The sequence below is a fragment of the Adiantum capillus-veneris genome, chromosome 9, assembly GCF_014529385.1.
Source record: "Adiantum capillus-veneris isolate H3 chromosome 9, ASM1452938v2, whole genome shotgun sequence".
Lineage (NCBI taxonomy): Eukaryota > Viridiplantae > Streptophyta > Polypodiopsida > Polypodiales > Pteridaceae > Adiantum > Adiantum capillus-veneris.
Window position 1 is genome coordinate 150,585,956 of NC_140939.1, and position 62,636 is coordinate 150,648,591.

Genomic DNA, 62,636 nt, shown 5'->3' on the forward strand with positions numbered 1-62,636 from the left:
CTATGGTTTGAGCAAACGCTGTCAAGTCACCTATGTGAGGAGGCAGTGCCGTTGGAGGTACTCTTGGAATCATATGTGGGAGAGGGACGGGTACCGGTCTTGGCATATGTGTGAATGATGCAGGATATGGAACATAACCGGGCATAGGTCCACTCGGATAAGGGCTAGGGAGCGGCACTCGAGGAGCATAAACAAGTGGTACAATTGGAGGTGTGGGGGCCATGTGTGCATAAGGGGCTAGAGGCACATACGGTCGAGGCCCCATATTAGGTACTACGACACTAGGTAGTGGCATTGCGCTAACCGTAGATGTCATCGGTACATTCTCTGTCAGGCTTATCCCTGGAGTGAGCACTGTGTTTTCCTTAATAGAGGGTTGAGCCAAGTTAGGGAAGCTAAAGTTGTCGCTCGGAGGCTCAGATTGCATAGAGACCCCAGGTGAAATGACGTAAGATGGGTCCATGGGACTCATTAGAGGAGTCTCCATTTGTGATAGAGTAGGCTGTTGAGCCTTGCTCGTATCCAGAAATCTCATGGGGCCAGTTGAGAGTATATTTACCCCTCGGTTTTGCCTTTCTGATTGAATAATGCCATGGATAACATTACAGATCATTTTCTGTTGATCTTCGATGCTCGTGGCACTAGAGGTGGATTGTACAATCTCTATCCATCCTACATGGTAGGCGTGGCCAGAGTGTAGATCCGTCAACACCTCAGTGTGGAGGTCGTATGTCCAATGATCATTAATGAACAATCCTTCTAGAGTCGACGTGTTAACGGTTTCTTGTGAGGTAGAAGCAATGTTGCTCCCCGTGGTTTTACTTGTCACCAACGGTACTCTAGAGGAAACTTCTGAAGGAGGCAGCTCAACAGGGCCTTCTTGGTAAGAAGTTGGAAGGATATCCACATGGACACTCTTTGGTGGTGTGGGGTCCACGTGCGATGTGAAAGGAGAGTCCACTTCCCCACCCCCTTCGTGTGCTTCATTTGCATCAGGTTCCGAGCGAGTAGCTCTACCTAATGTTTCCATGAAACGGCTAAACATACTAGTACTAGGCTGTGGAGCTTCGGGAGGTGCATGGCCTTCTCTCTCAATGTTTTGGGTAGGGTATGCTTCCATGATCTCTGAGTCGGAGGCGGAATCACTAGCGGCTATTTTAGGGTCTTGGGTGGTGCTACCTTGTGTCCCCGCTGAGGGTCTAGAGCCTATCGTGGATGGGTAATGTGTGTCCGTATGAACAGAGGCACCCTCAATATGCTCGTGTTCTAGCACCCGCCCAGATCGTAAGTGCATGTGCTTTTGATACCCTCAGGTGTCAAAAAGCTGCTCTAGGAGGCCTTGTGACTAGTTTTTTGCGTGTTTTTTGTTTGTTTTTTTGCTAGATTTTTTAGAGCGTGTCGTGGAATGGACCGTGTGATAGCTCCAAACGAGCGTATCGCTAGGAGGGACGCGCTGTGCTTTACAACCCACCGTTTGGTTCTATTTTGCTCCAGAAAAGCCCGAAACAGTCTTTTCCTAGCTGGGGAACTAGGCTCCAAATAGCAAGTCTAAGGGTGCAAGTGGGAAGAGAAGGGAGGAGAGTGGAGGACTTGTCCCACATGCTCTCATTCCCTCTTGAGGAGGTAGGGTATATATATAAGAGTGAGTATAGTATACATCAGAGGACTGAGGCCTGAGGCCTGGGCTTGGGCCTGGGCTTGGGCTTGGGCTTGGGCTTGGGGAAATGATCCCGATCTAACTTTTATACAAACCAACCCGTCCGTTTTTATAACTCACGTTTTTTATTTTCGAAAATCTAACCTCCCCCTCACTCACGTTTTTATTTTTCGAATTTTTTTTGAAAAAAAAATTATTTTTTAATTTTATTTTTTTTGGGATATTATTTGGTACGCGTTTTGGTGCACGTTGACCTCACCTAACTATTTACTGTCCCACCTACCTACTGACCTGCTAATCAGTGGTTCACCTAATTACTAACCTGCTTAATTAACTAACTGTGCGCCTAACTGTGCACAAACCAGAAAACACAGAAAATGCAGAAATTGAAACTTGACAGAACTGTGCGGTGTAAACCAGAAAATGCAGAAAACGCAGAAACGCAAGAAATGCTAACTGTGTAAGTTGAAATCTGAGCTTAATAGAACTAGCAAAACAGAGCTTAACAGAACACAGAAAACTTGAATGCAGTCAACAACATTCTGTTTTTCTCTACTGTTTTTGCATAACAACAATAATCAAACTTAAGCCGCGCCTTTCCTACATAAAAAATAGCTTCAATACAATTTACAGGTCGCCATTGGAGCTTCACGCGCAGCAGCTCCCCGGCAGCGGCACCAAAACTGTCAAGGCTAGGGACTTGCTACGCACCGTGTGCGAGCCACAAAGGCTCCTAGCACACAGTCATACAACAGACAAGCTCACATGGAAGAACGGTGTGTCACTCACCTTCCTGCGTAGTTGCGAATGAAGGATTCCCGCGCCGCGAAGAAGAGGGAGACGCCGCTACGCCGCGCTCAACCGCCTCGCCGCCGTCGTGCCGCCGCAACGCTCGATCGCACACACACTCTCACACTCACTCTCTCTCTCACACGCACACACACAAGGAGATGGTGAAGGAGAAGGTGGAGATGGAGCAAGAGCAACTTCTATTGCACAATGAGAGAATGACTCAATTTTAGGTTTAATTGGCTTTTATGTGAGCTCACCCCATTCACACTTGGGCGCCCATGCTTAGCCAACTAACCCTAGCATGTTCGTGTTAGAGTGCGCCTCTCATCGGCGATCACTCTACCTTTCCCTATTGGACCGACAAGGCCAGTGCCTGACTCTACTTAAATAAATAATACGGTTACGGTGTCCGTCGTAGGCGATAGGGTGTCCGTGAGCCACGAGGGTTAACAATGACAAATGAAACACTTCCATGACCACCATGTGAAAAACAAGGAATTTCAAAAGGGGAACTACATATTAGTTTACACCCTTAAGCAACATTCCAAGAAACTCAAAAAGTAGGGTAATGGTCCATTTGTGATCAATGAGATATCACCAAGTGGAGCCGTCCAACTTGCAACATTAGAGGGAGAGGTGATGTCTAACTAGATGAATGGTTACAGATTGAAAAAGTATCATACTTCTTTTTTCACTCAACCTTTGTCCATTTAGGTTCACTAGCAGCATCCACTGTCTTTGATACAAATTTGGAGGTTTTGTCGATTGTCCTTTTTTTGGTTTCAATCTATTTGGCTAAGAAGGGGTTGTCAGCTTTCTAGTTACTTTGTCTTTTATGCAATCCAAGAAAGACTATTTCTCTTTGAAATCTAGCATTGGATTGTTTCCCATCCCCTTTTTTGCACATTTGTTCCTGTAACGTTGTTGTCTTCTAGGGTTTTGATTTGAAAATCAAAGAGCTTCTAAACTTTTTTTCCAAATCACTCTCATGACCTTCTAATTTTTTATCATCTGCATCAAGGATGTCGTAGAAACATTCATCACTTGATTCCCTATTTTGCTCCAAGATATGGCTTGAATCAATTTCCATGGTAAGATCTCTAATAGAAATCTCATCCCGGATACGTATAGACTGCACTTCAGTCTCCAATTCTTGTTTCACTTCACCAGTCTCGGTTGTTTCTCAGTGATGTCTATCTAGATTCACTTTGATCATGCAAAAGGGAACCAAGTCCAAGTCATTTTAATCACAAAACTTGGTAGGTGTGATCTCATTGACACACGCATCTAAGGTGGTCAAAATATGAGTCCATTCCAAGGGTTCCATTCTTCCTTCAGGGAAAGGCTTAGGTATATAGTCCGGATCTTCAAAATGTCCAGCCCACTTGCTTTCGTCCGTGACAGAATTATCACAATCTAAAGCTCCACACATCCACAAGTGAGCTTTAGAGTTCAATCACTCAGGTACTTCAAATTCGGTAGTAATTGCCGAGTTGAAATCTACATTTTTGCAGAAGAAACTTTTTGCAAATTCCTCACCGTTTTGCTGATATTCAGCTCAGACTGACTATATACAGAAATTCCAGATTTGCTGTTGTCGCATTGTGTGCAAGTTTGATGCACTTTTGGAAGCACGGGAGATGCTTGAATTTGAGTGCATAAATTTTGAGCTGAAGATTCAATTGCAGCTTGTGTTAAGCTTGTGGTTTGAGGGTTTTTTGGTAGATTTGGGCAACGAAGTACGGAGGCGTTTACACACCACCAAAGCGGTCTCTTGAGAGACACGGTTTTTGGAGCACACAGGTGGAGCTTCTTTCACTGGTTTTCACAGGATACTTTGGCAGTGATTTTGTGCTTGGATTCATGGTCTTTGTGGATGGTTTGCATATGGTTATGGCGCATGGTTGATGCCCCTTATACATGCATTTTGGCGAGCACTTTCAAGTGCCGGTGAGCTCTCTTGAGAGCATTGTTTTCGCATTGATCAAGTTTCCGGATTGCAAATCTTTTGGCGCTTGCTTATGCGCGGTCACTCCGTTGATGTACGTTGAGTGCGGATTGCCATTGTATGTGAAATGTGGAGCCATTTTGGCATTTCTACTCATTGGCATTGTGTAGTGTTATGGTTTATGGTAGAGATTGTACTTGAGTTTTTTGCTCATTTTTCAGGGGAAATTTTGTCGGATTTTTCCCAGATTCTCGCCATTGTTTGTGATCAAGTGTTTACTCTCACTTTGACAGGTTTTGTCAGTTTGGACACAGTTTTGTGTTTTTGTATCCACTCTCGCAAGAGTGAGGAGTTGTGTATCTTTCTTTGCTTGAGACAATGGTTTTCATCTCGGGTGGGAGAGTTTTGTGATCTCGAGCATTGTTTGCCATAGTTTTGCAGAGCTTATGCATGTATGTTCAGTGTAGTTTGATGCGCATTGATTGCTCGTTGTATTGAGCTTGCAGGACAATGGTTATTTTGTGTTGATAGCCATTGTGCGTCAAAACTCTGGCGAAATTTTCCCAGGAGCTTTATGCGTATCATTTATGCAATCTAGGTAGAGATTGCGGGTTGCACTCAGTATTTAAATGCAGTGTTCTCTGCAGGTGGGAGATTTGTGCATGTGTATGCATCGATACCGCATAGTGTGGGCTTGGTGATTAGCTCACAGATTGCAGTGTGATACTAGAGCAGGCGAGGCTTGTATTGACATTGCTGGAGCTCTATTTTGGAGTGTGTCTCACAAGTTTTACATTGTGTTTCTGGTCATATTTGTAGACAGTTTCCAGGGGTTGTTGGTGAGGTGGTTTTTCTTTCTAGTTTGCTACGTTGTGCTCATGGTAGAGACAGGTGATCGCTCAAATTATGATCTCTCCGAAATGTGCATGTTTGATGGGTCAGACTTTGCAGCATGGAGAGAGTGTATGCTTGATGCATTGACACAGCGAGTACTTCGAGAGCACTTTGGCGCAGATTACATGATATGTATGATAGATCTGAGTCATCAAGGACTCGTGTGAGACATGTACATTCACGAGTACGCCGACAGGTGACATGTTGGTATTGTGGTCATTCTAAACATGTTAGACGGCGCTGTTTTCGTCGTATGTGACATCATAGGAGACATGGCAGTCTCAGAGATGTATGTAGTGATGCCATGGACTCAGATGCTTTGACAGTTGAGGCAGATGTAGTGTCGGAGTATACTAGTGACGGGGATGTCACTTTTACCTCGAGCTATGCACGAGATGCTATACATGTGGATAGTGCACTCCCTTCGCAGTGGTTGCTAGATGCAGATGCTATGTTTCATGTCACGCCGCATCGTGAATGGTTTTGTAGCTATTCTAGCGGGATGCTTGGCAGTGTACGTTTGACCGATGGATCAGTGCATGCGATAGCAGGTGCAGGAGATGTGAGACTGTCGTTACCAAGTGGTGCATCTTACTTGTTACGACATGTGCACTATGTACCAGATTTGACAATGAGTTTGATCTCGATTGGTCAGCTTAGAGATTGTGGATGTCAGATTTCGCTACGAGAGCAAGATTTTGTGATGCATTTGGGTTCGCTAGTGATTGCAAGAGGTGCCAAGAGTGGTACAGGTTACCCATTGCATGTGGATCACGGGAGAGACGGTGTTGTCTCTGTGATCATGCAGCCAGGTAGAGAGCGAGAGAGCAGGTGAGTCTCTTTTGCTTGTGGGTTGCAGGATGCTTTGCATGGAGTGCAAAGTAGTGACCTTGTTGTGCAGGTTGCGTCTACGGATGCACAGGTAGAGCGGGACAACTCTAGTGAGTCACAGCAGGATGAGTCATCAGAGGTGATGACAAAGATGACTCACATGGATGCTAAGATGTCGGCTATTGTGGAGTCATTTCTTGATATGATTATGCCAGAGCTTGATGCAGATTCAGGACAGATGGATACTCTTGGTACACATGTGATATGTGGTGGCATGAGAAGTCACTCCAGAGCTCGGGGTCAGAGTGCCATGGTCTCTATGATAGGGGATAGGATTGCCATGAGTTGAGTTCTGAGTTGGAGGTGGCAGAGGTTGCCAGGGTTGCATCAACATTCGGTGTCCTCATGTACGAGATGTTGATCTCAAGGCCCTACATAGCACTGCAGTGGGAGCATTTGCAGCAGGGTTGATTAGTTGTTCGATGACTGATCTCGGCATAGAGCATAGGGGAGGTTTGTAGGTATTGGACCGATACTTGCAGGAGTGCATGAGCTCTTGTAGACTCTTTGCAGAGCTTGGAGCTAGCTCTGTGTGGCTTCTGCACAGCGGGATGTTTGTGTATCAGTAGAGCCGGATGCACTAGCTCATCGAGAGTCAGTGGGCATAGGTTGAGAGAATATCTCACCTTCTATTAGTTGTACACTAGTAGATCTTGCTTAAAGGCACATTGGCCTTTAAGTGGGAGGTTGTTGGGGTTAAGGCCTATGTGCCTTAACCGGTCGCCCAGGTCATGGGTGCCCGCCCACTCTTACCCTATACTTATAGTGAGTATACTGTATAGGGGGAGCTGCCACTTCACAGTCTCCCCACCCACATCGTGTGTGTGTCTCCATCTCTCTCTCTCACTCTCCGTCTGTGGTGCTCCCCGATCCCCTTCATCTTTGTGTCAAAACTTGTTGAAACTTGGTACACAGCTTGCCCTTGGTCTACTGATCTCACCTTTATGATTTTTGTGTAATTTGAATCAGTTTAGGTCACCCAAAAGTCAAACCCTAGGTCTGCTTGGTAGTTTTTGGTCTTGAATTGCTTTTGACCACTTTTGACCCACTTTTTGAACGTTTTTGGCTACCTTGCTTTTGGATGTTTTGTTTGTAATGTTTTGTGCTACAAGTTGGTATAGTGTGTGTCCAAAAATTCAAAAAAGGTACATGGATCGTGATCCATATCTGGACCCCAACTTTGGTCTGCTAGTTACTTGCAATGTCAATACTCCACTCTCAAACCTTTTTTGGATTTGGACAACTTTTGACCAATCCAAAGAAAATTATTGTGTCTACCATGTGGTTTTTGGCTAAGTACTAATGTTTTGGTGATTTGACCAACGTTTTTGCACTTTTTTCTATGGTTCCTTTGAGAAAAGTTGTTATAAATGATGTCAGGTATCTATTGCTCAAATTTTAGTCTCAGATGCTCAAAAGGTATATGGATCACGATCCATGTTTGACAGTATTTTGGCATGAAACTTGGTCTACAGATTACCTATACACTGTGGAGACCAATTCTCACCCCTTTTTGAATTTGGATCTCTGAAAGTTGGAAAACCCCAAATTTTGTCCTATTTTCCAAGATTTAGCAGCTTTTGTCCAATTTCTTGATTTTGAGTGTGGTTTCAATGTCAATTTCACTTCAAAGTTGTGTATTCAGTTGCCAGGAGTCGCCTTTGACCCATTGGTATCAGTCTCTTCTCAAACTGTCATAGAGGTACATGGATTGTGATTCATGTTCCTCTACCAATCACGGTGAAACTTTCTAGTCTGCTTCTTATTAGCTTGGTAATCCCTTTTTGCACCAAATTTTTGAGTTTTGATCAGCTTTCAAGTTCTAACCATCAAATTTCCCAATTTTCAAAGCTATGGTCTCACTTACCAAAAAATGGTATTCTGTAGTTTTTGCCTTGAACTTTTCAGCCCAACTTTATGGTAATGGTCGCTACTTAACCTACTCCTAAGTGCTGAAATGAATCTAGGAATAAAAACAAACAAACAATGCAAATTTGAAGGTCAAATGGATAATAGAACAGTACTTTCAAATCATCAAGAAAAAAGAAGAATGAAATGCTTTTCGCATCTCACTCACAACTCTCTATGCAAGTCAAGAGTAGATCTAGCAAGTCCACTACTTCTAGCCTCTACCAAGCACCAAACCCCGCATCTAGCTGCTTGACTGCTAAGGTGTAAATGGAATGGGTATCAGAATCTAAAGCAAGAAGGCCATTGTGACACTCAAACTGACTCGAAATGCAACGAAACTTTAGAGGGAGGTATAATAGGCCTAGAAGCACTATCCCATATACTTTGATTGATATCCCGCATGGTACCAAAATCACAATCCATCATTATCAAGGTCTTGAAATCTGTAATAGAACTATCGAGAAAGGTCGCCCTATGGTCCACAAACACTCTACTATGGTCGAGACATAAAAAACAATCATTTTTGTACTCAAAATAGCAGATTTAGCTCATAGATAGGCAATCCAAACCACAACAAAATTAAGAATGATTACACTTAACTTAAAGAGCAAGAGATAAGGAACAAAATGTAGTTGTCGAAATCAAAATTTGTTTACCAGAGCTTGAGAAAAATGGATTACAATGTGCTTCACAGTAGCCGCTCTCAATCGTATGCTCAAAGATCTTATAAACTTTAGATAAGATACAAGAGGTTATGTTCAAACTTGAAAATTTGAACTTCATACCTAGGGCTTATTTGGCCAGTGGCCGGCTTACAAGGCTTTTTAGCTCAGGATAAAAAGGATTACAACTTAGAACTTACAATGATGTGGTTCAATAATCATCTGACTCAATAATCGTAACTCCTCTTTTTACAAGGCTTTCTTGGAAAAATAATATCATTACAAAAAATAATGGCCATGTGATTGTATGGTCGACTAGGAGGGTGCCCGCTAGGTAAATTTGCTAACAATTGTCAAGTCTTTGCTTTTCATAGCCAATTGAAATGAATCATAACTTGAATAAGAGTCTCCCATGGAATAGATATCTCTACCTGCAAAAGCCTTTGCAAATTCATCAACCACTAGACATGTCCCTACAATTTTTATGGTCACCTTGCTCACTAGTTGCATATCCTATATAAACCTCAACGTGCCAATTTTTCTTGGGAACTATAAACCACGTGCTAGAGTAAGGGGTACAAGAGGGTTCTAAGATACCCATCTTAATCTTCTAATTGATCAAATCAAGCAACTTAGGAAGCTTTCAAAATAAGGATGGGCCGCAAATTCCAAGACAAATATGGAACAATGAATATTACCATTAGAGTTATTACAGTGGGATCTATACACCTAATCTCACTAGAAAGTAAGAGCTTTCACATGTTTCTACAACATTTTTTGAAAGCATTTCCTTTCTTATAGATTTAAGAAATCTGCATCACCTACATTCATTTCCTATAGAGTTTCTTTAGTAAATGAATGCCCAATTTTACCTAGGTTTTAGAGAGTAGGCTGTCAAGAAGCCTTCTCCATAACTACATCACTCTCTTTTGGCAATGCAATAGCCACAAGCCTGACCTTCTTTGCCACTTAATGTTAACCTGCACTTCTTCTGCATCAAATCCCTCTTCAAACTCCAACAAAAGTTCATACATATTAAGAGAATATCTTAACAATGTCAAATCCATTGTGATCATTGGATTTCATAGTTGCATCCAATTCTCCCATTGTATCCACATATGAAAACTCTTCAAAAATACATGAAAATTACTTCAGCTGGATCCACTACTTCACAATTTTGAAACGCACCTTGGGCATTGCAAACATGTTGCTTCCCCCATTTTTGCTAGTTGTTCAAACTCCTCTAGGAGATCGGACCCTGTAAAGTCAACCCCAAGAATATTGAAGAAAAAGACTATATCTACATCCAATGGCAACAAGAATTTCTCCTTCAAAGCATCATCATAGTCTTGCTTTACAATGGCACTCAAAAACAATCATGGAATCCCTTGTACTCTTTGAACTCTTTTGTCCACTTTGGCAATGGATGATCTCTGAGAGTGTTCCTTTTCCTGGTATGGTCAACTCAAACATCAAAAGCTTAATAGCTTTCTTGCTATCGTAGATCTAGATTCTAACCTATGTAGATCTGTCATTCAAAAGCTTTTTCTCCATTTGAAAACCAATAATGAAGGGTTGACCCAGTATAACTGGATAGGTAGATTGTTCTTGCATAAAGAAATTATATTCATCGCTCACATCCCCTATGGTAACTTTGCTAGTAGGGCACACACTATTACTAGCTATATATGTATACATTGAGAGGAAATCAATAGGTCTTTCTGATGCAGTTTCCCACTTGGCATAGTTGTTGATGTGAAAATTTTCCCTTCTGTATTGTTGTCATAGCATATGGCCAAAAAAATCCATTTCCAAAAGGACCTTTAGCAGTCTTACCTTGGAATTTACTTTGAATTTGCATGCCATAGGTCAATGCTTCAACCACACTTGCATGGTGTTCTTGCAACATCTCTCCCTTCTTCTCTTCATGCCACATTTCCCAAATTCGGTCTTAAAGGGCAAGCCAGTTTCTTACAAATGAATCTTTCCATCCTTCCAAAAAAACAAATATTTACTCTTGGATTCTACAAATTTGATCATTCTTGATGTGAGTGAGGCTATCACGCCACATACAATTGAAAGTCCCACTTTCCTTTTGAGGACCCCTTTGCTTGGATACTAGTATTGAACCTTTATCCTCAAGCTTAATAGCATTTATGTTAAGGTTCAACTCTTGTATAGCCTGCACAAGCGTATTGGTCATGTAAATTGTAGAGGCTAAAGATGATGCAAACTAAAGAGATGGTTACAAGCTTGTCAACCTTTGAATTTGTTGAAATGCAAAAAAAATTGTGAGGCTTTGTAGCTTGCAAAGTAGGAAAAATCATCATTTCCCCATTACAAACATGTAATCAAGAATGCATTGGATCTAGTAGATACAAATTATGGGTTCCAACAAAGACTGCATCTATGGGTGGATGTAGGTGTTGGGGTATAAAGCCCAATGTGGTCGCCCAGGTAAGTGGGCGGGCCGCCATGTATGTACACATATTCTTTTGTAAAAACCTAATAAGAACTCACTATGCTCTACACATTACAGTAGAGCGAGTTCACCATGAGAGGCAGAAGTGAAAAATAGACCCGGTGGCCTCTACACCAAGACTATGCACAATGGCCTCATCATGGGGGGATACACAATAGGGGCACCACCTAGCAAGATATGCGGCTAGGACGCATACATATACACAATGAAACATGCCATGGAAAACAATTTCAAGATCCACACCCAAATGTGGAATGGGGTGGTCAGAGAATAAGGTGAGAGGAGGGGTGAGTGAGTGAGAATGGGCTCGCTACTCGTGCATGTAGTAAGGAAGATAACGAGGTCAGGGATACATGCAAGTATGCTCACTTCTCATACAAAAGGTGGCGAATCCGCAGACCTCAAGATGGAAGTAGCAAGATGATAGGAATATGAGAGGGGGAGAGAGAGAGAGAGAGAGAGAGAGAGAGAGAGAGAGAGAGAGAGAGAGAGAGAGAGAGAGAGAGAGTGTGTGTGTGTGTGTGTGTGTGTGTATGGTGGAGAATCCGCACACCTTAACATAAGCAGAAAAAAATGGCAAGGAACAAGCATATACCATACTCACAATGAGATGTATCCAAAGCGACACATAGTATGGCACCAAGATGGAGTGTGTTGATTGCTTGCAAAAGATGAATACAATAGGTAGCGTATGGCAGAAAAATGAGAAGGGAACAAGATCGTAGGAGGCATAATGGAGAGATGGGAGTTGATGGCGAGGAATATCATGAGTGTGTCCACCCTTCTTCTTCTTGAAATTGTGCCTTCAACCCTTAATTACAAGTGGTGTGGAGGTGTGGAGGAATATCATGAGTGTGTCCACCCTTCTTCTTCTTGAAATTGTGCCTTCAACCCTTAATTACAAGTGGTGTGGAGGTGTGGTGCTCATCTTTTATGCATGGTGATGGTGATGATGATGGTGTTGTGATTATGTGATTAGGGTTCATGCTACAAGCATGTAGCACAAGAGTGTGTATGGATAGGTGTGTGTGTGTGTTCCCCCCCCCCCCCAAAGTGAGCTCTCATGGCCTCCTTATATAGGGAAGGAGGGAAGGAGGGAAGGATTTAGCAATATTTCTATTTGAGGTGAGTGTCCCACTTTGGTGACTAGGAAAATGGGGTGCATGTGACTGTGGCTCCCATCTTGTCTCCTCATTATTTAAAATACCAGAGTCAATAGAGAGAGAAGATGAGAGAATGTGGGTAGGATGTAGAGGATAGGAGATATTTACAATAGTTTAGCTTTGGCTAGACATAAGCTTACTAGGGAGAGAGAGAGAGAGGTAAGAAATTTACAAGAGAGATTGTCAAAGGTGGATAGTTGTTGATGAGGATGGATCCTCCAAAAATGGTGATAGAATCACTCTAGACTTGCCAAGACCTCATTAAAAGAGCCTTGTCTCTTGTAATCATGCTTGAAGACTTGTAGAACCATAGCCATTCTAGAGGGAAGAAAATTGCGGATGGCCTGTGTCACCATTACACGAGAAAACTGGGGTCCACTACAAAAATCATATCTCCGTGTTCATAACTCCAAAAATACTGAAAAAAATTGAGCTAAAAGTTGAGATTACGAGCTACATCTTTCATGTTGAACGCTCCTTCAGATTTGGGGTTCTTCTTTACTTAAAAAATTCAGCCAAATAATGTATTATTTGTGGCTGCAAAAGTCTTTTGGTGGTCCCCTTTGAGTGAACTTCTCTCTGGCCTTCAAGTGTAAGCTCCTTCATGTGTATGAAAACATGACCTAGAGTTTTGAAAAGATTGGCAATCATCTAGATGGAGGTATTATTGAAATTTGAAAGTGGGGTTGAGGTTTGAAAATGAAAACTAGTGAATAAAATATTTGGTAGGGTGGAATAATATATATACATGAAAAATATTTTTAAAAATACTAAATATATATATAATGTAATTTAGAATATATATATTTAATGATTAAGGTCAAAAGAGAGATCAACAAAGAAAGCTAACTTATTTATGCTACATCGTGATTGATTAGCATAAGTCTTATTTATGTTATAAAGGCTAAAACGTTTGTGAAAAAGGGAAGAAAAAATCAAAAGTAACTTATATAATAGGAAATATTTTTTTGGTAAAAGGGAAAAAAATATATGGGGGTTTCCATGCATAGAAAAGCTTGCCTCAACCATATCGTCGTGCTCTTCTTCTCACACTCTCTCTCGCGTCGCACTTCCACTCGTACTCCTTCAACTGGTATCAGAGCTCAGATCGAGGCTCGGGGCAGCGTTTGTAGGTAGCCAGAGTCATCCGCTCAGATTGGAGTGAGATTCGACAGGCGAAGACACGGCCCCAATTCCTATGGATAAGCCCAAAGGGCTTGGTGTTCTCAGAATTTCATTCTGAGGTCATCTCGGCCACCGTTCGGCTTCGACAAAGATCTGCGCAGGCCATTTTCAACTACATGGTCTTGGCGGGTGCAGATCCAACTCTGCAAATTTGGGGTTTCGGCCTACGACTGCAAGTGTTGAGGATATCTGCACTTCCAGAGTGTTGATTTGTGGCTATCTACACAACGAAGGACGGCTTACAGTTCTTGGAGGCGTGTCACATACGACACGGGCGCACCTACACACAGACTGTAGGCGACATCCACCGGTTCATCAGGTAGCTTGTGTTTGTTGCTTGATATTCCAGATTTCATCCTGACATTGCAGGTACTTCCACATGGGATGTATTGTCAGAGATGATGTATGTCTGTTGAGGGTTTGTTGGCTGCAAGTCACGCAGCCAGCAAACAACCGCCGCAGCGATTACAGCATACAGTGGGAAATTTGTGGATGTATGACTTTGTGGGAAGTCTATGTACTGTCAGATTTACTGCAGCCTTTGTTGAGGCTCGAGTGAGGTTTTATTGAGCTGGGGGATTCTCAAATGTTGAGATCCTTTTGGTGATACAGGTCTTGGAGCGATCCCTCGAGCACCCTTAGATACGCAGCTAGGATGTATTGACTGTGAGTTAGACAGTTGGGATTGCATCTTTGCTTTACTGCCGTTGAGGCATTGTCGCAGTCTATGCTTACAGGACAGTGACAGGATAGTGAGAGATAGTACAGGTGCAGGACAGGTTTACCCACAGCTTACAGTGTTAGAGAGACAGTGGTTTTTTCAGCCGTTTTTGGTCTGTTTTTTAGTACACCATAGCCATTTTACAAAGGAGACTATGCCGAAATTTCTGCAGAATCTGAAGCTTTCTTGGTTCATTTGACAGGTTGATATTGGTTCAGAGGACAGTTTACAGGGGAAACTTTGCCGAATTTTTCCCAGGAAAGTAAACTACTGTGAAGCGTAGTTATGGCTAGATCACAGGACACTGCTCTTTACAATATCAAGAAGCTAGATGGAACTAATTTCCCATTGTGGAAGAAGCAGATTTGGCACGTGTTGGTACAAAAGAAGCAGATAAAACCTATAAAGCTCAAGGGGATAAAACCAGAAGATATGGACGAAGATGAATGGAGCGAAATGGATGAATTGGCACTTTCTACCATTATGCTGACTTTGGCAGAAAGCGTTTACTTCAATGTAGCAGACGAGATGTCGGCTTATCAAGCATGGACAAAGCTGAGTGATCTTTATGAGAAGCAGAGTGCAGCTTCACAGGTATACTGGCTTAAGAAGCTTGTTGACTTGAAGATGAAAGAAGGGACCCCTATGTCCAATCATCTAAATGAATTCAACACCATCTACAGTCAGTTGTCAGCTCAAGGTGTCAAGTTTGATGAACCTGTTAGAGCTATGTTCCTGTTGATCACATTGCCGGAAAGTTGGGACGCTTTTCGCACAGCTTTGAGTAATTCTGCACCTCCAGATGGTTTGACCATAGCAGCTGTAGAAGGCAATCTGCTTACTGAAGAAACCAACAGAAAGACAATGGACAAAGGCAAAGGAACAGCCTTAGTTGTCAGGGGAAGGACCAAAGAAAAGTACAAAGGTGGAAAGAGGGATCAGTCTCGTAGCAAGTTCCGCAGTGCTAAAGGCAAGAATGACATAGAATTCTACCATTGTGGCAAGAAGGGTCACATGAAAAGAGACTGCAGAGAATGGAAAGCAGAAAAAGGCAAAGAGAAAGCAGAAGACCATGGTGAGAAGAACAAGTCCTCAGTGAAGATTCAAGAAATAAATGTGACAAACACTGTTGCAAAGGATGACAGTCTAGTGTCATGAGATATCTACTTCTTGAAAAATACAATGGACTCGGCTCTTCTTACAGCATCTGATGGAAATGCACTGAGTGACTGGATTATAGACTCAGGGGCATCACTTCATGTGTCTCCAAACAAGGAGTGGTTTACCTCTTATGTGACCACTAAAGATCATGTTCAGCTAGGCAATGGGCAGACATGTGAGATCTTAGGTGTTGGAGATGTTCAATTGAAGTTTCAGAATGGCTCTTCTTTCACGCTGAAGAATGTGAGACATGTTCCTGCAATTACAAAGAGCTTGATCAGCACAGGTTTACTTGATGATGCTGGCTACGTCACCACTTTTGGACAGAACATGTGGAAGATATCCAAGGGTTCTATGATAGTAGCACATGGAGTAAAGTCTGGAGGACTTTACATGATTTATGTATCAAATGTCTCTAAAAATGTAATCAATGTAACCGAGCAGCCGAACGTTTCTTTGTGGCATAGCCGGTTAGGACATATGTCCAAGAAGGGAATGGAAATCTTGTCTCGTTCTGGTTATTTGCCTAGCTTGTCATTTAATGATTTTGAATTCTATGACATTGTCTGTATGGTAAGCAAACACAGCAGCCACACAAGCATAGAAGCAGTAGAAGAGATACACAGTTGGCACTTGTTCATAGTGATTTGTGTGGACCTATGACTAACCTATCTCTAGGGGAAGCTTCTTACTTTATGACATTTATAGATGATTACTCGAGGAAAGTATGGGTGTACTTTCTCAAGCACAAGGATGAAGCGTTTAGTGTTTTCAAAACGTTTGTGACACTTGTGGAGAATCAGAGTGGCAAGAAGCTTAAATGCTTACACACTGACAATGGTGGAGAGTATGTTTCAAAGGCCTTTCAGGACTTTTGTGAGTCAAAAGATATAAAACGTGAACTTACTGCTCCTTACAATCCTCCTCAAAATGGTGTTGCTGAGAGGATGAATAGGACCATACAAGAGAAGGTCAGAAGTATGTTGTCTAATGCACAACTGCCAAATGGGTTTGGGGTTGAAGCTGTATCAATAGCTGTTCACCTTATAAATATATCTCCTAGCAAGGTTGGCAGAGATGGTATGGTCAGGCAAAATGCCCTCATACAAGCATCTCAGAGTCTTTGGCTGTGAGGCATATACTCATGTTCCAAAGGAATTTAGGAACAAACTTGAGCCAAAGAGTAGAAAGTGCATCTTTCTAGGCTATGGTAATTCTGGTGAGATGGGGTACAGACTTTGGGATCCCAAATCCAGAAAGGTTATCCGCAGCAATGATGTTCACTCTAATGAAGCCAAATATCATTCTAAACCAGAGAGGGTTGAGGAGATTAGAAGAGTTGTCTTCCAAGAAGATGGACCTGCACGTGCAAGACAAAATGCCAAGGCTCAAGAGGAGCAAGGACAGGATAGAGTGGAACCACAGGTTGTGGCTGAGCCTGAGCCACCTATTGTGCGTAGATCTGGACGTATCACGTGACCTCCTGATAGGTTTTTTCCATCTATGAACTATGTCATGTTGACTGATTGCAATGAGCCTTCATGTTACAAGGAAGCAGTGCAAATGAAGGACTCCGGGAATTAATAATTGGCCATGCAGTCAGAGATGACAGCTCTGCATAAAAACCAGACATGGAAGCTAGTTAAATTACCACAGGGTAAAAAGGCTCTACCTTGTAAATGGGTTTACAGGTATAAGATCACCGCTCATGATAGTTAGCCAAAGTACAAAGCAAGGCTTGTTGCCAAGGGCTTTAAGCAAGAACAAGGCATTGACTTTGATGAAGTCTTCTCTCCGGTGGTCAAGATGACTACATTGAGATGCTTTCTTGCATTGGTTGCCATATTAGATTTGGTGTTGCACCAAATGGATGTCAAGACAGCGTTCTTGCATGGTGATTTAGATGCGGAAATTTACATACAGCAGCCAGAAGGGTTTGTTGAGAAAGGCAAGGAAGATTTGGTATGCCAGTTGTTAAAGAGTCTTTATGGCTTAAAACAATCACCGAGGGCATGGTACCATAAGTTCCACAAGTTTATGCTTTCTCAAGGCTACAAACGTAGTGAGTTCGATCACTGTCTATATACAAAGAAGGCTAAGGATGGCAGTTGGCTGATCCTTATTTTGTATGTGGATGACATGTTAATTGTTGGCAAGCACTTGGAAGAAATTTCAGCTTTGAAGTCAAAGATGGCAAAATCGTTTGACATGAAAGACATGGGTGAGGCAAGTCATATACTTGGTATGCGCATTCAGAGAGACAGATCAACGAAGTTGATTTGGTTATCTCAAACAGAGTATATTGACAAGGTTTTGCAACGTTTCAATATGGAGAAGGGAAAGGCATTTGAGTGTTCCATTGCCACCATATGTGAAACTTAGCAAACAAGATTGTCCTGTGTCTGAGGAAGAACAGGATGAAATGGATAAGATTCCATATGCGTCTGCAGTGGGTAGTTTGATGTATGCAATGATTGCTACTCGCCCATACATTGTATTTGCAGTGGGAGTAGTAAGTCGATACATGTCAAACCCAGGCAAGAAACATTGGGAGGCAGTGAAAGGAATATTGAGATACCTGAAAGCTACAAAGAGTATGCGTATATGCTATGGGAGTCAGGAGCTAAGTGTAAAGGGTTTTACAGACTCAAATTATGCAAGTGACTTAGACAACCGAAGGTCTATGTCAGGGTATGTCTTTACATTGGCTGGTGGAGCAGTATCATGGCGTTCTAGATTACAAGATTGTGTTACTCAGTCTACTACAGAGGCTAAATATGTTGCAGCATCAGAGGCATGCAAAGAATCAATTTGTCTTAATCGACTAGTAACAGATTTGGGAATCAAAGAAGAGATGCCTGTGTTATATTGTGATAGTCAGAGTGCTATACAATTGGCTCGCAATCCAGTTTATCACTCAAAGACAAAGCATGTGGATGTGAAGTATCATTTCATCAGGGAAATTCTCGAGGATAAGCAAATTCAGCTTGTCAAAGTTCACACCACAGAAAATCCTGTTGATCTACTTACAAAAGTACTTCCCTCAGAGAGCTTTGCGCATTTTCGCAAGCAGTTAGGTGTAGGGTAGTACATCACTTCTCTACATCTCTTGTATAGTAGCTTCTCTCACACATAAAGTACCACATTGGACTTTAAGTGGGAGGTTGTTGGGGTATAAAGCCCAATGTGGTCGCCCAGGTAAGTGGGCGGGCCGCCAGGTATGTACACATATTCTTTTGTAAAAACCTAATAAGAACTCTATGCTCTACACATTACAGTAGAGCGAGTTCACCATATCGTCGTGCTCTTCTTCTCGCACTCTCTCTTGCATCGCACTTCCGCTCGTACTCCTTCAGTAGGTACTATGTGAGCTTCATTGATGACTATACAAGGAAAATATGAATCTATCTCATGAAGCAGAAAGGGGAGGGGCTTATGCACTTTCAGAATTTCAAGAGTATGGTTGAAAATTTGATTGGAAAACATGTAAAGCACCTGAGGTTAGATGGAGGGGGAGAATACTTCTCCAATGAGTTCAAAGGTTTTTTGAAAATGCATGAAATGTAGAGGCAGTTTCCATGCAGGTATATTCCATAGCAAAACAGTGTTACTGAGCAAAAGAATAGGCACATAGCAAAAGTTCCTAGAGCGTCGACGAATGAGAAGGGTGTGCCTGATTGTTATTTGGTTAAGGCTATTGCTATAGGTAAACAACATCCCGATTGCTGTGATACATGATATGACACTAGAAGAGAAGTTTTGTGATGAAAAATTGGATATATCATATTTTAAAGTGTTTGAATGTCTTGCTTGTGTGCATGTGTCAGATTAAACTTGATCCAAAAGTAGAAAAATGTATGTTCATTGGATATTCCATTTAGCAGAAAGGGCATGTGTTGCAATCCTATCACTAGTAAAGTCAAGGAGAGCAAAGATGTTGTTTTTTATAAAATGGCAAGGTGGTATGCTGATAGTTGGATGATTTAGGGACTGATGTAAGACAAAATGTGGCCATAAAAATAAAGGTGCATAGTCACAGATGTTAAGTGGGTTACAAGAGTCACCTAGTGCAGGTTATGGTGAGAAGCCATGAAGTGGCAAGCTACATAACAATAAGAGTCCTACTAACTTTTCAAATGTATTAAGAAAAGGGAAGGAAAATTTTGATGATATCCCTAAGCTACTAAATTTAAGTACAATTCATTATGATGGTGACAGAAACTGATCTAAATAGAGCTTAGATGAGGATTTTGTCATACCCTTTATGACCTGGGGGATTCATTGTGTATTTTTGTATGGTACCACATGAGTATACAAGAGGGGGAGTTTTGGAGGTGGAACATAAGCGTATACAATAGGGGTTGTCCCCCTATTATCTTATGCTCATACCATATGTGGGGGGTGGGGGGGGGGGGGGGGGGGGGGGGGGGGGGGGGGGGGGGGGGGGTATAAGGGAGGGGTGAGTATAAGGGAAGTATAAGCCTCATGCTCTCTTGGCTAGCCCCTTATGCCAATGCTTGATGTTTTGTGTAACCATCATCAGGCATGGTGGAGTGTTTTCTTTTCAAAATAAAGAACCATGCATGTATGTGGAAGTAAGTTTAGATATTAATAAATTTTGGATCCCCAATTGTTTAAATAAAAAAAGCTTGAAAATTTTAAGTACTTCTGGTTTTGAGTCTAGTTAAAATGAAACATTTATTGAAACTAGAGATTAAGGGTAGACAAATGGAGAGTAAGTAGTTGAGTCTAGTTAAAATGAAACATTTATTGAAACTAGAGATTAAGGGTAGACAAATGGAGAGTAAGTAGTTGAGTCTTGGACCCAAATTAGTGTCCCAAAAAAATTGGGGTTACATGTAAAATGATAGGCTGGGATTTTTTTTAACCGGTTCTTGAAAGAAAACACCCTTCAACACAACTGGCCAAAAAATGCAAGGAACCTTTATGTTCAAGGCCAAAAAGTGTGAAAGATTTATTTAAGAGGTTGTGTTATAAACAAGAAGATGCTATCAAAGATAATAAATGGTGGAAGATATAGATGAGAAGATGGCTACCCTTGATGCCAATGGAACATGTGAGTTGGTGCCATTACTAGAGGGAAAGAAGGCAATTGGATGCAAATGGGTTTACAACATAAAGTACAATTTTGATGGCAGTGTGAGCAAGTACAAGGCAAGGTTGTGGCCAAGGGTTATGCATAAATGTATGGGATTGATTATGAGGAGACATTCATACATGTAGCCAAGACCACTTATGTGTTTATTGCAGTGGCTACAACTTTAGAATGGGTGTTGAAACAAATGGATGTAAAGGTTGTTTTCTTGAAAAGGAGACTTGGAGGAAGTTGTGTATATGATGCAGCCACATGTTTATGTGAATATGAGGCTACATGACCTTGTATGTCGGTTTAAAAAATCACTATATGGACTAAAGCAAACACCTAGATCTTGGTATGAGAGGATTGTGACATTCGTTGTTTCTTTGGGTTTTGAGATGTCTGAAGTAGATCATTCATTGTATCTACTTGTTGTGATATGCTTCTATGTGGATGACTTGATTGTTGGAGGTGATAATGTGGCTAAAATAGAGAGTGTGCAGGCTCTACTTATGTAGGAGTTAGATATGAAATACTTTGGAGACTTGTGGTATTTCTTGGGCATTAAATTGTTCACATAGAAGTGGGTGCATGATTATCACAAAGATGATATGATTTGGGCATGCTAAAAAGGTATGGTATGGCTTATTGTAGGCCAATTGTCATGCCCTTAGATTAGAATTTGAAGCTGGGGATTGATATAGGTCAAATGCTTGATAATTCTACCATTTATAGGAAGATGGTTGGTAGCTTGATCTACTTGACTATCTCACATCTAGAATTGAGCTACACAATTGGATTGGAGAGTCGGTTTATGCAATCTCCTAGGAATCCAGACTTAGCTGCAAATGTGCTAAGTCTGGATTCCTAGGAGATTGCATGAACCGACTCTCCAATCCAATTGTGTAGCTCAATTCTAGATGTGAGATAGTCAAGTAGATCAAGCTACCAACCATCTTCCTATAAATGGTAGAATTATCAAGCATTTGACCTATATCAATCCCCAGCTTCAAATTCTAATCTAAGGGCATGACAATTGGCCTACAATAAGCCATACCATACCTTTTTAGCATGCCCAAATCATATCATCTTTGTGATAATCATGCACCCACTTCTATGTGAACAATTTAATGCCCAAGAAATACCACAAGTCTCCAAAGTATTTCATATCTAACTCCTACATAAGTAGAGCCTGCACACTCTCTATTTTAGCCACATTATCACCTCCAACAATCAAGTCATCCACATAGAAGCATATCACAACAAGTAGATACAATGAATGATCTACTTCAGACATCTCAAAACCCAAAGAAACAACGAATGTCACAATCCTCTCATACCAAGATCTAGGTGTTTGCTTTAGTCCATATAGTGATTTTTTAAACCGACATACAAGGTCATGTAGCCTCATATTCACATAAACATGTGGCTGCATCATATACACAACTTCCTCCAAGTCTCCTTTTCAAGAAAACAACCTTTACATCCATTTGTTTCAACACCCGTTCTAAAGTTGTAGCCACTGCAATAAACACATAAGTGGAATCCAGGCTTGGATTGGAGAGTCGGTTTATGCAATCTCCTAGGAATTTGCACATTCTGCTATGTGAGTGCAAATTTGTATTATGCACTCTTTTATAGGATTAATGTTGAGTCACAACTCTATGGTTACACATTTGCAAATTGGGTTGGTAGCACATATAATTGTAGTCTACCAACCGATTCATTTTTTTACTTGGGAGTGTTGCTATCACATGAAAAAATGAGAAGCAACCTATGGTTGCTCTATCAAGGAAAGAGGTAGAGTACACAAGTGCTATAGTGGTGGCATGTGAAGTAGCATGGTTGGGATTTCTTCCTTCAGGGCTTTGGAGTATAGGTACAAAGGCCGATTTTCATCTACACTGACAACCTCAGCAGCATACAGTTGTCTTAGAACCCGATTTTTCATGCAAGGATGAAGCACATTGAGGTGCATTACCACTTCATCAGAGATAATTTCTTGGCAAGTGACATCGACCTTGAGTACGTGATGATGGATGAGAAAGCTGCAATTATCTTCACGAAGGCCCTTGAAGTGAAGAAGTTGCTGTGGTTTCAAGCAATGCTTGGCATACTAGAGATGACGCGGGGGAGTGTTGAGATATCAAGCTCAACATGTACATGATGGTAGAAAAAGTCAATGTATTCTACCTACCAAAATGATGGTACACTTATCCATTCAGCTCACTCACTAGTAGTTCACACAAGACCATTGTACTAGTTTCTCCCTATGTTGTACCTTCCCTTTTATGCTTTGTAGACTTCTTACCTTGAGTTAGTGAAGAAGAAGCAGCATAATGTTTTGCCTTTATCTCTATGTTTGTGTGTGTGCGTGTGTGCGCGTGCACGCACGTGCATGCGTGCTTGCAAGAGCTCAAGCTCTCTCCTTCTCTATGTCTTAACATAGCATACATTCCAACAATCTGACATTGTAGTAGAATCCTGGTATAGACCATAAGGTAAACAAAACACCAAAATGCATCCATGTCTTTCATGTCCTAGCAAGTCTTGAGATAAGAAGATTACTTTTTTTCATTTGGATTGTAGATCAAAGCTTCTGTAAATGTGTTTTTTAGTGTCTTTGGATGCAAATGAGTAATTATAGCCTTAATGTTAGGATGCATGTCCTGAAGAAAACCTTGAACCTTGTGGAACTTGTCCAACTCATCCAAATTAAGGATAATCTCTCTATACTTGAAGATATAATTTGTTAGAGAAGCATTTTGCATGTAACAATTGTCTCATGCCTTCCATTCTTCTCCGCTTCATTACTAGATAAAAATTATTTCTTAAACACATGCTTAAATTGCATCCACATCTTGGTCTTTTGTATAGGGGGAATAGACATCCACCACTTGTAGGCCATGCCTTGTAAAGCTAGATTGGTCTATATAGGACATGAAGCATCTAGTGTCACATAGAGATGGTGAATGCATGTTCACTTACGTGAAAAAGTATTAATGCCATCTTTATTGTGTTCTCGATCATCACCTCTGTAGAATAATGGCTTTAGATCCTTCATCCATGATGAAATTTTTTTACCATCATTCTCTACAGGAGGAGACTTTGATAATGATGGAATTCCATTGGCTCCTTGACTGAACATGGTTGGAATCTTCAATTGATTTGTTCCAACTTGCAAAATAAAATTATCAAATAGATCCATGAGTGCAATTAAATTTGAAGTAATCAAGGCAAAATTAATTTTGGTTTGTTGAATTTGTCATAGAGAGCATTAAAATTGTGCATGTTGGTGAAGCCATCTTCATTTTGGATATCATCATTCTCTTTGGTCCTTACATCCATCCGGCCCCAAAGATCGAGGGTTTTCAAAATCAAGCTGATGGTTTTTGAGAAGAGGATTGTCTACCTACACGGAAGATAGAAAAATTTTGCAAGAAAGAAGGGTACTATTCCTCTTGAACCAGAGTTACACATTGTTAAACTCAAAATGACTAATACCATAAAGAATCCATATGTGATGTATTGTATCAAAGTGACACCTTGTGTAACTTGAAACGAGTAATATCGCAAAGAATCCATACTACTAGATGTCTACAAAATTTTGAAGAGAAAAAAAACACGGATTTGAAGAAATGTGCAACCCTTTCTCTACAATTTCTTTGATGGTTTCTCCCAAACTATGAAAAGCCTTGCCAAAGTCTTGAGGCACTTGTAAATCTCCCCTTTGCAAAGGTTTTGGCCACAAGAAGGCCGAGCCCCTTTTTGGGCACCCACCTTGTGAAACAAGGTGAGGCTATGGCATGGAAACTTGTCGAGCAACATGTGTCGATGATGATGAATAATGAGCTACCCAAGAGGCTTGGGTGTTAGGCCAAGGGCCAGGACACACATGTGGCACAAGGGGCCTATAAATAGCATGGCCAAGGGCTTGTACAGGGCATGGTTGGGTGGAGAAGAGCATGTGGTTGTTCCCTCCTTTCACTGGTATCAGAGCGAGTGAGACTCGAGGAAAGGGAGTTGTGAAGATTTTGTTGATGCATGCATGCACCCTTGTGGGGAGGAGATGAGGAGTTTTCGAGGGAAACCTCTCTTTGCATAGGAAATATTGCTTGCAAGGAGGGAGCAGGATAGTTGCCCTCGATGGTTTGCCATCACTCTAGTTCCGCAAGGGAGCGCCCAGGCTTGAGAAATGCTTTTCACTTCTGCTACACGTGCCAAGACGCACCCTAGAGGCTAGCACAAATCTCTCTCTCTCTCTCTCTCTCTCTCTCTCTCTCTCTCTCTCTCTCTCTCTCTCTCTCTCTCTCTCTCTCTCTCGTGGAGCCGTTCTAGTAGACAACAAGTTTACTCTTTGGGTCATAACTCCTTCATCTGAACTCCGATTTGGGTGATCTATACCCTCAATCAAAGAGCACGATTCCCTCTACGCATTGATGTAAAGATAGAAATTTTCAGAGTTATGGAAGATGTTTCTGTAGCCACATTTTTGAAGTGAACAGGTTTAGGAAAGTTGACTCTCATCTCTTATTTTATATACAATGTCTTCCGGCACACGTAAGGGTTATTCTTCTTCAACAGGGTCCACAACCATTGTAGAAAATGGTCCAAAATCTCCTAAGTTTGGAGATAGCAACACAACCACTCAACCAACGCCATCAAAATCATGATCATGGCGTACTTGGTATCATTGCAAGAGACCGTAAACAAACAAGGTAAAGACTTACGGGCACTTGCAACAATGGAGAATGGCATGCTAAGGGTTCTTGTGGTTGAGAATGAGAATCTCAAGAGGACACTTGAGATGCAAACAACAGGTTTGATGCAACTTGAAGAGGAAGTCAAGGAATGTAAACGCTCTCTTGTGGACTTGAATGCTTTGAAGGAGCACATGAGCAAGTAAAGCATGACCATGTATTGAAAGAGGATAAATTTGACACCATGGGTCAGGATGTATGCGACATGAAAAATATATGCACAAACAAGTCTTGGGCTAATGTATGTGGTAGCAATGTGGTTCCTAATTCCTCTCTCATGCAAGCTATGGCTCAAACAAAGAATATTGAGAATGTGGATGTGGAGGAGTTGAAGGAATGAGAGAGACATTACAAGAACATTGTTATTTGTAGAATTCCAAAAGAGAAGTTAGAGACACCTCCTTCTCTTGCCATTGTTATCAAAGATTTCTTCAAAACCCACTTTGGCATGTCCGGAGTTATGGTCTATGGAGCACAGGGAGTGGGTAAGCAAGGAGTTCCTCACTCGGGAGAACGGCCAATTGTATGCACCATGACGGATGAGACCAAACGAAAGATTATCCTTGATAATAGTTGGATCTCTTTGAGGGATACAAAATGTTTTGTATGTGAAGATCACACTATTAAGCAACAAAATATGCGTCGCAAGGCATATGAAGAAAAGAATAAGAAAAGCAAGGAGATCTCTCACAAAGAAAATGTGCCCAAAAGGAGGAGGCAAGTTCCTCGAGCAAATAGGGATGTGCCACCTATGAAGCCGAGTTACAATTGAGATTTGATTTTGGAATTGTAATGGATACTCATAGAATGCGGGGGTTGGCATCGATGAACTAACAAGCAAAGCCGATGTTGTACTTCTTGTTGAAACTTGGGAGCATGATACACAAAGGATTAACGGCTTGGAGGATTACAATGCACATTCATTGATGTGGTCAAAGAATTTCAAGCACAGCGAAGAGGGCAAGGAGGGGTAGAATGTACGGTTAAGAAAGGACTGAAAGATTTTGTATCAATTGTGAAAGATGACAAGTACAAACGTTATGTATGGCTGAAACTTATGACACCAAAAAGAGCACCCATTTTGGTAGCCAGTTGCTACATTCCTCATCACTTTTAAGCTTCCATGGATAGAGATCAGCCATTTTTGATTTAGAAGAGGACGTTGCTTATTTCAAAGATGAAGGTGATGTTATTGTATTTGGGGATATGAATGCTCGCACAAAAACATTGCAACATGATACTCAACAATTTGATATGCCATACATTTCAAGAGAGTTGGAGGAAGTTCACTTGTATGATCGTACTTCAATGGATGAGAAAGAGCCAGATCACTATGGAAAGTTACTTTTACACATGTGTCATAGCACGGGTATGCTCATTGCCAATGGTGTATCTTTGTGGAGTGGAACCAATGGATTTACATATAGAAAACACAATGGGGATAGTGTGATTGACTATATGCTACTCGTTGAAGTCATCATATATTGCATAAAGAGTTTTATGTTTGTCCAATGGACTGTGGAATCAGACCATCGGACCTTATGTATTGACCTTGCATGTGAAGAAGCAACTAAGCATGATAATCTCAGCCAAAGGGAAGAGAAGATATCACGATGTATGGATTTCAAACGGGCACTAATGTACATTGAAATGGCTGAGCAAAAGCTATGGATGACAAAGCTTCAATATGATGCACCATTATAAATCAAATGGGAAGCTTTCAAGAAAGTTATTTGTTCTTTTGCCGAAGAACGCTTTTCCATAAAGCATCTCCATTGTATCAACAAAGATAGATCACGCAAAAGGTGGTTTGATAAAAAATATCAAGATGCTCAAAAGTCCCTAATAAAGCTTGATGCAACTATGGACAAAGACAACTATCAAAGTCCTTTGTATACATATAAGGCATTGATTCAACACAAGAGAAGAAGATGGGAAGTAAAGCAACAACTTTTTCAAGTCCAAAAAAAGGCACGTGCATGTGGAATATTTTGGAGAAACTTGAGAGGCAAGCGGGTTGAGAATTGTGGTAACTTGAGTCTTTGGATATGTATACACATTGTAGGCAATTATATGAGCCGCACCAAATGCTGAAAAAATATCATTTTATGGTTCACTCCCATGTATGCCCTCTTTTTTTACTATTGAGGATGTATCCGGTGGGCTTGAAAAGTTGGCCACTCGCAAAGCGGGAGATCTTTAAGCTATCAAGCCGGAGATGATCAAATGGACGGGAGATTTTACCCATGAATGGATGTCTGATATATTCAACCTTGCACTTCAACATGGTATGCCTTATGATTGGAGTACTAATTGGGTCAAGCCTTTGTATAAAGGAGGGGTTGTAAAGAATGTAAACAACTACCGAACTATAATGATTGGGTCTCTTATGGCAAAGTTGTTTGGGTGCATAATGGAGATGAAATTGAGTGATTGGTTTGAAGAGAATGACAAGGGTACAAAAGGGAAACCAGGTTTTCGTCGAGGCCATTGATCATCTTGTCACTCTTCGTGTTCTCATGGAGAAAAGTCGGTTGAAAGAGAAGCAATCGTATTGTTGTTTTGTGGACTTTAAGAAAGCCTTTGATATGATTCCACATAACAATTTGCGGAGAAGGATGGAAGAACTCCAAGTGCCAAGTGAGTTTATACTTGCGGTTTCCCGAATCTATGAGATATGTCAATTGCGCATGGGAAGAGGAATTTCAAAAAAATTTATAAGCAGTATTGGGGTTAAACAAGGATATTCATTGTTACCAATTCTCTTTGGTCTATGCATCGATCAATTGGAACAAATGGTACTTGACTTTATGTAAGAAGAGGTGATATGTCAATTGCGCATGGGAAGAGGAATTTCAACATAAGCAATATTGGGGTTAAACAAGGTTGTTCATTGTCACCAATTCTCTTTGGTCTATGCATCGATCAATTGGAACAAATGGTACTTGACTTTATGCAAGAAGAAGGCATCGAAGAGGTCACTATTTGCAATGCGATAATCATGCTTTTGTTGTATGCGGATGATGTGATGCTTCTAGCGCACACTTTAGAAGATGCACAAAAGCTTATGGTTGTCCTTGAGAGCTTTTGCTTGCATAGTGGGCTGATTGTGAATGAATTCAAAACAAAGGTTATGCTTGTGAAAAACAACCATAGGTAGAAGCCATGCATTGTGTACAACCATGAGACACTTGAAGTTGTTGAGAGCTTTAAGTACCTTGGCCTTGAGGTTCCGTCCAATCACAAGTGGCATGAATGTGCTATGAGTCATTTGGAAGCGGGAAATAGACAGGAGCGACGGTGATTCCTTGAGAGGGATTTCTACCTCAAGGCCATGGGGCTTGGGCGGTATGCTTGAGCGCCCCGAATTAAAGAACTTATATGGGAGTAGTACTCCACTCTTGGTGAACCGTGCGCATCCTGCCGGGTAGCTAAGAGGGGGCCGGTTGTTCAACCGGAGCCGGGGTGGCAATCCTCACGTCCATAAAACCATCTACCCATACTAGGCTGGAGTTTAGGTGAACCTAGTCTTCAGAGGCGCCGGAGGGGCCTCCGTCCCTTGTTGTAATCAACTTTTTGAATCAATACAAAGCGCCCGTCACGGGCTTGTTTCTCCAAATCTTGTCTCGTGCGTCCCTTTGAAATACTTGCTCAGCTTGTTGTAAAGTCGGCTAACTTGTGTTCAGGTGAAGGATCGGCGAACGCGCGCGGCCCCTAAGTCCCATTTACGGGCCGCTCTCCAGGGTCCTATTATGCAATTGAGAACATGTGTAATGCGGGAAACATCAAGTGTTGGATTCTCAAGAAGTACCTTTTGATGCATTGGTGACACCAGTTCTTCTTTATGGAGTTGAAGTGTGGGGCGGGAGCATCTCAAAATCTACTTGGAAAGAGTTCGAGAATGTCCAAAAGAGTTTTCTTATAAACTTTCTCCAAGTTAAGACACAAACACCATATATACTCCTACTTCTCGAGTCGGGATCTCTTCCAATTGAGGTTGTGGGCATGGAAAGGGTTGTGGAGTACATGATAAAGATGCATCAAAACCCCTCACATCGACTTCCTACAATTGCATGGGAAGCAAGCCAAAAAGTTCAAAAGACGCATAAAAGCAAGATCTTGAGCAAGGGATGGATGCAAGACATAAAGAAGTTGTTTGGGACATGGGATGCATTACACTTGCTACATGATGCTTCAATTGACTTCTAAGTGAATGAAGCTTTTCTACAACACCAATGTATTATGGCTTGGGAGAAATCCGGTGGATCACGCTTCATACATTACACCACCCATATTGCCCTCAACTACAAAACCATGTCCTTCGTTGAAAGAGGAAACCGTACTCACACTTACATGCTTGAACCTATCCCCTTGTCGGCGATACGTACTATCGCAGACATTCGGCTTAGCTCCCATTTCCTTCGATGCGAGACAAGGCATTGGGGCAATGGAGAAGAGTCAAATCAATTGTGCACATTATGCTCACTGCAGTACCACACTCTACTAGAGTGCTCAGCTTTTGGTCACATCCGAACTTGCTTCTCTCACATTTTCAACCATGACTTAGACCTACACACTTTCCTCTCCAGCCACAGCGTGGGCTCTCCATTGCGACTCTCATCACCAAATATTGGAGCATCGAGAGTCACTCATCAGCCATACACATACTACATCACATGTAACTTTGGTCCCATAGGTCATATTTGACCTTTGAGGATGATAATAAAATCTCTCTCTCTCTCTCTCTCTCTCTCTCTCTCTCTCTCTCTCTCTCTCTCTCTCTCTCTCTCTCTCTCTCTCTCTCTCTCTGCACTTAGCGATACGCATGCCATGGATGGAACTTGGGTTCACACAAAACACCCCTGTTGGTTTAGTTTTTTTTGCCACATCCTCAAGGCTCTATGCCGAGGACAATGAGACATATGTGATCGAAGCTTCACAAAGTCAACATGGAAGTTTTTTTCTCCCAGATTTTGAGTTTCACAAAAGACAAATTTTTGGATTTGGGGCACATGGGTAGTACCAAGCTTTTGCGGCTTCAATAACCAACTAGTTGGCATACGATCAAAGGTCGACAACCATGGTTATGAACCGGCCTTCGAGATCGAGGTTCAAAATTTGAGCAATATGCAAACTATGGTAGGCACATGAGTCATCAAGAGGTTTGCAATCATTACTGAGCACATACTCGGGCATTGAATAGGGAAGGGTTACAACCCCAATTGGTCAATAGGTCTATCTATTTTTAACTTGATCGCCAGTTTGTTTGCAGAGGAATGCCAAGAGCTTTGCTCCAAAGTTCGCTCCAACAAGCTTGCTCCATATCCTAACTTTGGGAGAGAGATGGGTTAATTAATGTCCCACACTTGGGTGATAGAATGGCTATCTATTTTGTCTCTCGCCATCAACGTTAGGATTTGAAGGGCACCCTACACTTTAAAAAGACTGGCACTTGGAAGCAATACCATAGCCTAGGGAAGGGCTTGTTTTCAGTTTTCCCTTCTCAAGACGAGTACTCACAAAAAATACAATTCAGGTTTTGTAATTCAATGACGTGTTTGGCCAAGAACAGCAGAAGAAAACCGTGTTTGGTGAACAATGTAAGAGTAATTTTTATTTACAATCTTAGTGTAAATCAAACCATTCTCCACTGGCATTTGGGAAGTACATGAAAACTAGCAGCAAATCTTATTTGCCACACTACTTCCTCATTTTCAATGATAAGCTTGTCTATCTTTTCTAAATTAGATGAGCACCTGTAATATAATTCCCTTTCGTTAGTAGATACCCTATTTTATTCCACTTTTCTATAGAAGGGATTTTTAAAAACAACCCCTTCTAGTGATAGAATCATGTAAATTTTGACCTTCATATGATGGAAAAAATACCTTGAGTGGGGCAAATGGGTGTCGAACCCTATAGCAACTTCTCATTCAAGAGGATGTGGTCATACAAGGCATAGTTCTCAGTTATTTTTTCCTATAACTATGCCTTTGTGTCACGTGAGGCTATCATAAAGCAAAGTAGAACTATATATGGGAGTTTGTAAGTATGTCCAAATATGAATACTTGCACAATTTATTGAGTGGAGACATTGAATGGGTCAAGGTGTGTTGCAAATTTTACATGAAGGGTGTTGCGGTTGGCAGTGTGGCCTGCTACGAACTAGGAATGCCATAATCTCCCTTGATCTCACTCTTAGAGTTTGGACCCCAAGATGTGCTATATCCAAATTTATCTCCGTGTGTATTGGATATGCTTACTGCAAATTACCATGTCTATAATTTTTGCGAACCAGATTGCGCATGACTATGCCAAACATCTCAAATACGTGTTTGTTTATGAGGGTCTTAGTTTTCGTAGACTTATTTATTGTAGGCTATTTAGGCTTGGTCAAGTTGAAAATGTAAGCAAAGAAAGCTCGAATGGGGGGGGGGGGGAGAGAGAGAGAGAGAGAGCATGACTTTTGAAATTTTTGAGGTGTCACACCTTTTCTCAATGTTGGGGGATATGGGTTCGAAAGTGAGCCAAGTTAGCATCGGGCTGCTGGCTGTGGGAAAATTTGAGAGCCAAGAATTGTTTGAAAACCGTTTGAAAACTGATAACACTGACGAACTGGCGCACAACTATTGAGGCAGTTTCGTTAATGCCATCTATTACTTAATTCAAATGATGGTTTAGGAGTTTAAACTCACCTTACAGTTTCCCTCGAGCCGTTAATGGCTCTGTGATTCCTCAAAACGGATTAATTAAACCTAAATTGACATCGATGATCAAAATTTCTTCCATGTTGGGCTTCCAGATTCAGCCCTGCTTAACTTCGTCCGATCTTCTTGAGCCCTGGCTTAACGAGCTCCCTTCAACTTGCTTCGACTGAGTGCCTTTCCACTTGCTTCTTCAACACCTAGTCGAGGTCAAGATCGAGAGAGAGAATTCCCTGCTTAGCTTCGAGAACGAGGGAGAGAGAACCTCCTGCTTAGTCCTCCTCCACTCCTTCCTTGTTTATATTCGAAAGTGTGAGAGAGAGAGTTATCTCCTCCCTTGCTTATATCCGAGAGCGAGAGAGAGAGAGAGAGAGAGTCTTCTCCTTGCTCATGCACGAGAGAGAGAGAGAGAGAGAGAGAGAGAGAGAGAGAGAGTTATCTCCTTGCTTGTCCAAGAGCGGGAGAGAGTGTGGCTTCTTGCTCCTCTCCGACTCCTCAAACTACCCTTCTTCCTTGTTCAAGAGACTCCTCCCCTTCAATATCTCCTCCTCAATAATCCCTTCTTTTGCACGTTCTTCCCCTGATAATAGTTTCCCCTTCTCCTCAATGCCTCTTGATGATGTGGCAACGGGTAAGGCGAGCATCACGAAACTCGGAGAGATGAGCTCCCAAAATGGGCGCAATGGCGAGTTGAAGACTTTTCTCTTCTTCTTCGTGCTCATCTGAGCTCCCACCCGGCCTGCGCGATCTTCTTCCCCCTCCTCCTTTCTCTGTGCTGCCCCGCTGGTCGACGGCATGGCTTCTTTTTGTTTTCTCCTATCCACACACAAACCCCTCCTTTGAATTATTGGGAGGCCAAAATCCCTTTGGCTCATGGACGGCCATTGATTGGCTTTTGGGCGGCCCTTTGTGTTAATGGCTCTTGGTGGTCCGGCCTCATAATACACCACACTTGGCATGCACATCGAGAAAATCATCGCCTCGCACATCATTCGGAACACAAAAGCTCATAAAAAATTTAACGTGCTTTTGTAAAGGCACCTCATTTGACAAGCACATCAATCAAGGCATTGCTAAGCACGGCATTCTAACCAACTTTCCATTGCCATGTTGAGCATTTCCCGCATCCAATGCTCTCCAAGAGTCAAACCTTTTTACTGAAAGCTCATCAGGTCCTTATCGACCTTTGGAGTGCACCATATCAGCATTTTGGATATTGCTTGTATCAGCTTCTCGGATGATGCCAAAAATTATCTAACTCAGCAGTGCTAGCAAGTGACACCAGCCTCAAGCCATATTATCTCATCAACCCAGACTCTATCTGACAAGCCGTAAATTCCTTTAGACTCCTCAAGCTGCATAGAACGCATACAAACATGCTGAGGTTGTAAAATTCCAAAATGGCACACCGACCAAGGCGGCGGACCTGGCACGGAACTGGCCCCCGCTGAAACTTAAATTGGTAATAACTTGGCAACCAGATCTCCGATTGCTGATCTGAAAAGATCCACATGCTCCACAAAGTGAGCACTTTAGGCCCATACATTCATTTCATTTTTGTCCCCTCAATTGTAGTTGCCCAATCTGGTACAGGTCTGCAATCGACTCAAACTTTAAACTGACATAACTTCTTCATCGTAGCTCCAATCGACGAGCCGCAAAGAAAGGCCCGTAGAGCACCTCAAGCACTGCAGGTCTAGATCATAAACTCCCATCTGTGCTCACTTCAAGCATACTCTTTTTTTTAGCATCATTAAGGCATGTGTTGGCCTCTTTAAAGCCGCATCTGGCATACATTAATCGTAAAACTAGCTTGTTAGCAAGCCCTGAACACTGATCATTGGTAAGGTAAGCTTCAATTAAGCTCGATGTGCATCTTCCTGGTATCTTTCTTAGCATGGGAGCGGAGATGCACAACATCAGGGCTCTCCAATAGATCTAGTCTTCATGTGTACTTCATTGGAATATAGACCGAGCACTCTACAGATGATCCTAGACAGAAGTCATCAGTTGAACCTCTCACAAAGGGATGGAGTTTATTCTATGATACGTAGAATCACTCTCTGGACCATGTGGAAGACTTCTTATGCTCACAGTCTTCCCCTACATCCACCATTTTGATAGCTATTTGGAATGTGCTACTAAATACTCTCTGTAGCCTGGGGATACTTAGTGGGCTTCCCAAAGTAGCAAAGTGGCATCAATACTCTTTTCTCTGGCCGAGCGAGATCTTCAGCTCTTTTTCAGTTTGGACCATGGACACATCACATGGCATTACACACCTCCACAACAGTTCACATTGCATTCTTCATACATGCCACCTTGATGTATACATAGTCCTCACATTGTACTCCTATCTTGTACATCCTTTGGGTGATAGGCCTTATTCATCTCCATAGTTCTCTTTGTACATAGTATACAACCACATTTTCACACACACACACACACACACACACACACACACACACACACACACACACACACACACACACACACACACACAGGATTGGCCATGCCATGATGGCGAGGATTGTATGAGAGTGTGGCATGGAAAAATGGTTACCAAGCATGGATTGTGAGAATGTGGATTTGCTTTTGGTTAGTCAACAGTCATGTGAAACTAAATACACCTCATTAGTTAGATCTTATCGTGGAGAAAGCAATGGATTGTTAATCTAGGAGATGGATTTACTCTTAGTTGATGGGAATGTGGATAAATACTCTACCTCTTCAGTTATTAAATCGTGCTATGGAGAAAGGATACAGAGAGGAAATAGTTGTAGAAAAAATTTATCTGAGAGCTCCAAAAGCTTAGTGTGGAGGGGAAGAGATATAGGGTAATTGAAAGTGAGCATTGCCTTCTTCTAAGCCACGACAATGTGCATGTCACATATTAGTTCATGCTTATGGTTGTAGTAACTATAATTTGTGAAAGCTCCCACTTGAAACATGGGGGAGGGTTTTAACCAAAAAAGTTGCTTGAATGTGTTCACCATGTTCAGATCTTACGTCAAACTTTTATGAAAATGGGTGGCTTTTGCAACTAAACCCAATTGGCTGGAAGAGATTCAATCATCATCTAGACCTCCGGTTCAACCGTTAAACAAAACAAGGACATTCACTAGGGTTGTAGTCTCTCATCGCAATGCCCTGTCTCTGTTTACCATGGGGTGGGAAGGATGTAAGCAATGGTCCCCGTGTAATGGTGGCCCCATCTCATCATCTCGTATGTAGATCTATAAAAACTAACCTCGCATAAAAACTAATCTTGGGATCCCTAATTTTTATTTTGAAATCCCAAGATAAGCGTTTCTGAAATATAACCCCACAACTCCACATCTAAATTAAGATATGCACGCGGGCGTATATGGTTCTCGATATGGTTTGGGTGTTGGGTTCTCACTTCATTGCCAATGGTTCAAATTGTGGGTGCAAGGGGCAGGGGCGTCCCAAAATTAGGAGCCGCATCCCGAAATTTGTTTTCCTCGCACTAATCTCGACATGTCGGGATTAACTTTTACCACGACGACGATTGAGATCCCTTGCGTCCCCAACCTCCATTGTGGATCCCATCACTCCCACCTTGTGGCAACTAAAGGTGTCTTTGGTTCTCTATGAACCTCTCACCCCTCAGCACTAAGTAACATGAGGTCTTAAATGAAGCCCCGTCCATGGGATCCACGGTGGGGAATTGCAGGCGAGAATCACGAGAGACGCGGCACCGTCCGAGGATGAAAAGTAAACAAGGACACAATTAGTAAACAAGGGCAAGGGAAGGTGGGCGTTCAAGTTTAGTTATAGATGTTATGTTTACCACCCATGTCACATGACGTGTGCAGGCGAGGTGGTTAAGCCATCTAGCTTGCCCGCGAGAGGTGTTGGGTTCGATTCGTGTTGCTGAGAGACAGGTGGCCATTTTTTTGGGCCGTCCATTGGCCTCGAGATTGCACGGGGGTTTGATGCCACCGCCCAAGGGTCTTAAAGACCTTGTGTTACTTGCCTCTCACCCGAACTTACATCCAACCATGGCCGGCTGGTTGGAAGAGATTCATCTATCTTTTAGACCTCCTGTCCGACCGTCTAGCAAAGCAAGGATAGTCACTTGGGCTGTAGGTTCTCATCGCAATGGCGCGTCACATCTGTAGAAGCGTCTTTGGTTCTCTCTGCAGCCCTAGGTTCCTCTCACCCGAATTGTCGTTTCTCCGCTCAGCGGCGTCTTCCTTGCAGAACTCGTCATCGTCAGGAAGGACCCCTACCTTGCCATTTCTGGGCTCATCTTGTTCTTCTTCTACTTCATTGTCGTCGTTCATATCGGAAAGCTCACCACCAGTGCCTTTTGTGTGTGGGCGTGGAGACAAGAAAACCAAGAAAGGGAAGCGCTTCAGAGGGAAGTTTGGAAACCCCAGGCCAGATCGGGGGCATCGAATCCGACGCATTCGAGAACGTTGGGAACAGCCACCAGGTACTCCGTGGCCTGTACCTGGTCTCTCGGTTGAGGACTATCGCCCCATTTTCTGAAATACATAAAGCGGTAAGTTTTCCCTGGCGATTCTTGGTTTTAATCAATGTTTAAACATTTGCACTTCCCAAGAGTACAATCAATCATGTATAAAGTTCTAAATGAATTATTGAATCCATAAGTGAGGTTTTTCTCACTTGATACATCCGAGTATAGATATTTCTAATGTCTCATTTAGAGGAACTCAGGAATGATGAGAGCACTCTGAATGGGAATATTTGTTAGGACACCAAGAATGGATACTTCTAATGCGTCATATTGGATGGGTGACAGAGCATCAAGAAGAAGCATAGTTTTTCCATACGTCAATCACACGTCGGACGCACACGGGTACGGAAGTACGGATTCCACACATCAATCTTCACCTACTACATAGGATGCTACATACTATACTACACCACCATGTTTAAAACTTTATAGACAGACAAAACTATAGGAACTTTAGAAATCAAAAGTCGACTCTGGAGAGAATCGAGACGGTGTCTCAGATGTCTAAGTAATGATTAATGAAGTAACCTCCAAACAAAAAGGAGTCAAGAATCAGGATTGTAGAAACAGGCCAAAAACATTCAGGAGTGACAAGTGTAGTCTCCTAAAGGCTGAAGGCTAGAATTTAAACTGTAGAGTCAACAGTGAACAGTAAACACGATACGGCATAAGTAAATGTCCAAAACCATGGTCCATAAGCAGGCGGGTAGGCGCAGCAAGCTCTAACTCTCAATATAGCTCACATCCTCATCGTCGTAAGTAGTATCGTCCTCGTCCTCGTCCTCGTCCTCATCCTCATCCTCATCCTCATCACCACCAACTGAGCATGATGTCCCAATATGATTGATACCAACAATAAAAATAGGCTCTATCGCATCTGTAGTACTCTTTGCAATGGCCTCCTGAATCTCATGTAAGGCAAGCAAGCGGTCCTCATCTTTTTCCTTATTGAGTATTTCCAATGTGACCTCCATTCTCTCATAGCTGTGCTCTTTGATTTTGGATATGAGCCTCAAGTTCGTGTGTATGCACACAAGCTTCTCTGTATGATATGGGAGTAGCCTATGAATGAGAGAGAAGGTGCTCCCATTTCTCTCACATGGAGAGGCACATGTCCCTTGCGAAAGCACCTTGAAAGCAAGAGCTTACAAAGAGGGTGTGCAAACCCCAAAAGTTTCCCACCATTTTACTCCCTCTTGCATCCTCAATGCATCTTTTGCAATTGGATGAGCAAATGACTTGCTTTCAGCTTTATAAATGTCAACTCATCAATTAGGGTGCCTTGCAAGGTCAGATCACCCTTGGTGTACCTTTCCAAGAATGTCATCCATCCTTCTTGCACCTCACTCGCCATCACTTTCTTGCCCTCTTCCTCGCCATATGGGATGCAACATGTATCCAACAGCATGTAACGGTGTGTGCAATATATTCCATCTTTCAATGCATAGATCCCTAATCTCTCTCATCCTTGCAGCATCAATGCCTTGCATGTTTTCAATTTGCTCTATCATGCGATCCGTAAGCTCGTACATAAGCCCCACGGTGGCTCCTTCCCTATCAGCCAAACGGAGAATTTTCAAAATCAGAGCACAAATTTTCAAAATCAGCCTGGCCTCTTGCCAAAAGGATGCATTAAACACAATGTTCGAGACCTTAGTAGCCTTTTCAGTCTTGGATCTCTTGATCTTCACCAAGGTAGTATTCGGACGTACGTACGGATCCATCCGTACGTCTGTACTGTATGGATCCGTACTGTACGGAATTTTTTGGCTTAAAAAAAAAAAACCCTACGCAATGAGTTGAATGTTTTTGCCTATCTGGGTTTAGTCCGAGCGTCTTATTTTATTGGAGATCGTTTGCAACAGTGACGCAACCTGCAAAGTCCATTTGCAGAGCCTTTTCGTGCGTGTTGACCGGTAAGCAATCGTATCTTCCGTCTCTCCCTCACACATTCCTTTGTGATTCTCTCGGGATAGCACATGTGTTTTTGTCACAATGTCGTGTTCCCATTGCCTAATGTGTAGGTCGACCATGCCTCTCAAACCCAACCCAGTATGGAGCGCACACACCAATGTCATTGCGGTGGTAAATATAGGAGGGCAAGCAGGATCAGGAACACACACTTGGACTTGCAAATATTGTCGAAAGCAAAGAACAAGTACGGTGACGCGTGTGTCGAGGCACCTTACTGGCATCGGCACTACTGGCCAATGCGGAGGACGCAAGCTTGTTTCGCGACAGATTAAGGATGCTTTGATTCTAGAGTACTTCCCGGGAGGGGGTATTCCCTCGTCCAAGGGTAAGAAAGCAGATGAGGCCTTACAGGATGCATTGTTTGCAGATTTTTGAGATGCAAATACATAGTAGAAAAGGGATGTTAGCAGGAAAAGGGCTCGTTGTTCTCAGTATAAAGGGACACGCATGTATACACAGTCTACTTTGCTTTCACATATCCATGTACAGTCTTGGGTAAAAGAGGCAAAAAATTGCAGAAACAGAGATTGCTCGCACTCTCATAGAGTGCAACATTGCATTTAATGTCTTGCGGATAGAGCAATGGAAGCAAATGGTCCAAGCCATTGCACAAGTCGGCGCCACAGATTCTTGGAGTGGCTTGGATTATTAGAATATGCACACAAAAATGTTAGATGAGCAGTGAGAGATCATTTTTGTGCTAATTTTTTCGATTTAATGCTTCTTTAGTGCTAGGCTTCATTATGGCTGAGTTTGCCCTTGATCTCCGGAGTCATGACAGAAACTTAGTACGTTGAACTTTGTGTTGATGTATGCTCATGTGTGTGTGTGTGGTGTTGTGTTTGGGAGCATATGTTAGTACCTAGTTCTACACCCACTATTGGGCACTGACGACGTTAGTGGGGATGTCATGGTATTTAGTCAATACTATGCATGATGAAGCTGATGGTTATATTGTCTTGTGGGTGACTACCATGGGTCTATACCTTACACTTTCCTTTATGGGTGAATCTGGGCTTATCCTGGATTCATCTAGGTATATCATTGACAGAGCATTGGTCCCAGTGAAAGCTGGGTGGCAGCAGTTTGGTTGTACTATCATCTCTGATGGGTGGAGTGATATTCGCAGATGCCACATTATCAACATCCTTGTTTCCTCTTGCCTTGGTACATACTTCCTACGTGCTGTGGACGCGGGCAAGGCTGGTGAGCGTTTTTCGGTAGAGTTTATTTTTGAGCGCATTTATTCCTTCATCTTGTGTATATGACATATGTGACTATGTCTATAGGATTGCTCAGCTGGTGCTTGTGAGCGCAATTGGAGCGTCTACTCTCTCATACACGAAGATTCGAAACCGCTTGAGCACTATGCAATTGAAGAAGTTGGTCTACTGTCGAGCGAACATGAAGCTCGTGCGTAGTTTTCATGCTTTGGGGTCACCCAAGCAGGTAAGTCTTAATAATAGATCATTGCTACTTGAGTCTTGGTTATGAGAGACTCGATGTTAAAGTTAATACTTGGCTACTTATACTTGTGAGTAGGTAGATCCCACTCAAGTGAAGATGGTTCCTGACCCTACTACTTAGGAGATAGATTGTCGGATCAGAGATGAGCAGGAGATTCTTTGAGAGCTTCTTAGAGAGCTTGAGAGCGTGGATCGGCGGGTCACTAGATCACGAGCACGAGCCCTGGCCATCCCTCTTCGCCAGGAGGTTGCAGATCCATAGAGAGCACGATGGGAGAGCATTCGCAGAGGCAAGCTGCCTGTGCCTAGTAGTCGTGGTCAAGCGAATGAGACAGTGCGTCTCATTCTGACTGCGGAGGAGGGTGACCCAGTTGAGCTGCTGGAGGCAGGTGCTTCAGGAGATCCCACCATTGTTGAGCCAGAGTTTGATGAGGAGGGCAATGTCTTGACAGAAAGAGACATGGCCTCTTCATCTTCAGAGTCCGATAGGGATGTTTGAGTATCTTGATTGCCATGTAGCATGTACTTGACGACTGCTAACATCATAGCATGCTTCTTAGTTTACTTTTTTATTGAGTCAGGATTCGTGCTTTGTTCTACCTTTGTTTATTATGGATCATTAGATGTACTTTTTGTTTTATGGATTCTATCATTTTGGTATTTTTATGAGAATCGAGGTTATGGTTTACCGTTTATGTAGTTTGTTATTAAATTTCAAATTTTAGGCTATTTGTATTTGAGAGAGACTGAAGCTTTGAACTGTATCTGGTCTTGAATGTTGCATGCCGAGCAAGTGGTCAATGGTCAAGACTTAGGAGTCATCCCTCGTCAGTATTTGTGTGAGCCTCAGATGTGTAGTTATGAAAGCCTTTGAAGTTGGTTTGTAGAGCACTGAACTAACATCCTTGGACTCTGGAGTGATACCTATGAATATTCTATCAAGTCCAGACTATATTGTAGGTTTTTGGCTTTAAAAAAAAAAAAACCATACGAATTTTACGTACCTAATAACTCAATCCATTCGGTACTTACGTACAGGACGTACCGAATATGTACCGTACCTTACGTACCTTTCCGCCTTGATCTTCACAAATTTGTCATCAGTCATAAGCTTGCGCATACCTTGCATGCATCTCTCATCCACAAGATTGGCCAACGTAATAAAGTAGTACGCAAAGCGAATGACTGATGGCTTCATCAAGTCCTTGCTAAGTTGCCGAAACAATGCTAACACAATAGACTTTCTTGTCACAAATGTGACAATCTTTGTTGCATCCTCAATCACTTTTGCAACCCAACCAATCTGTCCCATGTCCTTAAACAAAAGGTCCAAGCAATGGCAAGCACATTTGGTAAAAAAAATGTGTTTTCACTCCCTTTCAATCATCTCCCCAACACCAACACAATTGGTTGCATTGTCCATGCATACCTGCACAACATTTGCTGGGCAACCTCTCTGATAACCTGTTTGAGATGCTTAAAAATGAATTCCGATGTCTTTGTTTCCCTAGATGTGTCTACAGCTTTCAAAAACATTGACCCATGAATAGAGCATGCAAGAAAGTTAATGACAAACCTGCGCCTAGTGTCAGACCATCCATCACACACAATAGAGCATCCATATCTTTTCCATTTCTCCCGCACACCCATGATCTCAGTCTTTACGCATTTGATCTCCTCATTCAATTCTGTGGTGCGCAAAGCATGATAAGAGGTGATATAGAGCATCATGAAGTAGTTGTGTCATGAGTTCGTTGAGTAAGGACTAAGTGATGGATATTCTTGAGGTGTCACATGGTGGATGATGGGAGCATTGGATAGGGAATATTCCGTAGTCAAGGAGATTTAGAGTTGTGCGTAAAAGACAAGCACTTGTGTAATGCGAATCAAGGATACTCACACCAATTGACAAGATACACAATTTTATAGATAGAAAAGAGAGGAGAATTGAAACTCGAGAGTAGGAGAGACTTCTTGAATTATAGAGTTGACGATTGCACGCACTTTGCCCAACAAAGTTTGAACCTCTCGACCACCGTCGAGCAATCCTAGCTTGCATGCAGTCAATCTCAATTGCAATGCAATCTCGATCTCGCTGCAATCTAAACCACATAAAAATCTCCAGAAACAGACACAGTCGTTGTAAGGCTTCTGAACTTCAAAGTTAAGCTAAAAGCGTATCGTTCGCTCGCTCGCTAATTTCTTGCCAAAAATAGCCAAAACACCCGCAACACAAAAATAACATATGTGAGAGAGAGATAAAAGATTTAGGACATTTTAAAATTTAAAAAATGAAAGTGTTGAAAATAGCCCTTTAGTGAAGGTGTGTAACTTAAAAATGATAGAGAATAGATCAAAATGCCGATCTTTGAAAGCCTGTTGTAAGACTCGCCATAGACAAAATCATGATCCTCTCTCAAAATCTAGCCTATGATTTCAAAATAGCTTTGAAACGACTTAGAACATGTCAATCTATGCAATTACTCACTTTTAAGGCACCAAATGAGCATGAAAAACATAGAAATAGAAAACGTTCAAAGAGACAAAACTTTTTTTTACATAACAAACATTTTACTTATACAAACATCTTCAAATTCTCTCTTGAAATTGCTCAAAACCTATTGCAAAATAGAAAGTGAAAATAAAAATAAAATTCAAAACTAGACTTTGATTATGGACTCGAAACATCCTAAAACATGAGCTGAAACGTTAAAAAAAAAAGAGTCATTATATTGGCCTATTACAACTTGAATGAGGATGGGTTCTGAGTAAGCTTTAGTTGCTTTTTGAAAAGGCGAATTGCTCTTTGGGAAAGCAGATACTTTTCCATAAAGGAGTCTACGTTGGCATTACATCTATGCATAAGTCTGTATCTAGGGACGCATGGTTTGTGTTATGTTGCTTGTAATTTTCAACTTTAAGTGTTTATTGAGGTGTTGGCACGTTCATACCATTTTTAAAAGTGCTCGGCCGCCCACCTAATAAGTGGGAAGCCACAAATAAAAAAAGAGCCAGTAAGCACCCCAAATCGGCCCTATTTTTGCCAGCCTTCTAGTGCTTATAACAGCAGCAGCTAGCGCGTCACTTATGGCATCATTTGCATGAGAAAAAGATGGTGCTAGAATTCAGCCCCTGCTATTGTAGATTCCAGCTAGCATGATGATGTTCCAGATGGCGCCTATGGCTGCCCTAATTGGATCAGACGATGCTAGACACTTGGTTCGTGTTTCATGGAGAGGATGTTGTGTAAGGTGCAACGGAAGGGAATGTTGAACTTTGCTCAAGATGAGTGCTCCAAACTGTGCTCAAGGTTCCTTTTACTTACGGAAGGAAGAGCCTTCCGTTCCTTTAGTGAGAGAGTGCAAATGATCACAAACAAAGTGGTAAACACTGTGAATGAAGGTGCTGACTGAGAGAGAGAGAGAGGAGAATACGACACCAGAATGTTGTCAAACCCTCCTCCGAAGGCCCCACTCTCTATGGCGAGAGCGGTCTACTATTGATTGCACAAATCTCTACAATGTAATGGACTCGCCGATGATGATGACGATGACGATGACGAGACAGGCTGAATCTGCAAATCTTGTATCTGCTGAATTTTGACTCTATGTCGATGACGACGGCGATGATAACGATACGACGTCGACGCGCTGAAAACGCAGATGCTGAAATCTGCGCTTCCGGGCTGAAACTGCAAACACTGCCTGAACTGGACGTGCAGCGAGGATCTGATGCGGGAAGGTGAGATCTGCGAGGTTTGGGGGCTATTTTGCGGTGTCTATCTTATGAAATTGCAAAACGCTGATGCAAAGGCTTAATCTGTTGCGGAGAATCTGCAAAACGCTAGGTTGACTGCATGATGCAAAAACGCTAGGACTGAAATTGATCTGTTGCAAAAACGCTATGGTAACTGTTGTGTATCCGCTACCGCTGGCTGAGCTGCAATTGCAAAACGTTGGGGCTGATCTTGCTGAAAACGCTAGCTATTGTTGATGCAGAAAATGCTATGGCCAGCTGCTTCAAAAACACTAGGTCTTCTTGTTGGGGTATTGCTGAGAAGGTGCTTGTCAGACGTTGGGTCTCTACTGCCTCTTCTGCCAAAAAGTGCTAGCACTAGGGTTTCTTATATACTTGCTTGTCAAAATTGCCCTATACAAAGTCACTTATTGATAATAAGTGAAAAATGACTAAAATAGGGAAAATAGGTCTATGCACTGTAAAAATGCTCCTGATGGGTTCTAACTGTAATTTGATGATCATGCTGTGCGCAACCAGAGGATATGCATCTACTCTAAGTGCTTGGACATGCACGGTCTGCGAGCAGACTCACAAAAGTGCTAGAACACTTCTTAAGTTAGGCTAACTGAACCCTTGTCATGAAGTAGCTTGTCCACGTACACATAGGGTTAGATGTGCACGTGACATCCCCTCCTTTTCAAAGTGAGGTACTGGTACCGAACTGTATGGTGTCGAGGGAGATCGCCAACAACGTCTGAAATTCCGGAAAGGACTCTTCGCCGGCCCACTTTGATGCGTGGGTCATGCGATACTTGAACTTCATAAAGGTCTGCAACGCTTGCTTCTTTGGGCCGCGCCAAAAGCGACACAAAGTCATCTATGGCTCCTTCAATGCTTCAACTTCGTCTATAGTCATGCGTCTACCTTCTTCAAGAATCTTTGAGGAGGACAATTCTTGAAACCACTTCCAACACAAAAACATGAACATACCCATTCCACATAAAGTGACTGGAAAAATTATAGTCTTCTTTAAAGACCGTGCATGCAATGTAGATGAACATATAGACGGAGTGCCAAACCGATCATCAAACGCACGCAAACAATGGAATTGAAACTTGTCTTTCTGATCTAAATCTATCAACTGTGGCAAATCATAATGGAAATGCTGATGCTTGATGCTCAGTCTTTCTTGTGCTCTTTCGGATACTGTGTCATGCCAAGAAGAGACATGGAATGTGAATTCCTTGAATGCAAACATTTCATCTTTTCATGAGTAATCCGCATACATACGTGCTCATTGATGAGTGAATCGTGTTCATCGTACCATATGTCATGCCTATGAAAAGGGATCACATAAAGACGGTGATTAAAATATAGGAAAGCATCACCAATGAAACACTCAAAATGCTTGCTGACTAATCATTCGAACACATAATACTTCCTGTGGGGCCTCAAGTCAAGATCGGTTCTTCATGATTGATCGAATCTGCAATGAGTTTAGCTTCACTAGACAAAGTATCAACTAAACCATTATCCTTGTGAACAATGACATCTTTTTGCTACAATTCATCATGCTTGTGAATAATCACATCTTCATAATGCAAATCATCATGCTTATCATTATCATGCAAATCATGTGTGTCGTGCTTTGGAGAAGTAAAGACTGAGAGAGCTCCTCTTGATTCTGTTCAATCTGCGCCTGCACATTAGAAAAAAGTAGGAACAACTCTTGCGTGTGTTGGGCTCTCTGCGCTTCACGCTCTAACCGTCTTTCTTCGCACTTGCGATCAAATTTGGCTATTCTTTCTTCGCACTCGAGATCGAATTCGGCTATTCTTTCTTTGTGTTCACGATCCAATTCTGCTTTTCTTTCTTCGTGCTTGCGCTCCAAGGCGGCGCGTTGCGCTTCCAACTCTTGCATGTGTTGGACTCTCTGCGCTTCACGCTCTAATCGTCTTTCTTCGCACCTGCGATCGAATTCGGCTATTCTTTCTTCGCGCTCGCGATCGAATTCGGCTATTCTTCCTGTGTGTTCACGATCCAATAATTCTGTTTTTCTTTCTTCGTGCTCGCGCTCCAAGGCGGTGCGTTGCGCTTCTTGTTGTATCCTCATGTCCATCATCGTCTTGACCAAAGCCTCCATAGGATTTGGTACAATCCTTGGCGTAGATGGAGAAAGGGGAGGGTCAGAAAAACCTACTGGTGGGGAAAATTCTTCTTCGCCACTTCCATGCTCATCACCTCCATGCGAAGTATCCATTCCGCTTTGGTGATGACCATACACTGAAGTCTTGGGTTCTTAAGTTCACGAGGAACTTGGGGTCTTGTGGGTCTTGGTTCTTGAGGTTCTTGACGTTCTTGGGTTCTTTCTTTAGCTTGCAATCTGTGTTGGAGAAGGATCTTCTCTTACCCGAGCTCTTCTCTTTCCTGCGGGCGAACCCCTTGGCGGCCCTGTGCTCACACCAAGGTAGCTTTTTCCCACCTCATGTCGATTGGCCGGCCGCTAAGTGCACGGTCCGCTCTTAATGAGTGAAAAGAGAAACAAGGGGAGGCTGGACAAGCCCTTCTTTCTTGGGTTTCCTGTCACTCTTCAAAAACACGATTAGGAATCGACACGCCCAAGAGGACTTGGGTTATGTGCGACCACAACAAGCAAAAAAAATTATGTGGTTCTTTCCTTGAGTGATACAGAACACTGCCAAAGTTCTGATACCAATGTAAGGTGCAGCGGAAGGGAATGTTGAACTTTGCTCAAGATGAGTGCTCCGAACTGTGCTCAAGGTTCTTTTTACTTACGGAAGGAAGAGCCTTCCGTTCCTTTAGTGAGAGAGTGCAAATGATCACAAACAAAGTGGTAAACACTGTGAATGAAGGTGTTGAGACGAAGAGATAGAGAGAGAAGAATACGACTCTAGAATGTTGTCAAACCCTCCTCCGAAGGCCCACTCTCAATGGCGAGAGCGGTCTACTATTGATTGCACAAATCTCTACAATGCATGGACTTGCCGACGTTGTCAATGACGATGATGACGACGACGAGACGGGCTGAAATCTAAAAACGCTAAGGGCTGAAATTTGCAAATCTTGTATCTGCTGAATTCTGACTCTATGTCGATGACGACGATACGACGACGATGCACTGAAAACGTAGATGCTGAAATCTGCGTTTTCCGGGCTGAAACTGCAAACATGGCTGATCTGACCGTGCGGCGAGGATTTGTTGCGGGAAGGTGAGGTCTGCGAGGTTTGGGGGCTATTCTGCGGTGTCTATGTGTTGAAATTGCAAAATGCTGATGCAAAGGTTGAATGTGTCGCGGAGAATCTGCAAAACATTAGGTTGATTGCATGATGCAAAAACGCTAGGGCTGAAATTGATCTGTTGCAAAAACGCTATGGTAATTGGTGTGTATCTGTTACCGTTGGCTGATCTGCAACTGCAAAACGTTGGGGCTGATCTTGCTGAAAACGCTAGCTATTGTTGATGCAGAAAACGCTATGGCCAGCTGCTGCAAAAACGCTAGGTCTTCTTGTTGGGGTCTTGCTGAGAAGGTGCCTGTCAGACGTCGGGTCTCTGCTACCTCTTCTACCAAAAAGTGCTAGCGCTAGGGTTTCTTATATACTTGCTTGTCAAAATTGCCCTACCCAATTTCCCAACAAAGTCACTATTAATAATAAGTGAAAAATGGCTAAAATATGGAAAGTAGGTCTATGCACTGTAAAAATGCTCCTATGGGTTCTGACTATAATCTGATGATCATGCTGTGTGCAACCAGAGGATATGCATCTACTCTGAGTGCCTGGACATGCATGGTCTGCGAACAGACTCACAAAAGTGCCATAACACTTCCTAAGCTAGGCTAACTGAACCCTTGTCATGAAGTAGCTTGTCCACGTACACATAGGGTTAGATGTGCACGTGACACGTTGCTACCTCCTGCCAGGACACCATTCGATGGTGGTCCGTGCGGTCTCTTGGTGACTGCTTCAGCATATCGATAGCTTCTACATCTGCTTGATCATCTATGGGTATACGATCCTTAGGAGAACCATTCATTCCAGCCATCATTCGCACTCCAGAGAGGGTGGTGACTTGTGGTTAGCTATGGATACACATATGCACTCATCAGAGGAGTTCACATGAGATATGGCCATGCTCATGTCATATGAGATTCGAACATTTCCAGAGAAGACACCACCATCTTGGGTGGATAGACACTTACCACTTGACCTCGACATGTCAGATCACTTGCTTACACATGGAGCATCTACATGGACTTAGGGAGAGGATCTTGGATCTCTTCTTGGACATGTCCATCTACAGACTAGAGCGGGACTTCAATGCTTTGGACTCTATTGGAGAGTTGACTCGCAAGATGCGGGAGATCAGGCATCATTATGCACCTACATCTAGAGTCACCCTGAGCTTGGCTTGGATGGTAGTGTAGTTGCTCTTCTACACTCCTGATTATTTAGATTGCTACCTTTAGAGTTGCTTACACTCACCTTCAGTAACCTTACAACAAACTTATCCCTCGACATGGGCATTAGGCCACTCCTAGCTCATTTGCATTGCGAGACACACCTAGATGCAGTTTGGTTGCGTTGTTGGCGCGGATTTTGTTCTGGTTGACATTGGAGGATTGGAGGCAGGAGATACAGGCAAGAAGACAGATTGGTTTGATCACACCTCTTGTCAGAGGTCCTTCACAACGCATACTGTTGAGTCCGGCTTTCCCCTCATCTTGGATTACCCTACCTATTGATAGGACACCATCTGGTGGTGGTCCATGCGGTCTATCGGTGACTACTGCAGCTTACGGTAGCTTCTGCTCTGCAGATTGTTTAGTCTAGCTTTCCTTGTTTCATAGGACGTTTACAACGCAGATGGCCTTCTTGGAGTTTTTTCACAGCTTAGCTACCTGGCCACATTGGGTTGCAGGTTCATGCATTGACAGGCTTCCGGTCATTCTCATGACGGTTCCTAGGCTTTCCCATTTTCTCTAGAGGAGTTGACTACGGACACCAAAGATTCTATTGGGTAGGACACTTGCAGGTCTATTGGCGCTTCTTTTACGACAAGGAGTTGTTTTCACACTCGGTTCAGGACCTTCTCGTAGTATCTTCACGGTTTGTTCAGCATCAGGTGCTGAGAGGGAGGCCAGAGGGGTACCCATGACACACTGATACGTTGTATTGAGGGTCTCTTGTTTTGGTAGTCGTGGGGGGCTAATCGCCCCCTCTTTCCTACTCCAATGTTTTGGTTTGTGCTCTCTCTCTCTCTCTCTCTCTCTCTCTCTCTCTCACGCACACTCTCACACCCTCCGTTCTAGATCTCTTGACTCGATGATCAATTTCCTTCCAATGAGGGAATTTCCCGAGAGAGGAGCTCTCATTTCTTTTCCATCTGTTCCTAGAGCGTGGAGCTCTACAGACTATTTCCGATTCCGTTCCTGAAATCTCGGAGCATAGGTCGAGGCCTTATTGCTTCTTCTTCGTGATGGGATACCTGCAAAAGCACAAACATGAGAACAATTCGTATGGCAAATTCACAATTGATACCTGTCGCTCCGAGTACGCGAAAGCGAACTCCTGTGTACTGGCTTCGCTCGTTCCAAGTAAACTCTTGCTGCTAGCGTTGGCACATCTGGGAGACTGAGAGAGAGAGAGCCGGTTGTTTTTTAGTGTAAGGTGCAGCGGAATGAATGTTGTATTTTCTCAAGATTAGTGATCTTTATTGCTCAAGGTTCCTTTTAGTTCTTTAGGGAAAGAGAGAGCTTTCCGTCTTGTAGAGTGTTGTGGTCACGAACAAAGTGAGTGGGTTGTGCGTGCAAGTGAATGAGACTGAGAGAAGGAGAGAGAAGAGATACGACACCGAGAGGTTGTAAAACCCTCCTCGGAAGGCCCCACTCTCGACGGCGAGAGTGGTCTACTTTGATTGCACAAAGGTGTACAATGCGTATGCAATGGACTGATGCAATGGGACTATGCCGATGACTACGACGGCGACTCGATGGCTGAATCTGTGATCTTCTTTAGGCTGAAATTCTTGGACTGTTTTAGGGCTGAAAATGACTGTTTTCGTACTGTGCTTATGGCTGAAAATGACGGTCCTTGTCGGGGCTTAGGGCTGAATAAAAACGCTGGCAAAAACGAGGCTTTTGGCTGTGTTTTTAAGGCCACCACTGTGTGCTGAAAACGCTGGTTGTGCAGGTCAAAAACGCTAGTAAGCTGATGTCAAAAACATTGGGAAACTGCGGTCTATGGCTGCGATTTAGGAGCTGCAGACTTGTTGCAAAAACGCCACCATAGGCTGAGGTTCATGCTGTTGAAAACGCTACCAAGTGCTGCAGATCTGACGTGCTAACGATCTTCAAACGCTGAGGATGGGGCTGAATTACCTGAGTCCAAAACGCTATGCCTTTGGGGCTGATCTGCAGGTGGGACTACTGCCAAAATGGGGAGGACTTCAAGCGATGGCTGATCTGTGAATTGTGGGAGAAAACGCCAGGCATGGGAGGTGGATGGCGAGGGATCTTGATGCTGAGGGGGGTATTGCTGAGAAGTTGCCTGTTGAGCGGGAAGCTCCTGCTGCCTCTTCTGCCAGAAAGTGCTAACTTGGGTTTGCTTATATATTAACTTAGCAAAATTGCCCTACCTACTTTTGTAGGAAAGTCACTTAAAAATAATAAGTGAAAATAACCAATAAATAGGAAAATAGGCTAAATGCACTGGAAAATTCCCCTAACTGATGCTAATGGATTCTGATGGGAATTCCGATGATCATGCTGTGTGCAACCGGAGGATATGCATCTATGCTAAGTGACTGGGCATGCACGGTCTACGAATAGACTCACAAAAGTGCCAGATCACTGCTAATCTAACTTGATCGGACTGACTGAACCTTGTTGTGGTGTAGCTTGTCCACGGACACATAGGGTTGGGATGTGTCACGTGACATTTAGGCTCCCGCACTCGGCAAAAATTGCGGGTGCGGAGCGAGCTGGAATAGAGCAGCAAGTAGCGCAAGTGATAGGAGGGGTGTTGCGGGCTGTTTCTGGCGATAGGGGAGAGAGAGAGAGAGAGAGAGAGAGAGAGAGAGAGAGAGCGTATGATTTCAGCCAGCCAATGCTTTGTTTTAAACCATGCTTTAATTTAAGAGGGCTACTTATTATGGGCGGCCGATGACTTATTTAAAAAAAATGTGAACCTAATCAAAACTTCATAAACTCAGTGAGCTGAAAATCGATGCTATGCAATCACATTCCAGGGGTTCCCGGATGCAGTTCCCAGGCATAGATGCAATGCAAACATAGATTCCTTGTGAGAGAACATCTGCTCTTCTCGGAAAACGCTTAAAACTATTCCGTTTTTCAGGAAAAAGATTCTTTGAACCCATCTTTATTCTTGTGCTTGCGTCTTTACGCGTATTCCTTTTTCTAGCTCGGGTTTCCTGCCAGACCAATATCCGTTTCCTGATCTCGTCACGTGACACATCGAACCCTATGTGTCCGTGGACAAGCTACAGTACAACCATGGTTCAGTTCAGTCAAGTCAGTCTAGAATAGGAATTGATTTGGCACTTTTGTGAGTTTGTTTCCAGACCGTGCATGTCCAGACACTTAGAGTAGATGCATATCCTTCGGTTGCATACAACATGATCATGAGATTCCCATCAGAACCCATCAGTAGCATTTTTACAGTGCATAGACCTATTTTCCCACTTATTATTTTTAAGTGACTTTTGTTGGAAAGTAGGAAGGGCAATTTTGCTAAGTTTGTATATAAGCAAACCTAGCGCTAGCACTTTCTGGCAGAAGAGGCAGCAGGAGCACGCGCTCAACAGGCAACTTCTCAGCAGAACCCCCCAAGAGGCCTAGCGTTTTTGCATCACAGCAGAAGGCTGGCGTTTTTGGACCAGATCAGCCAGCATTTTTGCATTGGTAGAGGACTCCTAGCGTTAGCAGATTTGCACAGCAACAGTAGATCAGCCCTAGTGCTAGCAGATTTCTACCGCAAGTCAGATTTTCAGCCCTAGTGTTTTTGCATCTGCCAGGCATTTCAGCGTTTTGCAAATCTACCGTGACGGAATCAACATAAGCACCAGCGTTTTCAATTATCAACACTTAGACATCGCAGAACAAGTCCTGAACCTCGCAGATCTCACCTTTCCGCAGCAGTTCCTCTCCGCACAGTGGGATCCATCGAAGTTTACAGATTCAGCCCAGAAAATGCAGATTTCAGCATCTGCATTTTCAGCGCGTCTTCGTCGTACCGTTCGTCATCGACATAGAGTCAGAATTCAGCAGATAAAGATTTGCAGATTTCAGCCATTAGCATTTTCAGATTTCAGCCCGTCTCGTTGTCGTCCTCATCGTCGTCGACAAGTCCGAGCATTGTAGAGATTTGTGCAATCAATAGTAGACTGCTCTTGCCATAGAGAGTAGGGCCTTCGGAGGAGGGTTTTGACAACTCCTTGGTGTGGTATTCTCTTCTCTCTCTATCTCTCAGTCTCAGCACCTTCATTCACAGTGTTCATCCACTTTGTTTGTGATCCATTGCACTCTCTCATTAAAGCACGGAAGGCTCTCCCTTCCCTAAGAATAAGGAACCTTGAGCACAGTTCAGAGCACTCATCTTGAGCAAAGTTCATCCGCTGCATCTTACATCTCTCCTACCGAACTAACGGTACAACCCCTTCGCGATGCTTAATGTCACCCATCATATGACACATCAAAGTTATACGTTCTTGATGGCTTTTAATAATTCCCGTAGATCTAAGTTTCTAACCTTACGGTTCAAGTGCACGCATTCAAATATCCTAATTTCAATAAAAACAAAGTACTCATAAAAATAAGAAAATAGTTCATTTAGCAACATTGACGATATTTCCTCTTGGGATAACATCAAAAGAAGTGAACAAGTCATGATATGTAATGTGCTTTGTAGCACCACTGTTAAAATACTACACTTGGGAATCTGCAGTCTCAATCATGTACCCATCATAGACAGAAGGGTCATACTGACATTGCGCACTATAAGCCCATTCTGCATCAACAACAAAATTCGCTGATTTTGCAATGGTTGCATTGGAAGAAGATTCACTTTCTTTCACGTGCCTCTTTAGTCATGGGAGGCGTTTGTCGCAGATGGTTTGCTATTTGAAGAAGGAACAATTGAAGTAGCAGCATTGTTATTGCTACCTCTTCTTTGTGGAGCAACAAAAGCTTGATCAATAGGATGTTGCATAGCCTTGTTTTTTCTTGACATAGCCCCTTTAATAGCGAAGTGACCAACGCATAAAATTTAACGGCATTAACATTGCCTTGTGCAGAAAGCCTCTAAGTAGAAGCGAAAGTCTGATACGAATTTGGTATTGCATTTAGGATAGTGTGCACAAGTGAATGGTCGGGAATGACTTCACGTGCAACAATGAGTTGCGCATTGATATCTTTGATTTTTTTAGCAAGAAAAATGTTCATTTTATCTTTCTTATGACCTTTGATTGAAGTTGTTTGTGCATAGTGATATTTTTGCCTCATTGTGACCTGCATACAATTAAGCTAGAATGTCCAAGCCTGTTTTGTTGTTTGGCTGAACGAATGATTGTCAAACTGAAATTGAAGCATTGGAAAACGCTTCGGCTTGACGACTTTGACTGGAGCAATGATCTCCGGTGGTTCTTCTTTTGGATTGCTCCTTGGAAGTCCACCCGTGTGGCCGCAACTCAACAGGTCCACTTTGGAAACATGTTGTGCCTTCTGTAGACGCTCCAAAGGAACGTCCATGTGAGATCTCGGCTTCCGAAATTTGACCATCTTTAACTTGAGTGCCCTGAAATCCACACAAAACTGGAATGAGTTTGGTTTCTTACGAACAAAGAGAACTCGTAACCCAAAAGACTGTACCTTGGGAGAGCAAGGCTTCCTGAACAAGAAATTGCGTGGTTTTGGCTTCTCTTTATCTAGTTGAGAAAAATTGTTACCTATGTGTTCACGTCATGCAATTGGTCAGATACAATGTCCATAGGTCGATGGGGAGGGTGTTATCCCGGGAAAGCACGAAATTGACCTTGACAAACCCTTTACTATACCTGTGAGAAATACCCAAGTTCCTTAATGTGGGGTTGACATAGATGACTGCCTCTTGGGCCCCGCGACGTAGCTCTCTGTTTCTTGAACGTGAGAGATGAGAGGGAGAGAGGGAATACCACTTTGGCGTCGAATGAGGACGGACTGCGACACATTATCTTTGATGAGAAACGTAAGCTTCTCCCAATCAATAATGGGCTTGAACCTGTGAAACTACTTAATGCCCAAAATGATATCACATGCTGCAAGTTTAGAGACTACAAAACGACAAGTAAATTGAGTTTGTTGAATGATCAACTTGACATCATCACATTCTTGAAAAATTGAATCGTCCACGCCTTCAGAGAACCCTTGCACCGGGAGGGCGGTGATAGGAGAAGTCTGAAGACGTGCACGTTTCACAAGAGATTCACTTATGACATCTTGAGAACTTCCAAAATCAAACAACACAGTGATCCTTTGACCTTTCACATGTCCATAACATTTTATGAGTTCATCCTCTTCAAAAATCCGCTCTACCACACTCATAGCATTCACTTGAGGGGTGGAGTCAGAAGTTGACGCAATAGAGGTTTTCTTGTGAGATTCTTTCTTAGGACACTTTCTTTTCATGTGACCAACTACGTGACAATGAAAACACCTATGTTTCTTTGCATACGATACTTGTTCTTCCTCACATAATTGACCATCTAAAACTCCTTGAGCAATCTTTTCATCAGGTGTGAGTTGAGGTTTATTAGATTTTCCTTTACCTTTATCCTTAGATTTATCGCTCTTGAATTGAGATTGAGATGGAGAATTAGATTGAGAAGAATTGGAAGAGTTCCTTTTATGGTTACCATTTCCATTAGAGTTCTTGTTCGTAGACGAGTCACGAGAGGAAGAGTTACCATTACTTGAGGCTGTCTTGAGCTTACCCTTGTTGTGCTTCATCTCTTGGAATTGAGCCAAGCGTATAGCGTCTTGCAATGTCTTTGGATCACTGGCTTCCACATCAAACTTGATCGAGTGGTCCAATCCAAAGAGAGGCCTCTAATCTTTCCTCATCCAATTTTTGCAATTGTCCACCTAGTTGTGACACGGTTAGCATACGACATCACAGGTTTACCTTGTTGAGACAAAGCCCGAAAATCCTCTTTCAATCGCTTCAAGTACTTGGAGGTAAGAAGCAAGTCTTGAGATCCTCCTCGAACTCCTCCCAACTAAGCTTGAGATGTCACGTGACACATCCAACCCTATGTGTCCGTGGACAAGCTACAGCATGATCAGGGTTCAGTCAATCCAGTCAGTATAGATTTAGAAGTGATCTGGCACTTTTTGTGAGTCTATTCGTAGACCGTGCATGCCTAGTCACTTAGTGTAGATGCATATCCTCTGGTTGCACACAGCATGATCATAAGCATTCCCATCAGAATCAGTCAGGGGAATTTTCCAGTGATTTTAGCCTATTTTCCCTATTTTTGATATTTTTCACTTATTATTTTTAAGTGACTTTCCAACAAAAGTAGGTAGGGCAATTTTGCTAAGTTAATATATAAGCAAACCCAAGTTAGCACTTTCTGGCAGAAGAGGCAGCAGGAGCATATGCTCAACAGGCTTTCTTCTCAGCAAGAACCCTCAAGCGCCAAGCTCCCCCATAGCCTAGCGTTTTTGGATTGGACAACCTCAGCAGTACCCCCCCATCCTGGCATTTTCAGCATTGCCTTGATCGCCATCATCACCAACACAGAGCCCTAGCGTTTTCCCCTTGCAGTCATCGCCAACAATCCAGGTCCTTGGCGTTTTCTCCCATGATCGCCATCTCCCCCAGATAGCTAGCGTTTTTCACTAACGCTAGAGGAAGGCATCAACGTTTTTGGTTTTCAGCCTTAGCGACAGCAGAACAACAGCGTTTTCAGCATTAGACCCAGTAGCAGATTCAGCCTTTGAAGCATTGTAGAGACCCCCATTTTCAGCCCTCGAAAACGCAGCCAAAACAGTCATTTTCAGCCACCGAAACAGTCCCGAATTTCAGCAGTTAGAAGACCACAGATTTCAGCCCTAAGTCGTCGTCGTCATCACCGTCGTTGTCATCGGCATAGTCCCAAGTCGCATCAGTCCATTGCATCCGCATTGTACCACTTTGTGCAATCAAAAGTAGACCACTCTCGCCGACGAGAGTGGGGCCTTTGGGGGAGGGTTTTACAACGTCTCTGGTGTCGTATCTCTCTTCTGTCTCTATCTCTCAGTCTCATACACTTGCACGCACAGTGTCCATTCACTTTGTTTGTGATCATAGCACTTTCCATTAAGAACGGAAGGCTCTACCTTCCATAAGAACTAAAGGAACCCTTGAGCACAGTTCGGAGCACTCATCTTGAGCAAAGCGCAAACAATCATTCCGCTGCACCTAACATGAGAGGGGGAACGAGGAGAGACTCGGGCATAGACCGCCTTGTGGGCCTCTTTCTTCTTCTCCATCCACTCATCCTTCCAAGTGATAGCATCACCCGTGAGATGCATGGAAGCCAAGTGAACCTTGTTATTATTAGACTTTTTGACAACCGCAAAATAGGATGTAAATTGATGCAACCAAGAAAAATAACAATAGCATCCATCATTCCGTCATACTTACTAAACGTGGGCTTCTCGGGAATTGGTTCATTGGCTGATCGCGTGGTCTTGGTTGCCTCCATGATGGTCTTGGCAAGCTTATCATAATCGGGCTCCGAAGGAGGGGTATTGGATCACATCACCAAGGTGCTGACTAGATCACGCAAGGTTTCCCTTTCCAGCCTACGAGCCTCGGCTTCGGCCGCTAATCGATGCTCCTCACGCTCCGCTGCTTCCACCCGCTGTAATCGACGTGCTTCGTCTTGCCACATCATCATCTCCATCATCATGAGCATCATGGCATCCATGGGATCTGGTGGCATAGGAGGAGGGGTTGGGCAGGGCTAGGAGGATCCGTAGGCGGCACTTGCTCGCCTTCTTGATTGATGGAGGTCTCCGTACCACTACTAGTCTTGACCATGCAAGGATTTCTCCTCTTGGTTCAAGGAAGGTCGCAGACTAATCTTCGAGAGACTATCTACCCCCTCGTCGGCGCACCCGCATGCAACACCCGGTATACAATTGGTTGCTATTTTTCAGCGTTCAAGGTGCACGGCTCTACACACAATGGTAGGCTTGTTGTTCCAAGAGTGGGAGGAGTATACATCGAAGGGATGCGAACACGATCAAAAACAAGAGAGAAAAAAACTTTTTGGGGATTAGCGGATTAGTGCAAAATCTTCAAAGCTCTTATACCAATGGCAGGCCTGCTGTTCCAAGAGTGGGAGGAGTATACATCGAAGGGCTGCGAACACGACCAAAAACAAGAGAGAAAAAAACTTTTTGGGGATTAGCGGATTAGTGCAAAATCTTCAAAGCTCTTATACCAATGTCAGGTGCAACGGATTTGATTATGGTGAAGATCTAGTTTTACACTTCCACAAGATCCTTTCTTTCTTTCCTTGCGTTAGTGATTCCTTTTAGCTTCAATGATGGTTCCTTTTACTTTCCCCTGAAAGAGAGGGGTTGAGAGAATGCAATAGTGATGTGTAGAGGGAGAGAGAAAGAGAGAGAAGAGAAGAGCGACACCCCCCACACCGCTGCCGATGTGGGAGAGAAGAGAAGAGCGACACCCAATGGGGTCCTAACCAACCCTCTCAAGGGCGCCCCACACCGTTGCCGATGTGGTATTTGCTTTAGACTGTGCAAATGGAATGTACACACAATGCAATACCTCTATGCAGACTCGAATGACGACAATCGTGGCGGTAAGTCCTCAAGACGAGGCACCTCCGGGGCTGATTTGATACACCTTGGATCCTTCTCGATGTGGGATTGCGGATGGCCACCAAGGGCTGATTTGCACTCCCGATGTGAGGGGAATGAAGGGCTGAAAACGTAGATCTTGACGATGCCGATGATGGACAGCAATGGAGCACTCAATACCGGCGAGGGAATGGCGGAGGGGAGGGCTCAATGGGCTGCCGAAGTTCCAGACGGCATTTGGATTAGGCGAGCGTAGTGGATCTCGCACCTCCTTCCGGCGATGGGCTGAAAACTGAGAACGTTGGCCTGGTCTGCTGCAATGGACTAGCGCTAGGGCTGGGAACTGCAAACGCTGGCTGATCTGCCCTGAAAACGCTGGCTGATGTTGCAGGCTGAAAACGCTAGGCTGGCTGCTGCAAAAGCGTTGGCTGGTCTTTGCTTTCCTCTGGCGCTATTGCAATGGGCAACTTCCTTTTGCAACTTGACTCAAAGTGAGGCTCTCTTGCCCCTTTTATAGGTCAGGAATAGGCCTTAAGAACTTATTAAGGCTTAGGTAGGGCAAGTGTCCACGAGATCAACCGACAAATAAATCAATAAATTGATTTATTAAAATTGAGCCAAAGGGGTTCAGAGTGGGTGAAATTGTCGCACATCCGCCCAACGGGGAATCCGATCGACGCAGGGAATGGCTCGTTGGATTCCTCTAACCTAGAACTACATGCACGTCATGCTAGATGCCCACTGTAGTGTAATAACGTTTGTCAAAACGCGTGTACAAACCATTTATGCAAGAGGGTTCCAAAATTGGAAAACCTAATCTAATGGACTGATCCGGACACGCAGGTCCTGCGAACAGGCTTACAAAATTGCCGGTACTAATCCTCCTAGGATTCTAGACATCCCTATCTAAGAAGGAGAAAACTGGCTTTGGAAGTTGATGAAGCATGCCCACGTGGCACACAGAGCCATGTGCAGGTGACAAGCAGCACCTCCTAGATCGAGCCAACGTCGCAGAACATAGGCGTGCACCTGTAGGACTGTGTGTCCATACCACCCGCCTTGATCTCCTTGAGGTGACCTCGCACACTCTTAAGCCTCGGTGCTTGCGCCAACCATTGGCACTTTGCCAGTGGAGGTTGTCTCCCACAAATGAGGGTTTGGTCTCCTTTTATAAAAGTGACTAGCCACTCTCGCCGGGTTCACACTACGCTGGTGTGGACATAGGACACTCATCTGGACGGTGTCATAGACTAGGTCCCCTCTCTTGTGATGGGGACATAACATTTTCACTCTTGCTTATAGCTTTTCTCATGTGCATGGAGACCCTTGGTTGTTTGTTGGCCAACCTTTCACCCTTCTGGTAGGGATTCTAAGCACATCTAGGGTTTGCGTTAGGCATTTTGCCCATTTTAAATTTCTTCCCAGTTTTGTGGATTATGTGTCAGGTATTTTTAGAGGTTTTGCCTGACCCAGAGTTGGCTCACTATATCGGTGTAGCCCTTGTCTATTCTTTGGACATCTTGTATCATTCTGCCTCTAGAGTTATTGAGTTACCAGCTTCACTCTCATCTCTTGTGTTCTCGCGTATGTCTTCTTCCTCCACTGCCTACTCTTGACATTTTGGTTATTGTAAAAGTTTGAAGCTAAGAGTTTGCATTTTTGCGTATATTGTTGCCTTCAAGGTTGTTTTTAATGAAATGAAGAACTATTATCCAAAGAATTTATTTTCATGTATTTTGCTAGTGCTCTTTCTTTTGTCAATTTGCAGTCTTCGTGTTTGGGGGGAGAGAGGGTGGTTTGAGTTAGTGCATCTCTTGTCGAGTTTTGTACACCAGTTCATATTTTTGTCAGCCCTTTCTCATGGTTTGTTTCTGAGCTGAAGAGGTAGTTATAATTTTATAGACTGTTGTATTGCTGGTTTCTTTCACAGTTTGCAAGTTCAGGACTTCGACCTTATGACGGTAAACGTATGCATGAAAGCCTTCACTTTTATTATGTCATTTGGAACGGCATCACGTTGTGAGTACGGCATCACGTTGTGAGTGGGTGAGTGTAACAGTGTCGAAATGAACTTTTTATTTCTTGAAAGTGTATAAACTTGTCCGCTTTTGTAGCTTCAGAAGCATGTCAAAGGGCTCAAATAATGCTGAAGATATTTTCGAGTCAACACTTAATCTAGAGAATTTGCAACTTCAAGCTGGTTTTGATGAAGGTTTCAAAGATGGGGTCGAAGTTGGCAAGGTTGAAGGAAGGGAAGTGGGATTAAAAGTAGGGTTTCAGTTAGGTGAGGAGTTAGGTTTTTACCACGGTTGTGTGGACATTTGGAAGGCTGCCATATCCAGGTCTCCTCAATCATTTTCTGCGAGATCGCAAAAGAGCATTTTGCTGCTAGAGGAGCAGCTGAAAGCTTATCCTCTGAATAATTCTAGCGATGAAAGGTTGCAGGATATGTTAGAGATCATCAGGGCAAAGTTTCGTGCCGTTTTAGCCATGCTTTCTGTTCATATTCATTATGAAGGTTACCCCGGGTCTCGCAGTGAAGAAAATTCAAGCGAATTTTAGCCATGGTATTACAGCTTGGTCGTACAAGAAGGTCTGTGTGTAGAATGCCATTCCTATTTAAACATTCAACTGTGCACAGTTTTCTGTAGTATTCCGAGTTAAATTCTAGTTTTGCTTTTGCGCTTGAATATTGTGTGTTCGTAGAAGGAACCTTTTGATTTTTTCTCTCAAGCAGGAGCCTGTAGGCCATTGACCTCGACGACAGCTTCACCTTCGTTTGATTTCAAGTTTTGTATAAAGACACTAGTGATTTTGGGCACAGGACCCCTGATCAGAATCGTCCTTTATTGTCTTCTGATGCTTTATACACGTGTCCCCCTCATCTCATCCCATGTCTTGCAGTCAAATTTCTATCTACGTATGTTTGCTGGGTTAAAGTGATGCTTTATATTTGATTATACAATCGCTACAAAGCTCTTCTATGCTGTTTTATCTTGATAATAAATAGATGTTAATTTTTTTTTTATAAATTTGAATGCCTACACTGGCTTTGTGCTGTTTTTCTTTATAATAAATTGATTTTAAAGCTGACGTGTTTTTAGAGATCAAGCTTGAGGGGCATGTATGATGTGGGTGGGTCTGTCGATTCTAGCTTATGACCACAACATTTTAGCCGATGTATGACTTTCGATATAAGTAATGTGGGTCAATTGCCTCACTCTTAAGGTTATTCAGAGAGAAAATCCAACATGTTAAAATTTTTCTCCAAGATCATATGGACAGACTGCGAATTGCTGGTCGTAATGCTTAATAAGCACAAGGTCGTTATTAATGGATGATATGCAAATTTGTGAGTAAGGTGATCAGATTTGTACCGCTTTTTAAGCATACAGTAGATGTGAAGACTAGAGAAGAGTTAAGCTTGTTTGCCATCTTTTCTAACCTTTTACAAGGTGCAGGATGGCGTGCCATATCACCTACAAGTTACAATTATGTGCCAACGCGTATGCATCTAATAGTTTGTGTTAGTCATTTGAGGAATGGCTTGACATTGCAAATAAGACTCACTACATGCATGCAAGTTAGCCAAATTTTTGAACCACTAACCTCATGCAGCATAATGTATTTACGTGCACCATGGACAGCATGTCGGACCATGCCAGAATGTCAGTACTAATCAAGTTAAAAGATTAAAGTAGGAAGGATTCTACTTGGGAAACAATAGTGTTGTCAAGAAGTTCTTCACTTTTGTTACTATAAGAAACACTTTTCACAAGGGGGAAGTAACGTGAGGACAAGGGTCTTGTAAGCGAGAAATTTAAGAGGAGAGATGGCCAAAAGGGGCCATATAATGGATTGGTCTTATATAAGTTGGGTGATGGTTTTCTAGCCTCTCTTGTAAGCGAGAAATTTAAGAGGAGAGATGGCCAGAAGGGGCCATATAATGGATTGGTCTCTATATAAGTTGGGTGATGGTTTTCTAGCCTCTCTTTGACTAGTGTTTTGCTCAGAACGAGCCACATGCAGGTATCATGTCTATGGATCTTATACATAATTTTGCTGGATGGCAGTTAGAAGCCATGTGTCTAGAGGTGCTTTGAAGTATTGGTGCATCCATGTTTCTACCTTATGATAGCCCTTTTTTTTTGTGATATCACAGACGAGAAAAAAACTATGGCTATGCGAGATCCTTTGAGGACATGTGACATAATATGATTTCACTAAGATTGGTATGGAGTGCCATAAACAAACCCTCATATGAGTTTATGAACTTCCTTTAGGCTTGAATGAAATATATGCATATAGAACTAGAGAAGTTCAAACACAAATGAAGCTCTAAAGGTCTTGTAAAGGTTGTGTAAAGCAAAACTAGCCTCACAATGGGAGGGGAAGTCATGACAGTGGGAAAAGGGACTCAATTGAAAATAAAGACAGAACACACATTAAAAATGGCCACCATACCATCCCTCTAGCTCTTGAAGCATATGCCTTTGTAACGGTCGTTCCAAGAATCTGTGGTTATACAAGGGATGCAAGTGAAAAGATCAGAGCCCAACACATGTTGAACAATGCATATGTCCTTCAAAGACGATAACTCTCTCTCTCTCTCTCTCGTCATTTGCAAGCATTGTCTATCTCAGGCCCCCCCACCCCGCCCCCCCACAAATACTTTCAAAAAAAGGAAAAAGACCCTCCTTTTATATCTATGGATATCATTAGTGGAGACAAAGTAGGTGTCCCCTTGGCCCATCATCAAGGAGGATAAAACAGGTGCCCCCTTACCTCTTTTTTAGGTACAAGGTGATACCACCACCCTTATTTTACCCTAACCTTTCTTCAATAAAAATGCCCATCAAAGATCCATACATTTCCTAATATCAGTATGCTATTTATATAGAAGAATGTAGAAAGGTTTAGAAAATGAATAAGTTTGTGGAACGTGTTAGAAGTATCTTAGGAGTCTTTTGCAATATTTCTTAGCACTAAATGTGCCATTGACTTCTTAAACACTTTATTGATGAGGAGGACATGAT

At 42.8% G+C, this 62,636-nt stretch overlaps 3 protein-coding genes across 3 annotated transcripts; all 3 read left to right on the plus strand.

Annotated features, from left to right (window-relative positions):
- The first annotated feature begins 36,069 nt into the window (after nt 1–36,069).
- Nucleotides 36,070–36,547, plus strand: LOC147451371 (30S ribosomal protein S31). The gene has a single exon (XM_086520306.1). It carries the CDS (start codon nt 36,155–36,157, stop codon nt 36,545–36,547), a length of 393 nt encoding a protein of 130 aa, XP_086376432.1. The 5' UTR covers nt 36,070–36,154.
- LOC147451372 (uncharacterized) lies at nt 36,535–60,455 on the plus strand. Its single transcript, XM_086520305.1, has 3 exons — nt 36,535–36,560; nt 59,531–59,638; nt 59,715–60,455. Exons 2-3 carry the CDS (start codon nt 59,556–59,558, stop codon nt 60,160–60,162), a joined length of 531 nt encoding a protein of 176 aa, XP_086376431.1. The 5' UTR covers nt 36,535–36,560; nt 59,531–59,555; the 3' UTR covers nt 60,163–60,455.
- LOC147451373 (uncharacterized) lies at nt 39,416–40,964 on the plus strand. The gene is made up of 2 exons (XM_086520307.1): nt 39,416–39,716; nt 39,800–40,964. The coding sequence occupies exons 1-2, from the start codon at nt 39,416–39,418 to the stop codon at nt 39,820–39,822; spliced, it is 324 nt and encodes a 107-aa protein (XP_086376433.1). The 3' UTR covers nt 39,823–40,964.
- Nucleotides 60,456–62,636: the final 2,181 nt, after the last annotated feature.

Excerpts from the sequence above, each read along its gene's own strand:
- LOC147451371 (XM_086520306.1), top strand. The coding sequence starts at position 36,155 with ATGGCGCGTCACATCTGTAGAAGCGTCTTTGGTTCTCTCTGCAGCCCT.
- LOC147451373 (XM_086520307.1), top strand. The coding sequence starts at position 39,416 with ATGTCATGGTATTTAGTCAATACTATGCATGATGAAGCTGATGGTTAT. Across the intron at positions 39,717-39,799 it reads TGTGGACGCGGGCAAGGCTG|GATTGCTCAGCTGGTGCTTG; the intron begins GTGAGCGTTTTT and ends CTATGTCTATAG.
- LOC147451372 (XM_086520305.1), top strand. The coding sequence starts at position 59,556 with ATGACGGTAAACGTATGCATGAAAGCCTTCACTTTTATTATGTCATTT. Across the intron at positions 59,639-59,714 it reads TGTGAGTACGGCATCACGTT|CTTCAGAAGCATGTCAAAGG; the intron begins GTGAGTGGGTGA and ends CCGCTTTTGTAG.